We start from the raw sequence: 72,089 nt of genomic DNA, 5'->3' as shown, positions 1-72,089 counted from the left end.
CGACACGATCGTTCGTAGATATTGTACACACAATAGATACGATCGTTTGAGCGATAGAGGAACTATGTGCACGACAGGAAAGTGAACGAACGTTCGTTCATTACGCATGCTCAGATCATGGACAATCAACGAACGACCGTACACACGAACGATGTTCAACGATCGTCGTCCAATCCGATCCGTCGGTCCGGTCGTTCGTTTCCAACGACTTTCCTCGTTCGTCGGCGTCGTTGGTTACTTTTTTACGAACGATTTTTTGCCCAATCGATCGTTCGTCGTTCGTTTTGAACGATAAAAATTGGAAGTGTGTACGCACCTTTAGACTAGACTTCTGCAAAAACACAGCATGCAATTTACTGCACTGGCCTGAATATAAACCTGGAATAACCGTTTCAGGTGAAATCTGCTGTCTGAAACATTAGCAATGGTGTAGGGAATTTATATTCATTATTAATAACAAATCAGCTAAGCAGGTTTTTGTTTTACAGAGAATATAATGTGGTTAAATAATTTCACATTTTCTACTAAAGATCTAGTTACAGCATGATTCATCTGAGTTCTTCATTGCAGATGTATATTGGTATTCATTTTCTACAGGAGCCATGAACAGACAGAGCTCTATGTTCTCTCATTTCTATATCTGATTATCCAGAACGAGCTACAGCCCCCTTATATTTTTATCTCTGAAAGGGCTGGAGAGCTATAAAAAAAAAGTCAGGGTCATGTAAGGCGCAGAGACTTTCATTGCCCTCCAAGGTCTTTATAAAATGATTTTCATTAAACATGGCAGCTGGATCCGGCCAGTCTGCACCCTCGGGCACCAGAAATCACTGGTATGGGGGTAGGCAAGGGCTGCAATGATTAGAAATTAAAATAGGTCATTAAAATAAACAAGGGAGAGCATGCTTTATGTGCATATATTGGAGAGATTTATAACAGCTATGGGCTGCGGAGTGTACTTTGTATAATGTATTCATTATAGTTTAATTCTATTTTTTTTTAAAAATCTGTATTTATTAATTCTGATAAAATATTACCAGAAACTGTGTACTGTAATTGTTCAAACAGAAGCATTTAATATATGCTAATTAAGTGAAATGCATATTATTGTTTTTATTAATACAGTACATAACATTGTATAAGTTTATATATATATATTTATATATATTTATATACCATGTTATGTATGTGCACAGGTAAGCTTGTCATGACAGCTACCAATTTTTTTACTTCACCTAAAAATGCTTATTGCCCTCTTCTGCTGTGGCTTCAATATTTTCATAAATACCAGCCCAGTTAAAAAAACTATAGTTGCATTAGGGCTAATTTGTAAAAGCTCTCCAAGACTGGAGAATACGGACTGGGGGACTATCATGGTAGAACCTAAATGATCCAGCAAACCTGGAATGGATCGGGTCCAGAATTTCAAACACTTTGCTAACAAATAGCAAAATAATTTAAAAAACTTTCAAACTTTGCAGGGTTGCTGGATCACCCAGGTTTAACCCATGATAATCTATCTTCTTTAGGCTTGGAGAGCTTTATTAATTCAGGCCAAATGTAATGTAAACAATTGCCCATGTTCCTTCCTGCAGAAATGTGCTTGAGCACATAAAAACTGGCATTACACCATTGCATTGCAGTATGTGGCTTATAGGGCATCAATGAAAGGCATGATATTCTGTGTGCTGGGTTGCAATAAGTCTATCACAAGATCATCACAGGGTCACTCCCTTGACAAACAAGAAGTATAAACTTCATCAGCTGGGGCATGGGGATTCAAATTTACCTATTTTATCATTTCCTGATATACTGCTTTAAGATTAAAAGACTAAAAAACTAAAATACTTTTTTAAGACCTTCTTAGTTTTAAAGCAGAACTGTACTTATTGGTTAGCTTCTGTCATATTCAACATGTATGCACAGCGTACATGCCAATTATGAAGCAGACTTACCTGTTTGCAGTTGCCCAACAGTGATGACAGGTCCAGGATTCAGGCTCTACTGCGTCCCAGGACTTCTGGGTCCACATCGATTCTCTTGGGCCATTGGATGATCACTGGTGATGTAACTGTGCATAGGCAGGAGTTACATTGTCCCCCAGTGACTGATTTTCATTATTTTTTGGCTAAAGGAACTTTGCATGTCTCTTTTGTCATTTAGCTCCACTTCCTGTTGACCTTTTTGTTTTTTCAGTTTAGGTTTGCAGTAAAGAGAATCCATTACTATGACCCTGTATGAATGACTGAATAGTAATATGTTGTGTATCTAGGGATTCATCAACCATGCAGTTTTATCTATTAGTAGACTTTTCTATACAGGTGCTGTTTCCTTACTTAGCAGTGGAGCATGAATTTCAGGACAATGTACTCTGGCCTGTGTTTCCTCTGTTTTCATAAAGTTCCAAATCCATTATCAATTTCCCAAATGATTTAGTTTTCACTGCTTCCCTTCATCTGTTTCCTGAACTCAAACTCATAATGTGTTGTGTGCCCCCAACTGTAAAGACACAGCCACAAAAACATAATGAATTTCTTTTTGTTATGTCACAGGGTGTTGATATATTTGAAACAGAATGTATTTTTTTAAATTAGGGCCAATAAAGTAGGAAATACCTGACTGCAGTTATCAATTAAACATATACTTTTATAATTACAAGGGGGAGCATCCCTTAAAATTATCCTAATTTTAGCTGGGCAGTCCTAAAGAAGAGAGCATGGAGATGGTCTTATTAATGAGTTGCTGCTCCTTAACAATGCAATACCAGTCTTGATCAAGATGAATTGTTTTGGTTGAAGTAGAGAAAGTCTGATAAGAGTGTTTGTACTAGAGAATTGGCTTAAAGTGAATCTAAAGCTACGTACACACTTCCAATAATTATCGTTGGTAAACGAACGACGAACAATCCTGCACGATATCGGCGAACGATCGTATAGCACCGCTCCTGTACATGCAGATAACGACACGATCGTTCGCAGATATTGTACACACAATAGATGCGATCGTTTGAGCGATACAGGAAGTGACGTGCACGACAGGAAGTGAACGAACGTTCGTTCATCACGCATGCTCAGACCATGGACGATCAATGAACGACCGTACACACGATAGATGGTAAACGATCGTCGTCCAATCCGATCCGCCGGTCCGGTCGTTCATTTCCAGCGACTATTCTCGTTCGTCGGCGTCGTTCGTTACTTTTTTTACGAACGATTTTTGACCAATCGATCGTTCGTCGTTCGTTCGTCGTTCAATTCCAACGATAAAAATTGGAAGTGTGTACGCAGCTTAAACTGAATAAAAAAAATCACCCCAAAGCTGCATACACACGTGCAAATATAGTCGTTGGAAAGGAGAGGGGAGAACGATGGAGCGGCACCCTTGCTGCGCGCTCCCCCCCTTCCCTTGCATTAGGATTGTTCGTTGTCCATCGTCCGTGGATCCTCCAGGACAGTTGTTCGAATGATGGATGGCGGGCGCCGTAAACACGCCAGATTATCATCCGATATCGGCCCTGAGCCGATTATCGGGCGAGAACCATTGGATGTGTGTACGTAGCTTTGCCTGTACTTCCACAGATCCTTTGATCGCACTGGAAAAGTCCTCAATCGTGTCCAGCTGATCGATTCCTGAACTTCTCCTTTGACTCAGCGTGAAGGAATTGCTGGGCACGGCCATCTTCAGCCTTCTTCTTCTGGCTACTTCGCCAGATCGTTCACTGTGCAGATGCGATATCTGGTGACCTAGCCTACTGCAAATTGGCAAAATCTCATCTCAGTGCACATGCGTGAGATTGGCATCTCTTTTCTTCAGTGTAGGAAAATGCCCTGAGATCAGACATGCGAAGAAGGAGCAGCCAGGACCATCCTGGGTTAACTGCGTCAGGCATCCCAGGAGGCTCTTGGCTGCTCCTTCTGCACATGTCTGATCTCAGGGCATTTTCCTACACTAAAGGAAAGAGATCCCATTCTCACGCATGCGCTCCGATTCAGTCTTAGTTGCCGCTCCTGATTTTTTTTTTAAAAAAAGAGCGTTCCAAAAAATAATAATATTGCTGTATTTTTACTTTTTTTTAAAAAGGTTGTCTACCCTTTAATGTAAATCGAAAATTTGAGTTTAGGTCCGCTTTAAAAGAACTGTGTACTCATTGAAGGAAAAGATGGCTCAAATAATGTTTTTTTAACTGTGTAATAATGACCTTATTGTCAGAGTTAATGACATGTAGTTTAGTTTGTTTTTTATGCCAGAGCTACTTGTAACTCCCAGCATAGATCTGTATGCAATTAAGTACTTTTAAAATAAATTATTGCCAATTCTAGGCAATTCAAACTAACAATATGATGAGTAATTTCAAAAGCAGAGATTGTTTCAAAAACATCAATATGATCCAGGGATATAGGATGTTAAAATGTTCCATAAGTCCTGTTGACTCTTCTATATCTAACACATAGGTCTGTTTTTGGTTAACAAGATTGTCTTTGCCATTTAAAGACTAGTGTTGCTCAAACATGCCTCCCTTTAGTTCCAACAATTTTCAGTTTAACACAGGCTGATGATCAGCTGAAGCCAAACCAAAGTTTACTCTGCCAACCACATTTGGCAGCAACATTTGGACGCCCTTTAATGTAGGCAGTCATTGCCTGCTGAGGACATTTGTTAACTGCTACTATTACTATTTGTATACCATTGTCAATAAGAACAGTGGTAAGCATTTACACTGATTGGTGGTTGACAGTGGTTGGGATAGTTCTGGACACCAGCAGCCAATTAGAATGCTTATAAGGTAGTTACTGTTTTCATTGCTGTCAGGTGCGGTACATCCCTGTAAAGACCACCAAATAATGAAAATGCTTAATCTGCTTTTATTAATAATGAGCCTACATTTGTTACTAATTGACAATAGTAGTTGTGGTAAGTGACTATAGCCTGGGTAGCCATGCAGCAACTGGCAATCCAGCAATGTCCTGGACTGAGAGTTTTGCTCTGAGATAAATTCATAAAAATTGTGGTGCTTGTTCAGTTCTTCGTCCTGCTCTCTCTGCTTTATTCTTAGAAGAAATTTTCTAAAAAAAATAATAGTGTTGTAAATTGTAATATGGCAGAAAAGTAATAATGCTGATTTGTTACATTTTGACATTTTTATAGTGTCTAGGCATATTGAAAAATATATCTTATTAGTTATATCACTGCACTTTTCTGGTATGTGAAGTGGCCTAGGCACTCCTGTGCCTGTAACCCTGATAGTTGTATATATAAAGCTTCACAGCCTCCGGAGACAATGGATCTGATTTGCTGGATCACTGATGATCAGCTTCACTGATGAAAGTTTATTCTCTCCAGCCTTGGAGAGCTTTATTAAATCAGGCCCAATGTAACTCCTGCTCATGCATCATCAGTGGCCATTCAATTGCCAAACAGGATCCAGTCCACTGTGGTGCAAAGATGTGTTATCCTTGTCCTGGAACAGGTAAGTATGTACCATAATTGGTGAGTAAGCAGTGCACACTTGTTGATTATGGCAGAAGTTCAACACCTGCCAAAAAGTTTAGTTGATCTTTAAGTATCGCCAAAAGGTTCTTTTATAGCTAGGATAACATAGGGAAGGGTTAAAACTCCTGCTTGTGGATTTTTTACTGTCTGTGTACTATTAGGGAATTTCCCCTTTACTTCCTAGAGACACAAAAGGAACTATTTTAGAGCGTTATCTCTGAAACACTTGTCACCATTAGAAGATACAGGTAGTCCTCGAGTTAAGGACATCTGACATACGGACGCCTCCTAGATAGGAACGAGGCCTTGCTGCTCGCTCGTGTGCAGGACGGAGGCTTGATGGGGCGGTTCACTGCCTGCCCACCATGCCCCCGCCCCACAGCTACTGCTCCTGACTAGATGGAGGCTGGATGGGGCAAAGAGGGGCGCTTCACTGTCCGCCCACCACTCTCCATCCCCATTCATTCTCAATAGTAAGCCTGCTTGTACTGTACATACATAGCAGGAAGTTGTCTCTCGTCAGTACAGTACACCAGACGTGCTGATGAGTGGCGCCTTCCTGCTGTGATAGTGTGTACTGTACAGTGCTGTGCAGAGGAGCTCATCTTCACCCTCTTTATCAACTCTATTGTCTACCAACAACTTTAGGGCTGTACTGTATTTAAAAATCTTTAAGCATTTACTGTGCATGCACCGAAAGGTAAATGTAAATATTATGTTGAGACAAACGTCTGTCCTAATTGCATTTATTAAAATAATGTACTTGTTCTGACTTACATACAAATTCAACTTAGGAACAAACCTACAGTCTCTATCTCGTATATAACTTGGGGACTACCTGTATTCCTTTACTGATTGTCTGGGGATGATTCTAAAATTCTGAATTTCCCCTCACTTTCTATGTGACAACAATCACCATTACAAATAAGTAGTGAATTTCCCCAACCTTGAATGTCCAAACCTTACATACACATATACACACACAAATGGGTCTTTAACAGAGAAACATTTTAATACGCTTGTTTTTTCACAATTCAGTTTTAAGAGGATGCAACTTTAGTTTTTTCTTATCATATGTTTACTTTAAATTGCCCAGCTTTGTGTCAGTTTTACTTTAAATATTTAACATGCAGAAATGTGGTCATGTAGTCTACATTTATTTTCTCACACCATGTGGCTCAAATTCAGATTTCTCCATTTCAAGAAGGCAATGATGAAATATAAAGAATATTTACAGAAATATAAAGCCAGTTATAAGATCTAATTTCCGTGTTCTTAAAGATTTGCTGCCCTTAAGACATGTGGCCTACTTTCCTGTGTGTCTATTTCCTGCTGAGCTGATATTCAAGCATGCCAGAATATATAACACATCATTTCGAGTCTGTTCATGAATTCGGTCCTGACATGAGCAACTCTTTAACGCAGGTAGTCACTGCATATTAATGCTACTTGGCGGCGTGCTTTACCCTGACAGTCACTGAAATGGGGAAATGTACTATAAATGGACTCCGATTCCAAAATGAGTTACAATATTACTTAATAGGAACATGTTTCCCTATCCATTTGTACAAACATAATTTATTGATTACTTTTAAAGTGTTTACCTCTGGATTTATATATTTTTACCATCATTTGTGAAAGATAATGATAGGTAAATTGATCATTTGTATTGTAATATATTTTAAATGCTGTTAAATCCATGTTTAAAGAATGCTTGTGTTCCCTCCATTTTCTGTCCATATTAGTGCACCCATACCTAAATATCTTCTATCTGGATGGACTTTACATGAGCAATGAGGTTTTAAAGCAGGCAAAATTGTTGATCCTGGGAACATCCTATTGCCTCACTGGATGAAAAAAAGCTATTTTTTTCTCCTGTTGGAGCAAATTGAACCATGCTTTATAAGTGTTTTTTCCCTTCCTCTAGATCAGGGGTGTCAAACTCAAATACAACGAGGGCCAAAATTAAAAACTTAGACCAAGTCGGGGGCCAAACTTGAAATCTATTGAAAAAATTGAGGAAGTTTACTATTTCATCCATAACTAACAAAAACAAACCCCTCTACACAGACTTTAGGGTTGAAAAGACTAATTTCTTTCTATCCATGCAGGCTGTGTGTTGTTCATCATCTCACATCACACATTTGTCTGACACTAAATATGTGATCATTGCCTAGGCTTTGTATCACATAATGGGTGTACAGGAATAATGTCTATGTATTGCATGTATTGAGAATGATGATGTGAGGAGGTAACGCGGGCGGGCCAAATGTAGTTCATTTTCAGAATTTTTTGGGGGGCCAAAAAAAAGGACCTTGAGGGCCAGATTTGGCCCGCGGGCTAGAGTTTGACACCCTTTCTCTAGATCAACTATGTATATATGGTTTTATCTGTAATATATGGGTTACTAGTATGTTTATTTCCCTGGTGGTTGAACTTGATGGACTCTTTTTTCAACCTGATTATGTAAGACCATACAACTTAAAGCCCGATTGAACCTTCTATTTGATAGATTCGAAAATATCTAGTCATAAAGTCTTAAAGTTTTCTTTTTATTAGAAAGGAGCAACATTCTGAGTAGAAAAGCCTATGTTCTGCTAGTATGCTGCAGAGAAGGGACCCTTGTTTTCTCGTATCAGACTTTTAGCTTGCCAATCAGCAAAGCCCATTAGGAACTATCTGTGAATTTGCTGCAGGTATTGCTGGAGCTCTGCAGAGAGATTCCTGGTTTCACACATTGAGCAAGGAGACATGTTAACACATGAATGGTAATACACATCTGTGAATGGCCCCTAAAGAAGGTAACAATCACTGTATATAAATAAAACAATGCATACAACTACTCAAGATAATAAAAAAATGTCTCATGTAAAAAATAATTTGGAAGTCATTGAGGTTTTTGCTTTGTGCTTCTATTAGACGGGGTGGATACCTTAAAAAAAGGAATAAGATGGCTTCCTATAGGCATACAATATGAAGGTTTGCTCACATTTATACAAATACACATTTACATGTTTATTCACGGATTTGTTTGAACACCAAACAATGCTGCTGGTTATCGCCAGCATTGTTCCAGTATGGTAATTGTTTAATGACAGATCTAGAGTACATAGTTTTATTATGTGATTGTTTTAAGCAGGGAATCTGGTACACTGTGGAATAGGAATGAATAAAAAGGCTAAATATATTTTCACCCTCTTAAAGGAAAACTGTGATGATCATTTTTATTGTGTGTCACATTACTGCCTAATCTCTAAAGTCTCCTTGTGGTTTCCATCTTTTCTCTAGGTCATTCCTGTGTATTTTCTGTAATTGCTAGAGCCATACAAGCAAGAGGACAACAACATATGATAGAAAGCTATGGAACACAGATTTTAGAGGCACTGCTGTGCACAGCTTAAAGCTCTAACTGTAAAGAAAACTCCTATGAGGTCTGAGATTTGATACATGAAGTCTTTAACTATATATTGACTGATATATATTCAGTTTTGAACTTTTAAATTCTGATAATTTGCTTTAGGTAATAGGGTGTTCTCCCTGTGTTTGCATAGTTTACCTCTGGGCACTTTGGTTTCCTTCCACATCCAAAAATCATGCAATTAGATTAATTGGCTTCCCCTCAAAATTTGCCCTAAACCGTGTTAATGAAATATGACTGATCGAGACTCTTCTAGGTATACCAGTACAGTACTACTGTGTCTCTGTACACATTTCTGATTGCATCTATACGACTCAGATTCATGTTTCTGCTTGTGTCAGTATGGTTTCGACTTTATCTCTGTGTAGGTTGTTGTTTGTATCTCTATGTGGGTGGCATGGATTGATCAGTGGTTAGCCCTCTGGCCTTTGCAGCACTAGGATCCCGGGTCCAAATCTTGGCCAGGACACTATCAGCATGTAGATTGTAGGTTCACGCTTTTTTTTGTGGGGTTCCTTTTGGGTATGGTGTTTCCTTCCTAATCCCAAAATATGCAGTTAGGTTAAATGTTTTCCACTAAAAAACAATGGTCTTGTTAATAACATATGACTATGGGATATTAGATTGTGAGCCCCTTTGAGGGACAGTTAGTGACTTAACCATGCACTTTGTAAGGGGTTGTGAAATATGTTGGAACAATATAAACACAAGGTAATAATAATAATTGTAACTGGAAAGATAAATAGTAATTAGGTAAAAAAAACAATGCACATTTGCAAAGCACAGCAATGTACAATATAGATACGTGCTTCTCTGTGCCAGCTTTGGGATTCTAAAGCTGTCACATATCGTATTGGTAAATCTGCTCTATAATATAAATATGCTACTTTATGCAATAGAAATACCTGAAATAATTGGTGTTTTAGTATTGAGTTCACCTTTATTTCATGATATGGACTGTATTCAGGATGACTTTGTTCTCTTTCCTTAGTTTTTCATTTGTAGCCTACATAAAAAAACCTATTCGGCACACATCTTAAAATGAATAATAAAAATAACAATATATCAAAACCTAATCTGTGGGCAGACAAATGTCAGCAATTAGGTACACTTCAGTTCTTAGTCATGTTATATGTGTAATCAGAAAGGTATGAATGATGAGGCAAAACTATTTTTCCAAAATGTTTTCATGCCTACCTAAGAAAGTTACATAACAGTTAATGCAAACAATGGTTTCATAGTTACGGCCTGCTGTTTGGATTTTCAGGGTTATTAAAAAAGCTTACTGTTGTGTATTGTTGTTTCTACTATAATTATAAAGAACAGTAAACCTGAACTTAATACTCATAATATTTCAATAAAGAGGCAATAGGCATGGGTGTTTTTTTGTTTTTTTTAAATGGGGCCTTGGTGATGTAAAGTGGGATCCCTAAATGAACAGCGTTTCATCTCCATGAACCCCCTAATATTCTGTCAGTTAGGGTCCTTGATAAGGTGGGGTCCCTGTGCAATTGCCCAGTTTTCCATACTCTATACCCAGCTATACCATAAACATGCCATAATTCTCCCTATCCTAAAGAAACCCTCACTGGACCCCTCCCTACCCTCCAACTACCGCCCTATCTCCCTTCTCCCATATGTCTCCAAATTTCTTGAACGCCTTGTCTACAAAAGACTCACCCATTACCTGAGCACTAACTCTCTCCTTGACCCCCTCCAGTCTCGTTTTAGAGCTGCCCACTCCACTGAAACAGCTCTTACTAAAGTGGCCAATGACCTCATCAGAGCTAAGTCTCAAGGCAACTTTTCCTTGCTCCTTCTCCTTGATCTTTCCTCCGCTTTGACACTGTTGATCACCCTCTTCTAATACAAATCATGCACTCCATTGGTATCTGTGACACTGCTCTCTCTTGGTTTGCTTCCTATCTGTCTGACCGCTCCTTTCAAGTTTCATTGTAAGCTCTTCGGGGCAGGGTCCTCTCCTCCTGTATCACTGTCTGTATTAGTCTGTCATTTGCAATCCCTATTTATTGTACAGCACTGCGTAATATGTTGGCGCTATATAAATCCTGTTTATTAATATTAATAATAATAATAATGCCAACACACAGTGCATTCGGTTGATGTTGGCATGTTTGATAATGGGATAAGAAATATTTATCGTCAAACTATTGGCGGTAAAATCCTGAGAGATATTAAACAATAGTTGTTCAGTGGTGTGCCAGTCTTAAGGTTAGTTGTACCAGACATTCATTGGAAACATGGGTTATAAAATTGTATACATTTTTAAAAAATACTAACACCAAATATAACAACAAATATCAACAAGAAAAAATGCAAACAATACAGAACATGTCAAATGAAAGAAAAGAAAAATCAAATGGGGGCTGTATCGTATCGATGTAAGTATCATGTAAAAGTGATAACAATGTAGAAAACCATGGAGGCATAACTTAAAAAGTTCTTTATGGTCAAAGAATGATGTATTTGGTTTAGCATTCACTTTTAAATATATTACTTTTAATAATAAATGTACCCTTCCTACTTTCAATAAATGTAGCATACATAGGATATAAGCAGAAATTGTTTATGAGGGTTCTCATGTTATGGTCATCACTTGCTATGATTCCATAAAACTTATTTAACTCAAAAATAAGTGTTTTTTTATGAGATTTTTTTTATGATGGTTGCCATCATCATTAGACAAAGCACAAAATAATTTATGACAGAAGCGCCTAAGGCAGGAGTATCTTGTGTCAGTTGTGATTATGGTGAACACAATTGGTTTCCATACTGAAAGCAAAACAATATCAAAACATTTTTTGCGTCTTCGTTTTGTATGGGAACCGTTTTAGTTTTTGAGTGGAATGGTTAGACCCCTTTCTATACCTTATGCTACCCGTGATCCCCTTGGTAACAGAAAGCTATTTCCGTAAAACATCAGGATTAGGATAAATGAGACAAACTAGTATCATGGATGCAAGAAGAAATCAAAAAAATGCCACATTTTTAAAATTATAGTTATTTTTAAAATTATTATTATTATTTTTATTAATCTTCTTTAATTAATCTTCTTGCATCTATGATACTTGTTTGTCTCATTTATCTTAATAACCTTTTTTTAAAAAGTACCAGCATATTGTTCCGTGATGTATATAGGAGTTTCAAATTGAAAACTTGAATATTAGACAATAACACAGAGGAGGAGAGGGCCGTGACCAACAGAGCTAACAATCTAAGGGGTCCGAAGTGATGAACAACATGTAGAGCTGCAAAACATCTTCACCTTTACAAGAACAAGTCCAGTTGAATGTGATTATCTACTACTAGATATACAATGACCTGGATATATGAGAAATATTTCTAAGGGCTCTATTTATAAAACAGGGAATCTGAGAAATCCTTAAACATGTGTGAATCAATTACTGCCATTGAACATAATAAAAATGTTCCCTATAACATAGGAACTCTTTACCTTTCCCGAGTCAGGTCCACTTTAACAGCATTTCCTTTTTTGGAAAAGAATGCACTGTATGTTAAAAATTCAAAAGTTCCTTTTACCCTTTGTAAAAGCAAATACTGCTCCTGGGAACTGACAAAATAAATCAATGGTATTTGTTTATGCATAACAGGGATGTCCACATTTCTGCTTGCTCACAAGCATGAACGTCACCTTCGGAACCTCATGTAATACTCTCCTTTCATCTGTGATTCCACAATACAGAGTACCTTTTAAGTCACGCAATGTCACATTATTTATCCTTCCTTGTACTAGCTGACTGATCCTATCACACAACCATGCCCAAGTAAACTGCCCAGGCAAGGAACAAAGGCTTAGCTTTATCGCCCTATTTGTGCTGCGTGTGACAAACTCAGCATTTAAACCTTCTATAGTTTACAGGGTTTAATGCACTTGTAATATTATTTTATTACCCAACGTCTTAAGCTTGTCCTAGCTTATGAAAAATGCATTATAGCGAAGATCACTGAACATATGGAGTCAACCATGGCTGCATCTGTAAACGGAGGCCACCCAACCTGTAGGAGACCAGACTGCACTGAATATAAGTCCTGACCTACTCCTAGTTTGTTTCAGTTACAGTCCAGAAATTATTGTGATATCACAGTTTGGTTTTAGGGGTCTGCTATATTTCCCTTAATGTAGTACACACTGTCACATTCTTGTATGGTCAGGTTTAATGACAAAGGGTTCCTGAACAATAATACAATAGGAGGGGGATATGGAATGGTGGGTGATTAGTGAGGGTTTAAGAGATAGGAGAAGACGGGTAGGCATGTTTGAAAAGATGGGTTTTAAGTGCTCATTTAAATGAGCAAAAAGTAGGAGCAAGCTGAATAGGACGAGGAAGACCATTCCAGAGAGTTGGAGCAGCTCTAGAAAAGTCTTGTAACCGTGCGTGTGATGAGGTTATGGGTGAGGAAGTCATTAGTAGGTCATTGGAGAAGTGAAGAGAGCCGCTAGGGGGTTATTTTTCTATCAGTGCAGAAAGGTAAGTGGGACAAGAATTGTGAAGGGTTTTGAAGGCAAAGCACAGGAGCTTGAATTTGATTGTAAGTTAAATGGATGCCAATGAAGAGAACTACAAAGAGATGCAGCAGAAGAGGAGCAGAAGGAAGGATGGATGAGTTTGGCTGCAGTGTTCATAATAGATTGTAGAGGAGGGAGTCGGGTTAGTGGAATACCAGAGAGGAGGAGGTTACAGTAGTCCAGATGAGAGATAAGAGCATGTACAAGGAGTTTGGTGGTCTCAGGGGACAGGTAGGGGCAGATTTTGGAGATGTTACGCAGGTGAAAGTGACAGGACCTTGAAATGTTCTGATTATGGGGGGTAAATGAGAGGGCAGAATCAAAGGTGACACCAAGACAGCGTGCCTGAGGGGAGGGCCGAATAACAGTGTTGTTAAAGCGTACCTAAACTCACAATTTTCACTTTACATAAAAGGGTTGACAACCCTTTTATGTAAGGGAAAAATTCAGTGTTTTTGTTTTTTAAAAAAAAAGTGTGCAGCACCACCCCTTAATTCTCGATCGCCTAGTGCAAATGAATGGAAGCGCAAAGCCTTCCTGGGATACCTACATCGTGCATCCCGGGAGGCTCTTGTGCTCCCTCTGCGCATGCTTGAGCATCTCGGGTATGCGCAAATAGAGCCTTTTTGTGAAAAGGGAAAAAGTTTTTTTCCATCGACGTCACCTGATCTCTCACCTGGGTTGGGAGACGTAGGAAGAAGAACTCAGAAGAAAAGGCAAAGATGGCGGCACCCAGAGCGCCGTCACGAAGACGGATCCTGAGACAGCACAGAACCCAATGGAAGAAACCTCCGGACTGCACTGCGGGATTGAAGGTAAGTGTATTTTTTTGGTTTTTGGGGACTTTTGAGTTTAGTTCCTCTTTATCAGTTAGAACTATGTCAGGGGGAGATATGGAATTTGAGGGGGGGAAGATGATGAGTTCTGTTTTATCCAGGTTAAGTTTCAGAAATCTGTCAGACATCCATGATGAGATGGCTGACAGGCAGCATGAGACCTTATCCAGGTCTGAGTGTTCTCCCAATAAAGCGATTTACCTGCCTGATCGCTCCGGGTTCCTGGCATAAAGATGAGTTGCACATGTGCAGCGTCAGCTTTAGTTGCCTGGAAATCCCAGCGATCCTGGCTTCCCTTGCATATGCTGAAATATTATTATTAATAAATAGGAATAATATAGCGCCAACATATTACACAGCGCTGTACATTAAATGACGTATGGGTATATCATCCCAGCACGATTGCCGAGCATCATGCGGATAAATAGAAAGAAGATGGCGGCTGCCAATGCTGGAACGTGGACAGGTGAGTTGGCCAGGTTCATTTTGCTTTACCACAGCTCAGGTGAATAATATTTCATCCTAATTATTCACTATACATTATATAAGTATCTAATTACTGGGTATTTATATATTTTAAGGAATGTGGAATTTTTTCTCAGTCCTAAGCCACCTGTCTTTATTGTGTCTCATGGGCTGGTGCCATGAATGATAGTGCCAGGTTGGCAGGAAACCTTTAGCAGTTTATTACAGGTCCAGGTGATTCATTCTCCTCTCCTTATCATCTCGGCAGTTTAAAATACGTGCACAGCCCTGACATCCGCCTCGTGTGGGCGGCTATGTAAACACAGCTCACGCCCACTTCTCCACTTACGCACTTTACGTAGGCAGACTGTTCCCTCTACCTGCCTACGTAAAGCCTCTGAACGCTGCAGGCGTAGCGTAGCGCTTATTACAACAGGTAAACGGCAAAGACGCGTAGAGTTTGCTATTCTCAAACACAAAAAAAGCGTAGTACTCTTTAGTGTAATTTAGTCTTACGTCGTTTGCGTACCTGACCTGGTTCCCAGGTTACGCACAATTCGAAGCTCGCTATCCCCGCCCCCTGGGTTCCGCCCCCTGCCTGGGTTGTCCCACACCAATGTAAACCTGGCTCCAGGAAGATGGCGGCTGCGGCGGGGAGTCGGAGCTCATCGTCCGGCACTCCGGAGACGGGGCAGCTGGAAGCGGTGCCTGGGGAAGGCGGAGGGGAGTCGCGGGCTGACTGGAGGAGGAAGCAGCTGCGCAAAGTTCGTAGTGTGGAGGCGGAGAAGCTAACGGCGGGGAGAGGGGAGCCCGAGGCGCAGCACACAGCGGGAGGCAGCGGGGAGCTGCTGCTGGAGTCCGGAACATTCCTCCCTGAGGCCGGCAGCACCGACACCGAGGATCCGCCGGGGAACCACAGCCCTGGGTACGGTGAGGGTGATTGGGGCAAAACTGGGCTCTTTACCCAGTGCAGGAACCACAAGTGTCAGCATGCCCTGCCAGTCAGAGCAGCACCTGGCAGTCACGTGTCCCTGGATCTGTGTCCAGAGGAATGGCCATGATCTATCCCTGCTCTGCATCCTGCTGCCTTGTAATGCCAGGAAGATCATTGAAAGTGGAAGTAGTTTTTATATCTGCAGTGATCCTGCCATGAAAGCCTGTGCTCTGTACTTCCTGTTATGGCTGACAACTGTCTTGCAGTTGCACACACGTGTTGTCACCCTGTCATTGGCGATGCGCAGCCTTCAGTCACCGTGCTGTGATGAGGAGTGTGCATGTATTATTATTAAACAGGATTTATATAGCGCCAACATATTACCCAGCGCTGTACATTAAATACGGGTTGCAAATGACAGACGGTGACACAGGAAGAGGAAGGGACCTGGCCCAAAGAGCTTACAATGCAGGAGATAGACAGGAAGTGGATCAGCAATACACATGTCAGATCGGTCAATCATAGATCAGTCCTGATGGTATGACGGGTGAGAATCTGACATGTGGACTGTTATTGGTGAATCCATAAAGGATCAAGCTATACAAGTTAAGGGAGCAGAGCCTTTCTCCCTCTTCCAGTGTGTACAGTGCTCATTCACTCATTTGTTGCTAGAAACAATCACAAAAGTTTGCACACGTGCAAAAAGGAGCAAAAACAGCGATTTGTGAACGGCAATGGCGTGATCACTTTGTAAAAGCTATATTTTACGTATAGGTCGCGTCACATGGGCAACTACCGCTAGCGTAGGCGCTTGATGGGATTGTTCTCTTACAGTCTCAATCACAGGCGTTAGAAAAGCGACAACGCCAGCGAGCGATTCTGTACAGACAAATCACCGGGACTGCCCATGCGACATACTAAGACACTTTAATTTAATCACATGACCGTAACTTTCAAAGCTCATCAGACCCCGTCTAAGTATCCTTAAACCGGTGTGTTAGCTGGGTGAAAAGAGCTATAAATGTCACACAGCCCACGTCACATTCACTTTTATTCTAGCTGGGTGTAACACTCCCACAGATCACCTTTTGCAGCAATTTCTTGTAATGATGACAGCCCGCTCTAACTTTGGCTGAACTTGTTTAAGTTGTGCTTCATACAGTCCCATGTGTATGCCTGTGCCATGCGGGGCCCTGCTGGTGGTCTGTATTTATCCCCAACACCAGCCGGGGCCCTCACATGTGACCTCTGTCCATCTTTGCTCTTCATACATCAGCAACTGACAGCTCTGCCTGCCAAGATCTGCTGCAGCTACCACACCTGGCTGACATGTTGGATAAATAGGCCGTCATGGTGGTCAGAAATGTAAAAGGAAGGTTTTTTAATTAGGAGACTACTTAATATGTGGCTTTAGTAGTACTATGATTTTATAGACTACTTTATATCAGGTTGTAGGATTTTGTTTTTATATTTAAACTTCCCATTCACCAACTGAGTTTATAGATGAATCACAGACCTGTGTTTTATGCATGTTGATGGTTTTTGACATATTTAGTGTCAATAGAATACATTGGATATGGACTTTTTATGTTTACTTGTCATTGATGTCATTTGATGATGAACGTTGTATTATTGCGTTGTTTGTTTTTCTTTGTTATGTTGATAGGCGCATTGCAATGTTCTGTAGTTTTTATTGGAATTCTATGAATAATTTTTTTTAAATAAAAGATTTAGTTTATCAAGTTGCACACATGTGCAGTGTTCAGAGCTGTGATGAGGAGTGTGTGCATGTAGACAGGAAGTAGATCTACAATTGCTAAGTCTACACATCATAGATCTGTCCTGATGTCTCCATGAGAATCTGACATATGGACAGCAGTTGACTGCATTGGTGGCTCCATCAGGACAGATTGATGCGGAATGACTGCTATACAAAATAGGGGGAGAGCACAGTGGGGTGCCACTTTCTCCCCTGTGTGTACAGTTCTCATTCGCTTATCTTGTTTTCTTTATATTGTGTGGTTAGGTGCAATGTACCTGCATCCTGTGGTTTTCATTAGAATTATATTGATCATTTTTTAATAAAATATCTTTTTTGTTTGTAAGTTGTACCTGAATGTTTTCTAAAATGTCCCTGTAGGTGAATGTGCACAGTGGGGTGCTGCATTCTCCTATGAATTGTATGTTAAAGTAGAAGGAATGGGTTATATTTCCATTGTAAGTTTGTATATTGTTCTGATCTGCGGGCTGCTCTGCAGATAATGCACGTTCATTAATTATGCAGATGACGGTCTGTCCCATAGACGAGGACGACAGATGCTGCGGGCAGACTGGGCACAGATGTACTGCTGGCATTTAGGATTTCAGCATTGTAATAAGCTGCTGCTCCAACTCGCCTGTAACTGCAGAGTATAGAAACTCCCATCTCCGGATTGAAGCGTTCGGTTTCAAAGCCCATGGGTGTTCCTTTTGTCTCATTTGTTTCTTCTGTGGCTTTTGTGCCTATTTTGATGAGCTGGAGTTTGTGGCTTGCGAACAACTGGGCTAGGAGGAGTTAATCCCGATAAGGCTTCTTCTTTTTTTTTTTTTTTTCTGCTTATGTGCAACTGTACTGTGCAAACATTGGGGTCATAGAAGCCCTCTTCCTGTCAGCTGCCTGCCTTGCCTCTTCGCTTCTTCATTCGCACCACACAATGCGTGTTCTGTCTGTTGTGCTCTCACCCAACAAGTTTACCTGTGGCTCGCTCTGACAAGGGGGTTTTACTCGTTGGTTTTGATGGGACCCGTTTTGCTTTGGAAAGCCTCCCCTGTCTATGGAATTACCTATGTCCAGGTAAGTCGCCTTGCCTGCCAACGTTCACTCTTGCTGCTTTGTGGGTGTGTAACGTTTATTTGCCTTTTTAACAAACCGATTTACAGACTGCTAGATAACAATAGGCTTCATTTATCGGTGTTTGTAAAGTAAAACCTGTTTGTTGGACAAAACCAGCCCTTTTATTCCGAGGGCTGAGATTTGAGCGCTGGAATGCGGTCGCTGGCAGAGCACAGTAGACGTTCTTTACCTAACACAGCATGGTGAATACAACAATAAAGAATTCTCATTCTGTTCATGTTGTATATTACGATTGGATACAATGGTGTGATAATGGATACAATGTGGTGCAGTTGGGTGCTGTTTGGAGGTTTTAGATTTGCATGGCTTTTGTGTGTTTGATTGGAATACCTGAGCAGGTATAAACAAGCATCCAATAATTATCATTCAATCAATTCCAATGTCTAACCTTTTATTACAATAATAGGTTTGCTCCAGGTGTTTGCGGAGTGTCTGTAGCATTAGTTGGAGAATTTTTGTTTTTCCTCTCTGCTGATTAAGCACCAATAAGTAAAATGGATGTTTAGTGTCCCGAGGATTTGTTTTTGATTGTTCTGATTGTTTGATGCCGGTAAATTTACTATAATTTGTTCAAGTATTTCAGGAACAAGTACACATAATTAAAAGGATTGTTTTGGGGTTGATGATTGCTTTTTATTATATATTTATATATATATATTGTACGATCTGTGAAATCTGGATGTGTTTTTCTTTTGATTTGAACCTTGAAAATGGTCTGAAAATCAGTGCATGCTCATATTGATATATGTATAACGCAGATAAATATTATATAGGATTTTTTTTAGCGCCAACATATTACGCAGTGCTGTACACTAAATAGGGGTTGCAAATGACAGACAGATACAGTGGCACAGGAGGAGGAGAGGACCCTGGCCAGAAGAGCTTACAATCTAAGGGGTGGGGGAAGTAACACACACTAGGAGGGGAAATATACAATAACAGATGATAAACAAGATACTAAAACTGCCAATACATGAGAAATCAAGTGACTTGTGACGATTTGCTCTTTTCTGAATTTCATACCGTAGTTTAGGTACCTTTACTATAGATGTTGATAGATTTTGCCACAAACAAGCACTCCGTTTGCTGCCTTTGTTCACAAAATTCCAGTCATACCTGGTCAATCTAAAGCTTTTGCATGGCTGGGTTTTTATGTATTTTTTGTCCAACATCTGTGCCATTTACGAAGGCGACTTTTAAAGTTCAGCCCAAGGTATTTTGATCTGCCTCGGTGGTTTGTGTGCAGTAAAATGACCCAGTTGCCTCCCATAACTGTTGTATAGTTTATGGCATTCCTGCAGCCACTGACACCCCCTGCAAACCTTCCCCCCACGCTCGGATCAGGGATAATCCTATTCCAGGCTCTGTAGGTTGCCCGCCGTGCACTTGGGGTCTTGTGGGTTGTTTTTATGTCATAGCTTTATGGAGATGTGTTTACTGCGTTTCAGGTTTCCTTCTTTTATTACCGTAGGTAATTTTACTTTTATGGGGAGTATAAGACTTTCTTTTGTTCTGCATTGAAAATGACTCTCTTAATTACAGCTTGGGTTTAATTTCTGCAGAATTAATGCCTTGGTTTACTCTGCAGGTTGGAACTGGTTTTTAGGTTCATTATTGGCCCCTGACATGTTATTGCTATCAGTTTATGTAGCTCTGTGCATATATTATGTATATAAACAGCAGCAAAAAGAAATTCCGATGTATTAAGACTTTTAATATAGCAAGTCATGAAATATCATTTATATCTCCTGTCTCCCAATAACAATCTATTGTCTATGCCATACTCTGTGAGGGTGCTGGAGGAAACCATAGCACCTGGAATACATTCACACAGACAATTGGAAGAACAAGCTCCATGTAGATGCTATCTGCGATAGGATCTGAAAACAAAATTTTGATGGGCTATGCAAGAGTGCTAATCACTTACCACCGTGTTCATAATTGCATAGCAAAACATAAACAGCAGTTACAAGATAAGAGCGGGAGAATTGTTAACAGAAGCTTAAACTGCAGAGGATTATGAGCTGTTAAAGAGTTTTATTTGCTCTTGTGTTTTCCTGTGTTGGCAGAAAATAAAGCTGGCCTTGCAGAACCTACGTTTAACTTGCGTTCCCTCATACATTACATAAAACATCCTGAAGAAAGAAAGAGACGGCACCATTAAAAGCATGTTTACAAGGTGCGCAGTCACTACGCTGATCGGCTTTTCTGTGGATTACTTAATGGTGATGTTAGGAGTTCGGTATACAGTTGTAAGGTTAACGTGAATCCTGTTTTCCTTGGATCGCACCAATGCAAAAAAAAAAAGCTGCATAAAATACACAAAAATCGCACATTGGGCCTGATTTATTAAAGCTCTCCAAGGCTCACTTTCATCAGCGGACCTGGGTGATCCAGCAAACCTGCAATGGATTTTTTTTTTTTTACAGTTTAATTGCTTTTTTGTTAGCAAAAGTTTTCAATTCTGGTCCAGATCCATTCCATGTTTTCTGGATCACTCAGGTCTACTCAGGAAAGTGTATCTTCTCCAGCCTTGGAGAGCTTTAATAAATCAGGGCTATGTGATAAAGAGGAAAAAATGACTTTCCTCACACCCCAGCTAGTTCCCATGGGCCCCTTGGCAAGGGTGGGCCACCTGGGTCTGAACTGTTCAACGCCAGTACTTGAGGGCCAGGATCTGTTTCTAGCATGTTTCTAACAAATGCAGTAAATTTAGTAAGGTGTGGTTTAAAGAGTGACCGATTATTCTGGTTTTATGAACATTTTGTCTTATATATGGTCCTTGAGGACTGAAGTTGGACAGCTCTTTCCTTTAAAATGCTCAGGATTCCAAATCTCATGGGAGAATGCTTCTTCACCAATAGTCATAATTTAGTGTGGTATGGCCTCATTTTTTTCAATCCTCAGGTTGCAAGAAATGAAAATACACAGAAGCATTACCTGTAGATTTATGTACTGTACATTGTTCCTTGAAACAGTTTAATTCCTTTTTATGTTTTTTCTTTTTTCTGACAATGTGAATTGACATGCATTTAAAAAAAAAAAAATGTGTGCAGTGTTTGGTCCTCCATTCAGTCTTGCCATGCTATAAACAGGTTAGCGATGGACTTTTTTTTTTTTTTTTTGTATGTTCTACTAAAGCTCCATCTGTTGAAACGGATACAGGCTATGTAGCTGCTGACAGCTTTACGTGCCTGCAGTTCCCACAGACCTGGCTACATGCTGACTGTGCCTTCTAGCTGTCCTGGTACAGCCATGCCTGTGCTGAGATGGGGGGAGCTGGGGGCTTTGTAATTCATTAAACATATGTCTCTGCGCCAGGCTTTTTAACGACAAGTAGGCTGAAACTGATACAAACACAGGAAATCAAAGTGAAGCTCGACCTTTGTCCATTTTTTATTTTTTCAGCTTCCTTTTCGTTTAAAGTAGTCAAGGAAACTTGAGCATCAGAGCTCACCCTAATCCTCCGAAATAAACCCAGACAGAAATAACATTTGAGCCATTAATAGGATGAGTGGATGAGCCAGGAGCTGAACCGCAAATAGTGCGGGTCACGCTGTCTTAAAGGAAATCATTCAGTCTTGCATTACCCAGCTATGGGCATCCTGTTTTTGCGGTCATGTGTGGATACATTTGCTTTTGGCTCTATTAGAATTACTACACTGCTACTTCAAAGGATGTTCTAGATTGGTCATTTTCCTATTATTGCAGAGAATCTATATTACAATATAGACATGACCTGACAAAACTCAGCAGCACTAAAGAGAAAGGAAATCAGAATTTCTGTAACATTGTCTATTTCTTAGCATTGGTCCAGTCTAGGACCAGGCCAGTCTCTAGAAATACATGGAGCAATGAATGATGAAGAACTTCTACAACAATTTACCTTCTTTTCAAGATGGAACATTAACCCGTCATATGCTAAGGCTACGTACACACGTGCAATAATTATTAGAAAACGAATGATTAACAACAGATCAGCGATTATTTTGAATGGTTCGTATAATGCACTGTTCTGTACATGCTGTAATGATTCGATCAAATATAATCCACCAATATGGTGTACACACTAGATGCGATCGTTTGAACGATACAAGAAGGGATGTGTAACAGAGAAAGTGTACCGCAGAACCATCCATGATCACTGAACAACCGTACACACAATAGAAAGAAATTGACGAGGAAGAATATGACGCCTCTTTACAAGACTTGTATGTTCTATAGGATAATTCTTTTCTGGAAGTCAAACCATTTGAGGTAGATCCCAGATCATGTGCTGTTTAGAAATCCCTATACTGAAGTCTCTTTGGCCTCTTTGGGAAGCAAGAATCAAATTAGGTTTCATTTAGGGGTCATTAGGCAGCATGTCCTCTGATAGCCATTGAAGAGGACAGGCAGGTGGTCTTTAGATGTTTGCAAACTTGGGTCTTGGTTGCTAGTGTATGGCCCATTGTAGGTAAACCTCAGCATTGACAAAGCTAACAATTTTTTTTTGTTTTTTTTTTTTTTAATATTATGAAAAAAAATGTGGGCTTCCATTTTATCTTCTGCAAAATGATCAATCACTAACTTAAGACAAGTATGTCATCACTGGAATAGGAGCTACAAAATTTGTAATTTGAAGGAGTAACTGATTGTACTGAAGCCGAAGGTGACTGAGGACACAAGGGAACTAAGCAAAGTGGTGTCCTTCATGTTTCTCTTACACCTGGTGTCCTTTTTAAGATTTGACCACCTTATTCAGTTTATATAGCTTTATAATGTAGGGGGAAGCTTGTTTATTGAAGAATTAATAAAACAGAAACGTTTTTACTGGAAGTGATGGCTGCTGTGCTGTGAAAAATAATCCTTAGTAAAAAAAAGTCACACAATTTTGTTTTCTCGGTTTTGAGAAGTTTCATTTGTAACCGTAATAAGTGCGTGTAAGCAGCTTTGGTATTTTCCAGGATTGCTATGTTTGTTCTAGTACGTGGCAGATATACGCATGTAGTATATTGTAGACAAATAACGCATGAAGTATATTGTAAAAGAATCTGTATACAGTTTTATAATGAAGGTTGATAAATCATAATCATCTATATTTATTGACTTCATATAAACTACCTTTTTTGGGTTTAGGCAAATGGAACATGCTTATGTGAACTCTTACCTGCCAAAAAATTTGTAATTGTGTTCAAGCAGTCTTGTGATCCAGCAACATTGATAAGTCTGACTTAAATATTTCTCCACTCCAGTAAAGTAATGCATCCTGGTGCCCTCAGTTTGCTGCATTACTACTCTAATGAAATTATCACTCTTCTCAGATTGCAATGTAATTTCAAGCCTAAACGTTTTCTAACTGATCGTTAAGTTGGCCTAATACGTCTCGGGTTCATTATAACAAAAGGTGTTCAAAGTTCTTTACACAGCTAGCACGGCCTTAGAAGGAAAGCTTGGAAAGGAAGGAACATTGCTCCCAAATTGGAAGCATTGGTTTATTTGCAGATGTCCTACCCCTTACTGAGTCAAAGTGAGTTCTGTCCTTGCCCTTTTTTTGAAAGCTTTCTTGTATGTGAGTTCATGAAACTTATCACTCTATTTCAATTTATTATAAGACTGTATGGTGGGAAAACATGCTTATTTTACCCAGACATATTTCAGCCATCACTATTCTAGTGCCAATCAAAAGAAAAAACTGATGCCCCAGCAATTTTATTTTTTCTTTCCTCTGTCATTCTTTTTTAAAGCTGAACCATCTTCTTTAATGATGTCCCACTGAAATACTGGCTGTCAATTGGTAAGGTAATGTTAATGTTATGTTAAGCTCAGAAACATGACATCCCCTAAAGCAGCGTTTCTCAACCTGGGGTTCTTCAGAAGTTGCTAGGGGTTCCCTGAACAATACGTGCATTTCGGGTCCATTATCACTGAAACCAGTTATCTGGTTGATCAACAATGTATGAGACCTTCATCCAGGCTAATGAATCATGAATTAGGTAGATCATAAATATTGGCCAGGGTTCCCTAGGACCTGAAACCTATTTCAAGTGTTCCCCCATGTTAAAAAGTTTGAGAAAGGCCGTTCTAAACCAACACCTAGCCTCTCTCTATCCAGTGTTTAGTTTCACAAGATCTGAAAAGCCAAAAGTTGTCTAATAGCTTACTGTATTTAGTGTGCTTTAATATCAACTAATCTGTTACGCTCCTCCAGGCTATGTTGCACGTACTTGTGTAAATACGTTCTCAAATGACTTCCCATGGGAACGGCGCTCATTAGGTTGTACAGTTTTTTTTGCTGATCGGAAAGCATATTGCTCTGCAGATTCAACTGGCTGTATGAGTCATATCTTGTGAAAATAGTTATGATTAATGACCTCTATTGGGCTGATAGCCATCTTCAAAATGTTGTTGTCAACATCATTTTGTGCTTTGTGAACATTCCTAAATGTTTTTATTTTTTTTTTTAAATGCTTGTTTATTTCTTGTGACCTGGCTATTGAAAGAACTTGGATCCATATCGTACTGGTGATGACTAGCAAACAAAATACTCACCTGCTTCTATGTGCCACTCCCTTGCTGGCTTTTCTCTGTAAAACACACTGGGACATGCAAGTTGTCATTAAGGGAAGGAAGTGAATTGTTCATCTATCTGTTGAGGTTGCAACATATGAAGGTAGAGAACAATGCATCATTCCTAGGAACAGCATTGCTGGTGAGAATGGTAATCCATTATAAACTCAAATTATCAATGATAGGCACCATTCAGTACTTGTACTGTCCATGTCTTTCTTCAAAGCAAACTTTTGACTTTTAAAACAACAGGTTCACGTAGCTGCCACTATTTATGCCTGCACATACATAGATTAACCAATGTTAGGTTAGGTTCTCTTTGAGGTCACATGACTAAATTCCACTGCTTGCTCATGGTGCATGGTATGAGAGATCCCAGTTCCTTCATCTAACATAGACAAAGCAAAACAATGGTTGCGTTCTCCACCAGTGGAAGAACCATCGATAGTACTGCCTGCTGGAAATGCCATTTTTGTTTTTGAATGTTGCTAGTGACAAGATGAACAATTTAATTTGAAAATCTACTTGGCGGCTTTGAAAGCTACAGAATTTTAAGATGCGGACCTAAGCGGCATGGAATGGTGGAGCCACAGCTGGACAGCCACAGATAGACGAATATCACAGCACGGAATTGGCTAATGACAGCTGGGTATTCTTTGCCTTGTTTTGATGTCCATTTTTCTTTGGTCTGCACTGGCTGCTGTTGAATGACCAGCGTTTCCTCAGCAGTAGAATAGTTAAAGGTTTTTGGAGCATGGGCTGATGTGCCACTCCCACCGCAATATAAATAATGTTTCTCATTGTCAGGAGCCACAGCAGCAGAACCATTCTCCAGGCAAAGTCAGAATTCATACTCTGAGCTGTACAACAAACAGTGACAAGGAATTCAACCGAAACCTCACTAATTGCCTTCATATCTGAGCAGGCTATACCCGTGCATATTACTTCAGCAGTTCTCATTTTATATATGCATTCTTCATTTCTTGGTAGATAAAAAGAAATACAACTTGCATGCAATTCAAGCCCATCACCAGGCAAAATGCCAAACCCGCCTGTCCCTTCATCCCAACCCCCTCTAACTCATTCCACTGGATCAAACGTTTCCTTACTGTGTAAATGAAGATATTGTCATCTAAATACATTCCCCAGCCTGACAGTGCTGCTTCTTGTCCAGGGGTTTGCTGATCCATTGCTGCAGATGTGCCCACGCTTGCCAATCCCTGCCTGTCCTCTTGCGGTTATCCCCTTCTGGTCCTTTCACAAATTTTACTGCAACCAAAAGGAAAATTTCACATTGGGCAGATAGTGATAAGGACATCTAAGCAGACCCCACTAGTAAAACTAGGCTTGAATATCACACGATTGCAACTTGTGACCAGTGACTTTCATCAAACCATGCCAGCAGTTAGCTGTCCTTTAGTTCCAGTCTAGCAACTCGGCCTAGGCTGAGATAATAGACCATCCATCATAAGGAAACATTTCCTCGGTCTCCTCTCCCTCTGTAATCGGACTGTAATGTGGTAGCTGTGTGCCAAGAACTAACTGGCTATGGAGTTGCCAGGTCTTGGTGTGCTGTGATCATGGAGGCAATTCTGTAGATAGGTCCAGGCATTGCAAAAAGTCCTAATGTTGCTGTGAAAACTCCTTTTGGGTTTTTTTAAAAAGATCTCCTTATGATTTAAATGGACAAATAAAAAAAAGCTTGTTTATAATGAATTTAGTTTATCTAGAGCAGGGGTCCAAACTTTTTGCAAAGAGGGCCAGATTTAGCGAGGTGAAGTTTAGTTCGAAGTTTTGGGTTAGTGTGGGCATGGTCTGCACGGGTCCCGCACAGCACACACCTAGCCGGGTGACATGAGGGATTCCTTGTGCACGGAGTCTGGTGTCAGTGCGGGCTCTGTGCAGAGCACATTCTTGGAATCAGAGTGGGTGCGGTCCGTGCAGGTCTCACACAGCACACATGATGTAGGGCATTCCTTGTGCACACATGAGGATTCCTGTCCTGCCCATTATGCCCGCTGAGTATTGGGCCGATAATGGCAAGGTGGTTAATCCAACTCTAGCTAAATATAAAATAGCTCTTTGTTATTATTTTTTTGTGGTCTCATAATGTGGTCAGCAGTTCTGGTGGGCCTCAAATTATTGATTTCATGACAGAGGCTACGGGCCAGTGGAAATCTGAACACGGGCCGCGAATTGGCCCTCAGGCAGGACTTTGAACATGCCTGATCTAGAGGAAGGAAAAAAAAACCCTGGATCAAGTTTATCCAACGGAAAAGAAAATTCTTGAGGCAATCGGATGTGCCCTTGGTCAGTCTCTGTTATTTTACGTTAAAGCTTTAATACCCATTTATATTCTGACGGTTACAAATGTGTTCTTCTCTTTGGGCTATTGATAATGCCACATTAAAAATGAATTACTGTAGATTAAAAATGATTGAGAGAGGGCTTAACCTGTATTCCAAATTAAATTTTCAAAGTAAATTTCTTGCCTAAGGGCAGAGCCCACGTGTTTTTTTTTACTATTGCCTTTATTATCCAGAAAAGTCCGTATAAAGGAATGATTATTGGCCGACCAACTTCTTTGGATTCAGAGGAGTATGGCAGAACTTTTAGATCTTTGAAACCCTGCAAAGGTTTTCAAGCCTAGTGTGTGCACAATGACTAGGAATATTACTTAGAAGTAAGGTCTCAGAATGCTTCCTGTTCTGTGATGCTTGTGTTCCTAAATTAAATTTCCGTTACATTTTTTTTTTCATATGTTTTATTGAAAGACAAGGGAAATGCAAATAGGATGCTTGTAACAGATCCCCTGAAACATTGCTCTAAGAACAATAACTGCAGCTGCATAAACTACAGACAATTCCCCTTCTAGTCCTTCCTGTACATTTCATCGTTACCCTGCATTTCTTGTATCGGCCAGGGAAGAAGTGAATTCTGTGTTCTAACAATTCTTTACTGATGTTGTTGTTGGCTTTAATGTGAACCTGTCATTATGTTAAATGTTAGGTTTTAGTTCCACGAACTACAATTTCACATATAAGTACCCCTAGTAGGGGAACCTTTATTGGATGACAAAAACTTGGATTCTTTTGTAATCCGTCACGACTGGTTATTATGTAGAGAAAGATTCTCTTTTAGGTAAAACGTCCATTAATAGTTGCATCCGTCCTATGTGTACAGTAGTCTCCCAACATTGTTCATCACTCTGGTCGTTGGTTGGCACAGCAATCAAGAGACTGCCCTTTACTCCTAATTGAGGATAGCACAGCAGGGTGTCGCTCATCCATATTCCCTCTCTCCTTTGTTGAAGGGAAAGATGCTGTGTGTACATCACTCACCTGCGTCACTGTATATAATCGCGAAAGATGGTTTCCAGTGAAAATTTTCTGACGCTCATTGGACGTCTGTACAATGCTTAACACTAACTAGAATGTTGCATGATCTAAAGCCATCTCGTACCCACTGTAGAAGGGATGCTGTCAAACTTCTGATTGTCTCCGAAAATGGTATTATTAGTAAACAAGATTTATAAAGCGTCAACATATTTTGCAGCACTGTACATTAAATAGACAAATTAAATACATAGACAGCAGGGTTCTCCCCAGGCACTTTTAGCTGGGCGCACCACCCGGCACTTTTCAACACCCACTTGGCTGTTTTTGGGTGGTTACCAAAGAGTTTGGTCACAATACAGGGGCTGCCACCCACCTAAAATTTCTTCACACCCGGCTTAAAAAAATTTCTGGGTTGAGCACTGGACAGTGTTGTAAATGACAGACTAATACAGACAGTGACACAGGAGGAGTGGAGGACCCTGCCGTGAAGAGCTTACTATCTCCTGGCTTTATAGCTTTCTATTAGGTGGCAGTCATTACCGGCCAGTTCAGAGGATTTTTGAACGTGCAGGCAGGATCTACACTCATACCAAACTGCAAAATGGATTTTTAACATATGCTTCACATTCACTTTGTCTAGTCTTGTTATTTGGAATAAATTGCTATTACTTGTTTTGTGCAGCTCATGCTGATAGGCTGACTCCCAGTTTCTGATATTCCGAGGATTATTGGGAATAGGTTTCAGGTAGTTATGCTGGAAATAATTATATTACAAATAAATGTGTAGCTGTCTTTTGATGCTTTTTTTATAGTTTAGTTTCTGAAACATTAAACCATTTCAGATAATGATGATTGAAATGTTTCACAACACATTGTAATTTTGTTTTAATATTGCTTTAACGTTTTCCTGTTTTGAAACATGAATGTGTACTAGTTGCTGTGTGGAATAGTTAATAGATCAGCCTGTCTGTGGCAGGGAGTAGTGGGTGCATGCTTGGAATATTTGGTCTGTGTCCCAGTTTCAGCATTGGGACCCGAAACTGACCTCAAGGTTATGTAAAGTTGATTAGTCCGTGGAAGCTGTTAACCTAAATGGGTGTTTTGGGCTTCCCATGGAGAATTCTAACGTTTGTGATTTAGGGGAGGTGTGTGTGTGTGTGTGTGTGTGGTTTTTTTTCATAAATACAAACAAGATGAATAAACTGTCGTTATTATCCAACTAGAGACTCTCTTTTGATTGGACAGATAATTCCCTCTTGTAAAAGTTCTTTCTGGTTGTAGTTCGGAAGTAAACTTTTTTTTTTTTTTTTTCCCTTGAAAGCACTCATGTCATGTATTTGATCAAGTGATAAAGACACACAATTGCAGCTACTCTTATGCATCAAAGTTCCTAGAGATCAGAGAGGCTGATGCCCCTGTTCATGCCCTGGGTTTATGAGCTCTCAGGGCACTCTGCCTTTTAAAGGCCAAAGTCCCACTTTGAGGAATCCACGATCAGGCAGGTCGGCATTATTGCAGATGAGCAACGACCCTCCTGCAGTAATCCAGTGTTCTCCCTCTGGCTGTTTTTAGGTGGTTACTGATTTAGTTGGGTCACAATACAAAGGCCGCTACCTCCCTTCAATTTCTTCCACCCATCTTAAAAAATGTCTGGGTTTAACACTGGCAATGCCTCCTTACCTTCCTGATCATCCAAAATAGCTGCAATGTGCATGCTGGCACGGAATGAAGTTCATCACCCTAGCCCAAGCCATCAAGATAGACTTGGCACTCACAAGGAATTTTGTCATTAATCTACTGATCGATTTAATTTTGGGTTAAAAGTCCCAAAAGGTGGCACGGAAGTGTAGAATATTCTGCTCTGTCTATCATTTTTCACAGAAATAAATTGGAATTCCAGTGAGATTTTAACAATCATTTACATGTGATATGACTTCTCATCAATGTTTCCCAAGAGGTCTAAGCAGGTTGGTTACAATAAATCGGCTGCTGAGTTTTCTTTTCATTTGCTTTATCAGGTGGAAAGTGAAAATTGGTATGTGTGCACTGTACTTTGGATTACTTTTTGACTGATGTTGCTCAATACAACTCAATCCCTTGTTAATCAGCTGCTGAGGTGTTTGAATTTTGTTCGGAATTTATGGAGCCACCCAGATTTGGCCTTTACCCAGTGGTACAAGTTTTCTGATTCCTTTACGTGGCATACATGGTAACCATAATTTTAAATAAATGTTTTGTTGGCAGCCCATTGGAGGGTGTTATACGTTGGCCTTTGTTCTTTAGAAGAAAATTGTATGTTGACATGTATATTTGTGTGTTGGCTGGGTTAACTTGCCTGATCTGTTAAGTAGAACCTTTGTGTTATATGGTGGGCCAAATGATTGCAATATTTTTCCTTTAGAGATTTACATTTGTATAATGTGTGCTGTGACAAGTTTTAGAGATAATTGCCAACCAGTTTGAGCAAAATCACATAGGTAAGGGGATTCTGCAGGGGTCTATGGTTAGGATCATGCACAACCCCAGGACAAATACTTCTTCCCCTCTGGTATTCAGTTTATAAAGAAATGTATCTGTGAAACACTGGCACAGAGCAAGGCTAGAAAATACTTTATTGGGTTTCTTGGATGACTTTTCCTGTTTCAGATTGCTGTCTTTTTGTTCCTTGTATTTTTTAGCGTGATGTAATCTTTTTCTTTCAGTAAGTAGATTGGTTTACATGGATTTTATGGAAAGCGGACTCCTACGTTTAAAGCCAAACTGGCAGCGAGGTTTGCTCTGGTTAATTTTTTTATCATGTTGATTTACACAACAGTCTGAAAAATAAAAACCTGCTGGCTATGTGTATATCATCATACGGTATAAAAATCCATGCTTAGATGCCAAAGTTTCCTATTTACAGAAATTTGCCACTGGCTTCTTGGTCAGATTCATCTTCTTCCTGTCTGATAAAGAGATTGTTGTGGCAGGACAGGAAGGTAAGAACGCTTTAAAAATGACAACACAAAAAAAATGTTGGAATGTTTGGACTTTTTATTGTCTATTTCCACGTTGCAGATTTTCCCTTACTTCCTGTGTTGTAAAATCTTTTGCCAGCACAGGAAGTATTGGGAAAGTTTACTCAATTTCTTGTTAGCCAGAGGAGGAAGTGAGTAGTCATGCGAAGCTAGGAATGTGCTCGAGGTCGCTGGTAAGGGGGTAGTGGCAGTTCTTTAACTTGAATAAAATTTGAACAATGAACAAGCTTTGACCTTTAACTTAATTTAGCAATTATTTCTCCTTGAACTTGATTTGTAAATGTATGTCTGGCACTGGGCTCTTTACAAGACTGACCCAACTGATTTGGAACATCAGAATGTGAGTACGATTTCCCTTGCAATATAGACAAGTTAGAATGCAATGAGCTGTTTCTGGATTTATTTTGTGTTTATAGGGAAATGAGATGCATGCCAAGGTTCATTCACACTGCTTCTATATACATGCAGTTGGCAGGCACCATGCACAGTCAGCAAAATGATTTTCGATTGGCTTCATCATTACTAGCATGCCAAGTTGCGTTGCCTTGAGATCATATTAACAATATATGACTATACTTCCTTTTACAGTGCAGATTGTCCAGGGATGTGTCCTCATTTACAGCCTACATACGAGCCTGTCATTCTCCACACTGACTTGTGATACATAGGCAGGAGATACCAAGAATAACCAATCTGAAATATCTTTCTGTTTTTCCGATGCCGTTGGCTTATCTGTATATTTATCGTAGGCATTTTTGGTGTATAAATACTCTTCTTTCCCCTAGAATCTCTTCCATGTGTCAGTCACCTGAGCTATATTCTGCTCGCTGTTTTCAGTTCTCTTTGCAGCGTTCAGATGTTTATACTGATGTTTTTTTTTCTTTATTTCACATGGCTGAATGTTAAAAGGCGATATCTATTACAAGTCCCGGGAGATGTTCTATGCTAGAGTTTTGTGTGAACAAGCGGAAAGCTGTTTAACCACTTTTCAGGTAGTAAGATGACTCCTGCGGGGCTTATCCTGCCAGAGCTTTCTCCTTTTACAATTGTATAGATGTATGTGCAGGCCTGAGATGAAAATGCAAAATGCCATCTTCTATCGGTTTTTTTCACTCTGTTACTGTTATAACATTTAACCTGCAGCTAATCTGTCAAACTTCAATTAACATTTAACTTGCTATAGAGATGGTTATGGTTTTAATATTCAATTATTAGGACATTTAAAGCAGACAATATGGGGCCACATAGAAATGATCAGATTCTATGGGTCTGATTTATTAAAGGTCTCCAAATCTAAAGAGGATACACCTTCATCAGTAAAGCTGGGTGATTCAAAACATTTGCTAGAAATCCATTCCAGGTTTTCTGGATCACCCAGCTTCACTTATGAGATGTATCCTCTCTAAATTTGGAGAGCTTTAATAAAGTAGGCTGTATGACTGCCATGGGTGAATGTTATATTGGTAACAAGTTGGTATAACCCAAATGCCTCGTTGCTTAAAATACATCATGCACCATCGGCATATTAGAGCTGTAAGTGGTGGTGGGTGCATAATGAACATTATATGGCTTATAGGGCACTTATAGGGCTTATACTGGGAGGGCTCAGACAAAAATATATTCTAGGTATCTGGTTTAGGGGATTGTTCAGCTTGCCCCCCAGTATTTTAATGGATAAAGAACATGTTGACTACTTAGTTAACATCATCAGTCCCTAAATATAGTGATTTCTTTCTGCAAAATGTGTGTTTTGTTACTAAACTCAGAAACTCCTACCATCATTCACTCTTGCTCAGACCCTATTTCTGTGCTAGAATCAATTTTAGAAATTTCTCTACATACTGTAAGCTTCGCAGGGTGTGAATTATAGGATGCAAAAAGTCACAGTCTGACTTGTTTCCTCGCTAATAGAGTGGATATCATTTATTCCTTTTCCTTCCCAGGCTTGCTGTCCCTGGCTTGCCTCTTTCATTCCCTGGATTTTAGTTTTGGGGGCTGTTACCCAAAGAAACTGCTTACAAGCACCCTGCTGGTTTCTTCTACCAGCCTTGATTTGCTTGCATTACAGAACGTTGTGTTGATGTCGCTGGACATGAAATAATAAGTAATGAAACAAGTTTATTGTAGTAATTTTGTTTAGAATGTAGATGGAAAGGAAAGCAGGAACCAGGTAATGCTATAAATATTAGCACATTAGCCTTTATCTCTAATTACTGCTCATGACTGTCACAGGTAGGGCAGAGCAAAATATGAGCTGTAATTAACATCTTGGCTTCACCATATTTATATTTATATATTTTCTGTAGGTGAGACAAGATGGTAGCAGCCAAAGAAGTGATAACTGGGTCTCTTGGAACAGACCGGAGCAGTGTTTTTGTTCACTGATTATAAACCAGTGAAAAGTTCAAATATGTCATCGTTGTCTGCCGGGAAAAGGTTGTGTTAAAATGTCAGGTGAATGTTATCCTGGATTAGCAGATTCCTTAATTCAGCATTCTTTTCTTTTGTGGTTTATGGAGTGTGTGTGTGTGTTTTTTTTTTTTTTTTTTTCTCTTTTTTTCCACTGGTTCCCACCATGAATAGATGCAGGCTTTTCATTGCCAAAACATTTATTCGCACTACCACCTGCTTAAAGTATAACGTATAAGATGGCATATAGGAAAAGGGGAGTCTGGCGTGGATGATGCAGATGGATGTGGTGATCAGGCCAATAACTGGACATTAGTTTGGTCACTTTGTGGTCTGATCTATGGGTTGTTACAAGTAAATATTAAACTTTAATTTTTTTTTATTCAGTTGTAAATTTTGTTGTTTTTATAAAGACTACCATAGCACTGGATGGATAGGTTTCTCTCGTGTCCACTGGCAAGTTGAATCACATACCATTGGCTGCTTCATGGACCCCAGTAGAGAGGTATTCCTATTAGCTTGCTCGCTCTACTCAACTGCCGGTGAGTTTGGGAAACCTGGCCAGGGTGTCTTTCCCCCAGATTTGTTATGTTCCATATTAAATTTACAATTCTGGAATTCAGCATTTTTAGAATGACTCCAGTGTTCTACCCAGCCCTTTTTAGCCGGGCATCACCCGGCACTTTTTAGTAACCACCCAGCTGCCTTGTTAGAAAATCTGGGACCCAGTCCAGTTTTTGGGGCTCCCTAGACAGTTGACTAAGGGTAATTTCAATTTTTTTTTTTTTTTCTTTCAATTATGGCCATCTTCTCATTTTATCTGAGTTGAAAATTATTTCCATATGGTAGAATTGAATAATCTGTTTCCCCTTTACCTTTAGTAGATGGCTGGTGAGTAAACCACTTAGTTGAGAGCTTGGTTTCCTTTGTGTTTATCTTGGGCAAAGATAGAAATGTGTTCTGCATTTTGCAGCACCTCATTTATCTTTCCCAAAGTTGGCTGACAGTTTGGAGTCCCGATCCTGTTTCATGGGTGTTACCGTAATACAGGAGCAATTTAAAGTAAGGTCAAACTAGCTGAACAGTTTAATTATTGGGACTTAATTACGTCTTTATATAGTACTCGGTGTGCAGGAGAGGTTTTATAGTCCAACTCTGTTTTATACATATAGCTTATTTTAATAATACTTTAAACAGAATTAATAGACATCTGAATGGGTCTAAAGGTGGCCACTGGCAAGATGCATATTGATAATTGTTCAATCGATATTTAATGTGACTAAAATGATGGATAAAGTATTAAAAATAAAAAACCAAAGACCCTCCATCCAATCTCTATTGATTTCATCATTTTTTGATCCTTGCTGATATCTTGAACAAAAAAAGCATTATTTTTGGATTACATTTATAACTGATCATATTTTTCATTAACTATTGAAAACTGTATCAAAATACTGAACAATTTTGTAAATATTGCATAATTCAATGTTTTAAGCAGTAGATTGCTTGTTTGAGGTCTCTTGTATTTCAATTGATCACAAATGCTTTGTGTATGGCAACCTTTTAGACTGAAAGTGACCTGAGATCTGTGACCGGAAGCAGCAATGAGAAGGCCATATTGTTAAGGATACAAAACTTTACACTCCTCTATCAAGCCCAATACACACTGTCTGGCTTTCCTTTCTCAACCAATATATGATTAGTGAGTCTAAAGGGTATCCAACCAACCGTAAGTGCTTGATCCTTGTGTTTTTGATAACGTGGATAGATTGGACTTGTTGGTAAATATTCATTGAAAGTATACAAGTATTTTCAAGCCTACAAATGACCAAACAAGACTATTTAAAATTTTGGATGGAATGTCTATTATGTCCTATCTGAGAAGGGCAGAATGTCGCATGTGAGTGTATTGGGATTTGTGACTGATCAGAAATTCGATCAATGGCTAGGGAGCAAGATTGGCAGAACATCATGTGTGTTAGGCCAAATTGTTCTTTGTTGTCCAGTTGCATTGTTTTTACTTACTTGCATGTAAAATGTTTTCTTACATGTGTGCAATCTGATGTTTGAATTAAGACCTTTACTAGTTTGCATAATAGTTTACTAATGTACGAAAAGTAGCTACATCTATCAACAAAGATTTCTAATTGTTTAACTAGTAACCACTCCTGGACACTCCTGAATTTGCGTGTTATCTGCAACCTTGTACAGCAGCGTGGTAACCCTGCTAAGGGCAAATATAAATGTGAAAGCCGTAATCCTAATGGCCAAGTAAAGAGTGCTGAGAATGTGCTGCCTGCTTCTGTATCTAATTCACTGGGATTAGGCTCTGGATGAGCTAATAGATTTGACCCCTCATCCAGATCATTCCCTGACCATTTCAAGGAAAGCTAGTGGTTGGGACTTGCTTTACAGATCTTGCTGGTTCCATGGTGAGATCTTATAATTGCAACCTGCTTGCTTTTGTCTCTTTTTCTTCCCTAATAAATATCTTTAAGCAGCTTTTCATTTATTTTAAAATCCAATACCAAGACCCCCTAATTAATATTATTATTATTAGACAGTATTTATAAAGCACTAACATAATACACAGCGCTGTACATTAAATAGGGGTTGCAAATGACAAACGGATACAGACAGACGATGGTGGGAAGTAGTGAGGGTTTTAAGAGTCAGAAGAAGACGCGTAGGCAAGTTTGAAAGGTTGGGTTTTGAGGGCTCTTTTAAAGGAGCAGAAAGTAGGAGCAAGCCAAGTAGGATGAGGAAGACCATTCCGGGGAGTTGGGGCAGCTCTGTAAAAGTCTTGTGCCCGTGTGTGTGGTGAGGTTATGACTGAGGAAGTCATTATTAGGTCATTGGAGGAGCAAAGAGAGCAGCTAGGGGGGTATTTTACAGATCAGGACAGAAAGGTAAATGGCACAAGAACTGTGGAGGAATTTAAAGGTAAAGCACAGGAGCTTGAATTTGATTCTAAAGTGGAGCAAAGAGAACTACAAAGAGAGGTAGTTTCATATCGTCAGAGTCTTGGTGGGTGTTTCAATCTATCAGCATTAGACATAGTTTGGGGTGAACATACCCATGGCTGCATTTCTGTAAAGTGTCAACTAAAATTTAAATATATGCACATACATACACATCCTATATGTTTGGCTGCGAACACATGTTCAATAATTGTCATTGGAAATTATCTTTTACGGTCTTTTTCAACAACACAAGGCTGAATGAGTGCTGTACATACAGCGCCGTTATGCTCTATGGAGCGGGCAGAAGGATGGAGCGGCACCCCCCTGCGCTTTCTCCTCTTTACTTTACATATTACAATCGCTGGTCTTTCATGGATCCACCAGGACGGATCCATGAACGACGTCGGACGAGTGCTGTACACAACATCAAACCTAGCCCTGGGGCGATTATCGGACGAGAATCGTATGATGTGTGTACCTAGCCTTTTAGATGAGATAAAATAATGACATCAATAACTCAGGATGTTATGTTCTGTGAGGGGTTTTTCCCAGTCTGCTTAGAAATGGTTTAGGTTTTTGCCTATTATGCTAAAGTTGGCCGGCTCACCAGAAAAGCATGTGATGGTAAGCAGTTGAAAATTGTCATTTACTTAAAGCATGTGACTTCCCGTGACGCTTTCAACTTCTTGTCAGAACAACAGGCGTGTGGGGAGGGGAGATTCTCGTACTGTTTGGAAGGATGCGTGACCTTTAGAATCCATCTCTGTAGTAGTTGTACATAGAGGTGAATTTTGATTGTGTCTTTACTGTCCATTGTTGATGCTATAACGTTGATGTTTGTTGTAATATCTGTCCCCATCTTTCTCTCTCCCTTCTGTGAAGGAATACCCTCCATTGTAAAGCATGCTCCTCTGTGACCAGGCTATTACTAAAGTGGACTATAAACATTGCTGGCTACCTTGGCATGGTAGCCTTTTTCACACTAGCCAAAGACGTGGATTTGACAATACAAGCAGACAGCTACATTTTTAAGGTCTTTACATTTTATATCTCAAAACTTTGGATGATGTGGAAATTGTTATATATTATGTGTGTATTGATATATATGCATGCATATATTTTTCATCTTGTATGTCTGCAACCAGAGCATGAACAAAAAGCAGTACGCTTCCAGACCTTAATTTGTTATACCAAAAAAGTGGTATGGGTCAAAAATATTATTGATTTTAGGCAGAGTTTGGATCAAAAAGTTGGGCAAAACAAGTAAATTTTAAACCGGTGGAAATATTTTTTTTAAGGGAAACTAGGTGTCTTACTTAAAGGAGGGTCCCCTTTGACATGTCAGTCATAATGACTCCCATTTGTATACCTTTTCAGATTCACATGCCTTCAATACATAGGTGAACGGTAAATGCTCCTCAATAATCTTTTTATGCACTTGAAAGAAAGAAGCTGTAAGTTTTTGGCTTGTCCACCAGAATTTTTTCCCGCGCTGTCTAAACTGGTTTCATCTCCATATGCTTTAGATATATTTAACCCAAGTATAGGTTGCCAACTAAAAATAGCTTTCTAAGCAGGTTTAAGAGGGTGTTGTAATTGCCATGTATAGCGAGATTTGCTACACACGTACGTTTCCCAGTCCTTGCAAGGTAGTTTAATGTCTTTCTTGCAGTCAGACATTTCTTTATGACTTGCGATATGTAGCATGGTTCCTCTACTCCAGCAATCTGACACATTTCAATACAGAAACTGTTTGCAGGCATTGGTGAAATTCCACAATGTTTATCTCTAAAATATTTCCTTGTGAGATGCATATTAGGAGAAGTTGTCTCAACGAGCGGTGTGCAGGATTTCCCAATATACAGTCACTGGTTCCCATTTATTCCAGGCATCGACATGCGTCTTGCCTTGTGTACTCAGACTAATTGTTTGCACATGAAAGAAGGAATGTATTTTAGGTAGAATACATTGTGAACAAATCCTTCACTCTGCAATATTGGTTCATTGATCTGCAGTTTGCCATTTGAGTTAAGTAAATTAGGATCTTTTGAAAACATTGCAGTTCTTTTGAAACCTGTACCACCCAAGCACGTTCAGTCAGATCTTGTAAAACCCTTATTAACATACCCAGTAATTTGTCAAGTCCATACCACTTCTGAAACCCATATTAACAAGCCCATTCTGTCGATACCAATTCAGCACCTGTCTAAAGTAGCTTTTGGCTCTCATATGTATAACCAGTTTGTTAAATCCAAACAATTTCTGTTTCCTGTCTTTCTTACTATCTGGTAAATGTGTTTCAAAAATACTTTTCAATAATCTGCATCAAACCTGTAAGTTTTTATTGCCCAGTTTCCAAATTCCAGTGTACTGTTTCTGATGATCCCTTACAATTTTATTCACAATTGCTTAAAGGTGGTTAAAGGGTGGTTGGGATTTCCATGTTTATGGCATGTTGTAGGGTGGTTGGAAATGTCCATGGTTATGGCATGTTGTAGGGTGGTTGGAAATGTCCATGTTTATGGCATGTTGTAGGTTGGTTGGATTTGGACATACATGTACAACACCTTTCTGAAGATTGTTGGTTACAATAGGGTTTCTATTGTCTTTTATACACGGTCTCTGGTTATATGCAGCTCAGCCTGTGCTCCTATTGTATAAATGTAAGACTTCCTAGCAAACTTTAGACCATAACCTGCACAAGGGCACCAGGAAAATAGCCATGAATAACCTCGCTGCAGTGTAATAATGCTATCATTGTCATATTGGGATTTAAACTTTTGAAATATTTGGTCAGGAGATCAAAGCTCCCAAAGTGACCCAAGCAAAATCCAGTCTTTCTGGAGCCAGCTCAGGGCACTATCGCTCTCCGGCTCACAGGACTAATGTTCTTAAACATTTCTTTACTATTCCGGAGATATACACTGCTACTATTGTGCTTCTTATCAAATCCATTGCACACTATACAGTAATGCTGTTCATTCCTTCTCGTTTCACCGTACTTAAACAGTGGCCTGTTCTTCTCTAATATGCCACTTGAAAACCTTTTGGAGACAGCACATGTTTGAGAATATAAACAACTTGTTATAAATTGCTTGGTATATCTGTACCCATGGTTTTTTCAGGTTTGTAGCATTCTGAATATTGCAATATTATTTTATTAACACAAAAGGAGCCTTAAAAAAGATAGAAGCTTGACGGCTTTTTTTTAGCTTTACTTAGTTTTGTCCATGCAGTGTTAAACCCATAAACTTTTTTAGGCCGTGTGGTAAGAAATTGTAGATGGGTGGCAGCCCTTGTATTGTGACCCAACTCTTTAGTAACCACCCAAAAACAGCCGGGTGGTTACTGAAAAGTGCTGGGTGGTGTGCCCAGCTAAAAGGGGCTGCGGAGATCACTGTCCATAGTCTACATTTTTGGGGAGAAAAATGGAATTGCCTATGTAAGTTCTCATGCACATAATTCTATATTGCTAATGGAAAATAATTCTCCAGTTAGATAGATCATCCATGGAGGCACCAAAACCAGTAAAAGCTGTGAGTTTCTGCACATTGATGGTAAAGCCTTGCAGCTTATTTCTAGTTTGGTTCCACTTATTTTTTTGTTTTTACTTTCCCTTAAAGGGCACAGCCTTTCTTGTAAGCAAATATTGAGTAAGTCCATGAAGTACTCTCGGTATATCAGTATAGGGGATTTTAGATTGGCTCTTTAGTTGGCCACATGTGGCAACAAACAAATTTGGCAAGGGGGTTCGTCAAACCAATTATTGCAGATTTGTGTCTTCTGCTTTGGGAACCAACATGTTCTTGTAGGCTGATAAACAACTTGTGGAAGGATATCTGCCCTTCCTTGCAAATTCATTCCAGCATCTAACAGAACGCAGGGCATATTCTTCTGTATGTGGGTGTAAAAGTGGAGATTGCCTTTATTGACATTCACCCATCATGTGATCATAATTAATTCCCCAATTCTAGTTTCCTCAGTTTACGGCATAAAATAAAGGAAGTTTACCTCTACTGTAGATCTGTAGGGAGAAGTTATATTTAGCAATGTGAGTAAAAGTAGAGAGGAAATCCTTCAACATGATAGAAAGCCAGCTGTGGACTATTGTTCTCTAGCACCCATGTTTTCTCTCTAAATGTGGTAAACCCACAGGCCAAATATGTTAAATATCTTTTGTATGCCAAGACGAATAGGCTCTGCCATTGCTGAACTCTCATTGTTGCATGACAGTGATGCTGAACATCTGGCTTTAATATTTTTAGTGACTGACTTAAAGCAGATATGCTGATTTAGGAATTCTGTCTTTTGTCTAGGTTTCCTTTTCTGACTCTGGAGATAAGGAGTGGGTCAGCAAAATGAACATCAACTAACATTTTCAAAAGAGTTTGCAATAACCCCCCCCCATCCCCTACCCTATGGCAGGTACACTTTAATATTTACTTTGAATTGCAAGAAACTTCTGTTGCTGAAAAATTGCATCGACTGGCTCCTGTGTGCTACTATTTTGGAAAGCATATATACTGAATCCTAATTTGCCTAAAGGTCCCATAGCAGGGTTTGGTAAATGTATAGTTCTCTCTGTAGATGGGTAAGGGGGCTTTAGTTGGACCATTCAGGTGCCTTTGCTGAAATCCTTAAAGATTTACTGTAATCACAAGATCTGTAATCTGTTCTGTAGGAGGAATAGCCCCTTCCCTTGCATTGTGGGTGTGTGGTGGAGGGGGGTGTTCTAAAGTTTCTTGGAAATTGTGAAGAAAGAAAAGTGTCCATTGTTCGCTGTTTAAAAAGCTTAAAATATCTTTTGTAGCAACAGTAATCATATACATTTTTAATAGAACTGGACATTTCTTTAAAGTGCAAACATCTGTTAAAATGTTACTTCTTTTTTTTAGGAGTTTTCTTCTAATCCTTCCTCACGTAAGTGACTAAATATTGACCAATAAGCCACATTTAAATTTAAAACCAATTTATAACACGGGACAAATATAGAATTCAGGAAGAGGCCAGTCCAGTTTAGGAAATGGCATATGCATAGATCCAGGGAACACATGCTTCCATCTGTAACAATACAAAGGCAGTAAAAAGTGAGCAGGCAGCTGAAATGTTCTCTCCTGCCTAGCTGGCACCTTGGATTTGTTCAGCCACAGCATGCCATAACATTTCACAGCTTCCTAAATCCCTGCCTGTGACTGGAGGAAATTACTTGCACCTATGTTTCCTTGATAAATCACTTGTATTTCTATAACTTCATCAAATGTTTAAACTTAGGGCTGTATACGTGGAGTACATGCAGGCCAGTTTAAGAAGACACGATAAAAGAAACATTTTATGTTTCACAAACTCAATAGTAATGTTTAGAATTGTCCCTCAAAGTGCTTCCCAATCCAATGTCCCTGCCATAATCACTTGTCACTTCTCGTAGTCTAGGGCAGTGTTTTTAACCAGAGTTCCTCCGGAGATTGCTAGGGGTTCCTTGAGCAATGAGTAGTTTGTGACTCTCCGGTCAATATAAGTGATGCCAACAATCTTTTTGGCTATCTGTAAGGGTGATATTTTTCCCACTTACCAGCTATTTACCAGGAATTCTTCCTACTGACCACCACATTAATATACTGTGGCTTGCGGATATATAAATTATATGAAATTTATTTCAATAGTTCACCCATGTTGAGAAACACTGGTCCAAGGCTAAATGTCTTACCTGCGTATTTTTGGGATGTGAGAGGACACTGATGAAGCACCTGGAGATAATTCCCACTCACTCCATGCATATAATGCCAAGATTTAATCCTGCTGCAAAGGCGCAAGAGTGTTCTCCATGGAGTCACCATACCCTTACCATTTAATAATCTTTCAGCTGACATCTCTGCAATAGAACAAGGTTTCCGGTTTTTATAAACAGCAGCAAATGTTGCCTCACGTTTCATACATCAGTTTCCGATTGTGCTCATTTGTCACCCAAGTAGTGAATTGAGTTTTATTGTTTTGTATATTTTAATACAGTTCTCTATTCACACTTTTGCCATTTTTGGGGGGACTATGTCGTTTTTATTAGGCGCCCTTAAAAGAACAGCAATGTTTTCTGAGCCATTGGCTTTCGTCTCTGTTTGCCTCTTCATCTCCAAGTTTATTAGTGTGTCCCTTCCATGAACTCTATTTTTTTCTTCTTCCTCCCTCTCTTCTTTACCTGGGGGCTCTATGAGGCCGAGCAGGCCTAAATTGGACTGTCTGCATTTTCCCAGCCCCTTGTTTAATTTGTTTTTATTATTTATTTTTAAGAATGAGCTTTTTGTGTCTCAGTACATAAGGGGAAGCCCTTTTGTAACTGTCTTCTGCAGCAAAGGTCACAAATGAAAATCTCTGAAAAGGCCACGGAATAGGAGGAAACTGGAGATTAGTAGTGTGTTTTAAAGTTGAAAGACGAAAGGCAGGTCAGGGGGTGGGAAAAGAAGGGAACAGGGGCTGCAGGACTTGAAGGATCTCGATGATTAAAAGAGCGGTGCATGAGTTAAGAACCACAAGAAAGGATCAAACATTAAAGGCCTGACCACCTGCAATTAGAATTCTTTTGTTAAGATTTGAACCAACTTCAAACAATTTTTTTTTTTTTAAATGATCCTTAAACTCTGCTAACGTTGCACAAGTTATCTCTCCTTCATCAACAAGTCATTTAAAATTATTGATATAATGGGAGGGTTTTTGACGAGTGCAAATTTAGAAGTCCTAATGTTTCTGCAGAGTTTAGTTCTTTATTCCTTTTTTTGAAAGGGGTCATGAAAAGCTGCACACATGAATTTCAGGGTGATTTTTATCTAGATATGAAGCCATTCTTTAGTATTAGATATGTATGACCCTAACAGAAGCCCAAAAGGGTCAGCTGGCTTTTTTGTCCCTTTTATTATTGAGCTAGCAAATAGAAAAAAAGATCCGAATATTTGTAATTTAATCTTGTTCTTTTATAAGTGATTTCTTCCACTATTGCCTCCCCCTGACTAATTCATAGCCAGTTTTAGTAGTTTATGTAGTACTGTTCTTATAAAGGGGACTTATTCCATCCCTTGGCTAATTCATAGGCAGCCAGTTTTGGCGATGGTCACCTCATGTTCAAAGTTGCAGAAAAAAATCAAATAGGGTGGACCCGACTAAAGCAAGGTCAAGGATTTTTGCTTGGAGTGATCAGCGGTCTTATCAGGGTGGACTGATTTTTTGTGTACTGTCCCACTAGTTTGTATTGTATGGACATTGTGTAGCTATGTGTTTCTCTGAGGTTCTGATAAACCATCCCCTCACCACATTCCCCCCTCCCGGGTACACAACCTATCTTTCACGAAAGCCGTTTCATTTTCTGAGATTACTGAAAAGCCTGCACCGTTCCCACCTGCATTAGGCAAACAAAAGGCCTTTGTACTAAAAGAAAGTAAATTGGGCTCGCTGTCACATGAGAGAGGAAGATAGTTCCTGATTTATTTCTTTTGTGCAGAACAAATGTGGATTGTCAAACTTTTTTGCATGGAGCCTCAACTGTCTGCCTTTTTATTCTTTTCTTGCCTATATCCTTCATCTTGTCTGTAAAATTACATTGTCCGGCTCCTTCAACAATGTCAGACCTTATTATGTGGCCGGGATTGATTAGTAGTTGGTACTGCAGACAAGGAAGTACATCATCTAGGTGGTCATTAAATTTGGGACAGTGGTGTACAGGCGGCAAAGGACTACAGGGTTCTCCGTCTTCTCCCCAGCCCCTTTTAGCCGGGCGCACCACACAGCACTTTTCCGTATCCACCAGGCTGTTTTTGTGTGGTTATTGATCAGTTAGGTCACAATTGCCACGGCCTACAATTTCTTCCCACTCAGCTTCATGCACCTGTAATGTATTTAGCAGATTTAGAATGGAAGTTCAGTTCGGAGGTAATGGACCACTTAACATACAACACACATCGGCTTACTCATTTTTACCAACCTTGTCTTGCCAACTTTCTGTTGCTTGTGTTGTACTTTTTAAAGTTGTGATTCAGTTCAACTTACCAGCCTTGTGTATGAAAACTAATTTTGTCCCACAAAATATTCTTTTCGGGACTATTTTACAGCTCATCTGTTAAAGAAATTGCTACTTGGACTTGTGTCATCTGCATGCTTGTCCTTTATTAGTGTCAGTGGGGTACAATAACAGCCAGGTTACTATCATTTTTTTAAAAAAGTTTTCACACACACAAAAAAAAGTCCCTTTTTCGTTTCTCCTGTTGGGTTTTATTTAATGTTCTGAAGTCCCGATGAAAGGTAGCCAAGTCCCTACCAGCTAAGCTCCACACCCTTTCCTGTGTGTTGTGACTGGTGCAGGAAGCTGGCCACCACTTGAGACTTGTGAAAGTGGTGTTCCTGTTCATAGAGGGAGGGGGGAACAAGAGTTTAGAAAATGATTCCACCAAGTTAAACCTTTGAATTTAAAAAAGAAACCAGAAATTTTGGATAAATGTGCAACGTGTCAATATCTTTGCAATGCAATATTCAAAATGGTAACATCTGTCGGGGGCGGTGATTTGCAACATAGAATTGGATTCCTCAAATCTCATTATTTGCTCAAATGTCTCATTTCTCTTTTTATCCTCAACTGGCATTTTACAAGTTACATTATTGTAGGACAAATCATGACCCATCTGCATATTGTTGTGTTGTCCTAGTGTTTGTGGGACTATGTATGTGAGTACCGACTGTGACAAGTTCTAATACAGCAAATGTCAGTTGTGGGGATGCTGCAAACATTTCTGATGATCGTGCTGTTTTATAGGCTATAAAAGTTTTGGATTTTCTTTTTATGCCCGCTTAGTAAAGGTTTCCTGTAAAATCACCAGATTTTCATACTCGTTACATATGGATATCCCTTGTCCCTGCAAACATTGTTACATATTTTCAGTCACTATTGCCTATTTGTTTTGCAAAGGGTATACCACTTCCTTAAATTCTTTTTTAATTTCGAACTCTGCTTGCCAATGACACATCAAAACAAAAACGCAGTTGTCTAATCCAGCCCAGGGGCTTAGCTTAGAGATTGATGAGTAAATTCCAACCCTGGCACTGGACTTGCTTTATGTGAATACCTGGTAATAGAGCTAGCAGGTCGTCTTGTTGTATGGAGAGGGTGCATTGACCATGCCAGGCCCATTTGCACTGGTCGTATTCTTGTATACCAACCCTTAAACTGCAAACACTTTCTAAATGCTCAGATACCCTCGCAAAACACCTGTCTGCCAGAGACGCCCGATCTTATTTTCTCTGGTGCAACTTAAATACTTCAGGTACTATCCCTCCAACGGCTTGTGACTGGACAGCAAAAGGAGAAGCAGCTGACTGATGAACTTGTCTCTGTTCTTTCATTCTATCAGCACATTTCTTGGCACAAAACACAGAAATATCACTGACTGACTCCTAGTGCTGCTTTTTCTTTTCCCAGTCTGAACTTTTCACAAGGAAACGGGCTGATACAAATACTTGTTTGTATTGTAACATTCAATAAAGTACTGATGAATACAGAGCTGCATACATTGTGGTATAGTTTTAATGATGTGAATTGTTGCTGAATTAGTAGGTTTTTAGGTTTATATTAAGATTATTAGTCATTTAATGTCTTCTGATAATCACGTTTGTCTTTGTTTCTGTGGTCCTTAAGCGATCATTTTTCTTTAGCCTCTGCTGTTGTGTAGTGTGTTCAGATCAGAGCACTTCCTTTTGTGTTCTTATGCCAGGCTTACAGGAACTGCGCAGCTGTTGTTGCTGCGTGTGTGTTTTCTTGGGGCAGGAAGTCTGAACAAGAAAGAAAACAAAGTCTCCTTAAAAAAGAAAAAGGAAGTAGCGCGCACCATCTATTTCACTTTTTTGTGATTTTTAACCCCTCTCATGATATTCTGTATACACCATGTGTTCTGAGTTGTTTCCAGATATGTCTTTTATTTTTATTGGCAACCCATGTGTTAGTGTGAGATCTGATTAATGCAATGCCATCTCTGGGCTGCCATATCTTTAGTCAGATGGGAAGAAACATCTGACATCTGTCCTTTCTCATTACCATGTTGTGTCTGGTTACCCTTGCTTGACAGATCACCACCTGAGCACTCTATTAAGATACAAATCTTTCTGTGCATCTGGGGACAGTTTCATATTTAAAATAAAGACCTTTTGTCCCGAATAAACTCAGGCAATCACTTCTTTGTTGCCTAATCTCTTGAATTATGGTATTTATTGACATTTATATATTTGACATTTATTCTCAGGCTTGGTGCATGGGTAGTGGGGCTGGATCTGGTGGTACTGGTGTCAGTAATATGCAATACCACAATGCACAGCAGTTTTCTCCCCAGCCCTTTTTAGCTGGGTGCACCACTTGGCCCTTTTCAGTAACCACCCAGCTGTTTTTGGTTGGTTAATGAAAAGTTGGGTCACAATACAGGGGCTGCCACCCGGCTTAAAACAAATTCTGGGTTGAACACTGCACAGGGTTATGCATTATTTAAAATGGCACTCTGACTTCAGAAGCCGGCCATGCACCACTATGCACATGCTGTGCCCTCTTACACTAAATAACAAATATAGGGCAGATGAACCTTTTGTGTGTCTGTGTATTGTGGTGCATATAGAAGCTCAGAATACAAAGGGAAATTACTGTTTTTTTTTTTTGTTTTTTTTTAAAGAACAATGTTGTCTTTGTCTTTATAGGTATAATGGAACTGAAGGCATGTTCTTCTGATTTTTTGTTAGGTTAAAGAATAAGTTCATTTTTACATTGTTTACTTGCACTGACCTAACCTAACCCCTCATACTGTTCCACTGTTGCCGACTCACCAAGATCACTATCTTGCATTTGTTGACATTCCCCCATTGCAAGTAGTCTGTGCCGGTGCATTACAGCCCCATAAAGATCCATAGGCTCTATTCAGGTTGGCATGCGAGCCAAGTCCGCGGGTCTGTACTGAGCTGGCATGGACAGTAGATTTTAGACGGGGGAATGTAAAGAAATACAAGATTGCACCCCTTTGCAACTTGGTAAGTAGACAACTGTAAAGAGGAGGCGAGATAAGTTCACATATTTTTTAAACTTGGGCTCAGCTCTTCAAACTTTTCCCAGGATTTTTTTTGCAGTCGGTCCACACTGTACAGATTTTCCGTCACATCCTGTCTGATGGGTGTTGCAGAACAGAAAGTGTGGTTGTACATCTCCTCAACCGCACACAGACATTGGTTCTAATTGTGGAGTTTATTAGTTAAATGATGGTACAGGTTAGAGGTCTGTATACATTGCATAGTGTCCACAAGAATGCTTTATACTTCTTCCTACATGTTTGATGGTGTGCAACCTGCAATATACATTGATCTGTATTGGCGGTGCTTTCCCTTTAAGCCGTCATGGCCTGGCCAGTATTTGCTCCCCCAGTGAGCAGACCTGTGTCTCCAGTTAGTCAGTAGAGATCAAGTACAAACACAGAGCGACTTCACAAAGCTTTGCTCTTATCCAGTTTCCCGTCCCAGTTCATTGAAAGGGATTTTCTCAGAGGGGTTTCTCTTTCTCCAGGAAGGATAGTGTTGTGGGGCTGCTTGCCATATGTTGGATGTTATCTGGTCTTTCCTCAGCCTTCTATTCTTTAGACATTCACACTCCACAATAAATGTATTTAAACTTTACGGGCCAGGCCAAATTACCTACTAAAGAGTACCTGTTGTACAGGGCTTATTGCAGAAAATGCAGAGTGGATCGCTATATCTTGTGTTTGGCAGGAGTGGAACTGTTTCTAGCTTTTAGTTTTTTCCTCTGTTTGCTAATGTTTACTATAACATAGAATGGTAATGTGCAAAATGATATCCAGGACCCATCCCCACTTTTATATAAATGCTTAATGAGTAGTGTCGGTACAGGTAACTGGGCTGATGGAGAAATGTAGATGAGTAGACAGTTCATTTTAATATGTTACATGTGAATTCAGCGTTTTGGTAACACAGGTGAATACATGTTTTGTATGTTTTGCCTTGGATTCTAGATGGTTTTGTTGTACTTGGTGATTAATTGCATCAATTCCCCATGTTGTTTATATCACTTCATTGCTTTTATGTCTTTCTGTCTTAGCGCTTTGGATCTACTATCCTTGTGTGCGTGATCTATAAGAATTTCATCTGTAGCACCACCTTCTGGTTGGATTTGGATTTGTAGCACCATCATTTTCAGCTATGCAAACAAGGGGCCTACATAACACAATTGAAATCATCTTAGTTGTCCCAGAACTTAATTTATTATTATTAAACAGGATTTATATAGCGCCAACATATTACACAGTGCTGTACAGTACATAGTAGTTGCAATTGACAGACAAATACACAGTTACACAGGCGGATTGGAGGACCCTGCCCCGAAGAGCTTACAATCTTGGAGGTGGGGGATGTAACACACAATAGGAGGGTAATTGTTAAGATTTCCCCTTGATTTGGGTTTGGTGGCAACTCAAATTTTGGATTTACCCCTCACCTAAATTTGGCAGGTGTACTTTAAACATATATTACCTGTTACCTTGTAATGTACTTAAGCTTCACTCCTTAACAACTGATGGTGGTTGAAATTTGGTTGCTATAGGTTAGTGCAGGTCTTGCACGCTATCCGTGCTTTTTGCAGACTTTTTAACTTAAGTGTCTGTCTGTTTCATCACTCATAATGGGAGCTTTGTGCTGTGAGTTGCTATGCCCAAGGCCGTGTAATAGACTTTCTGGCAGGTTTTGCCAGGCTTGCCCTTCCCTCCAAAGCAAGACGCATTAGTAGACATGTCTGTTTATTTTTTTGAAAGGTTATTGATTGTGTTGAAGCTTCATATCTCCAGTTTCTCGACATCCACCATGCCCCACAGCACTTCTGCTCTAAAAAGCAAACAAGCAAATATTTCGGAGTGCTGCATACGTGCCGTGCTCCAGCCAGTTGGAATTAATCTCTCAGTAATTGTAATATGAGAAGCAGTGCGGATGAGCTGAAGTTTGTGTGCCACGGCATATCCTGGATGGCTGTGCTTTATGAAGTTTAACTTTTTTTTTTTCCTTTTTTTTTGTCTTCCTGCAGCCGTGACATGGAAAATAAAGAAACACTCAGGGGGCTGCAGAAAATGGACGACCGCCCAGAGGAGCGTATGATCAGGGAAAAACTTAAGGCTACATGTATGCCAGCCTGGAAGCACGAATGGCTGGAGAGGAGGAGCAGGCGAGGCCCCGTGGTAAGTAAGCCTGACCACGCTGCCTTGTTTGTGTTTATGGGGACACACTGCCCTCTTGGGTCAGTGGTGACTATAGAGCACAGCAAACCTTTTCCGTATAGATTTGCGGAGTGGAGTTGTGATTTAAAAAACATTCTAATGTGGAAGAAAAGGGAAAGAAATATTCCTGTCAATTGTTTATAAGATGCCCTAATGAAAATGTTGGTGCCGTTTTGAAACCCAAATGGTCCCCAGGAATTTATCTTTCTGGTGAGCAGCAAACATGACTTGCTTCCTTACAAAATTACAGGCATCCAAAGCTTAGCTTGTGGTTTGCACATCTATTTCAATGGTCAATTTAGTGATTTGTGTACACCCCTACTGCTTTAGTTCTGCTGGCGTGTGCCGTAATCCCAAATTTTGCACCAAAAGGAAAGAATACCCAGGCATATAGTTTTTGCTGCAAGAGCAATTGTACTTGGACATTGGAGGTGTTCTGAACAAGTTCAGGTACTAAGTCCACATATACACGCCAGGTGATTCTTGTCCGATAATCACGTTATGGCTGATATCGGACGAGAATCTGGCTTGTGTACAGCACTTGTCGTCTGTCGTTACAACAATTGTCCTGGCAGATTAACAGATGACGAACGATCGTAATGAAAGTGAAGGGGAGAGCATGCAACGAGGTGCTGCTCTGTCTTCTCCCCCCTCCCCTCTACACGGATGTGCAGCCCTCGTTCATGTATCTTTCAGTCTTTTGTCATTGGAAAGAATCGTGAAAGATCTATTCCAATGTCAATTATTTCACGTGTGTACCCAGTCTTATCTGGGTTTTCCTCGTGTCATTTTAGGATTAAGGTAAACTTGTTGCTTTGTCAAATGAAAAAGTGATGGACAAATGACAAAGTGATGGACAAATCACCTACTTTGTAAAGGTTGTCCCAAGAGTGATTTAACTAACTTTGGCTCTACAGTTTCAATTACCTCAGTTACAAATCCCTGTCACACCTGTGAATTTAGTGGAAAATGTAAAATTACACAGGTAAATGAAGGAATAAAAATGCTATACTTGTTACTTGAGAAGTAATATGTTGAAGGTTAACTTATGGCTCATGCTTTGTGTTTGGGTATCGGTTACTTATAGCTTTATAATGCCTTTACAACACATTTGACAATTATTTTAGACAGTAAAAAAACCCCTGTGTTACCTGCAACTGCTAAAATGTGAGTACTTATCATTACCTGGTGTTTTGCTCTTTGTGTAATGCAGGTCGTAAAACCAATTCCTGTGAAAGCTGATGGGATAGAGACTCCTAAATCAGACTCTTCTGTGGATGGGTCATTGAACGGATCATCCCATGTTCTGAAGGGGAGACGCAGTCCTTCCCCCAGCAGCTCATCCAGTTCTTCCAAATCAAAGCCAGAGTCTCCAGGAATGAAGAGAAGAGGCTTGTCTCCTGTACCTGTAAGTTCTGCCATAAATACCAGGGGACTACATAACCATTGCTTTATTCATTAGTATACTCATACAAAAGCTGTTCAGTTTAGGGATTTTGTCCTTCATTTTGTAACCAAAGTGTTAATTGCTAATCATTCCATGATAGAAAGTGTTCTCATTATCTTCGTCATTATTTAATTGGTAATACATAGTGTTGCTTTAAACATGAAAATGTGCTATAACAGGTCCAGAGATTTGTCAAAAAAAATAAAAAAACACATTCAGAAGTCTCTCGTTATCTATGTTTGCTTCTTAAATGAAAAATAAAATTGTTTGTTAATAGGGTTCTGCACTATAGGAAAAGGATCTCGCCATTGGCAGATTAGGCTTTCTAATGAAAGAACTTGAACAAGTACAGATACAACATATCCGTGCTTGGACGTTACATGGTTATTGGATGATGTGTTCATGGATATTTATGTTTTTCTGCAGTTTCAAAGCGGACGTACCACTCCACCACGAAGAGCACCATCTCCTGATGGCTTTTCCCCATATAGTCCTGAGGAAACCAGTCGCCGGGTGAACAAAGTAATGCGAGCAAGACTCTATCTGCTGCAGCAAATAGGACCCAATTCATTTCTGATTGGTGGGGACAGTCCAGATAACAAATACAGAGTTTTTATTGGTCCACAGGTAAGTCTGTTACATAAAACCCTGTTCAAAAAGTTGCAGTATTTTTAAAACTAGGATATTATTTTCCCAAGTCTTCTATGGACCTTTCTGGTTGACAGCAGAGATCATACAATATCAGAACACACAAATCCCAATCATTTTTTTTTTTTTTTTTGGTTTAGTCCTGCATATAGCTTGCTGGAAATGAGAAAAGTCATTGATTCACATTTCTGAAGCTGCTTTGAGATAATTTCATATACAAAATTGAAGTTATCCTTCCTTTTTCCAAATATATTCTTCTGTGTGTCTCATGATCTTTGTTTTTAAATTAATGAGAATCTGCGTCTCTGCCCTGCAAGTCCACAGACTTGGCTTGTCATTTACACACGCAGGCCTTCTCTAGCTGTGCTGTGACTAAGCTGATGTGACAGACGATTTAAGAAGATTTTATGTGCACGGTATGAAATCTCTTGGAACTCTGTTCTGACATGGGCGGTCTCCATCACAGGGGCTTCTGGGTAATGTAATTAATAAGGATCCCGGTGCTTCTCCAGGCTAGCATTAGGAGTTCATTCATTTTCCTATTACATAGTATCACATCTTCATTCTGTGTATTTTATAGATGATATATATACGTATGTAGAACGGGCAATTATTGAGCAGGCTGCAAAGAACAGAAACAAGGAAGCATTACTTTTTATAGGGAGCTGTAACAGTAGTGGTCTCTTACAGTTTCTTGAAGCATGCCCATAGCTTGTTTATAGCAATATTCACAATCTTGGATCATTTCCTATAGTATGTCTGCAATCTGACAACTTTTCGTAGCATTGCTTCGTTAAATATTATGTGCAGTCCTTTGGTGATTCTAGGGGCCACATTTGAGGTCCCCTTATCTAGTAAGTTGACCAGCACTGCCTCTTCTAAATGTAGATTTGATACAGTGCTTGTCTTTCTGTGTTAATAAACTTGGCCCACTTTATGATATATTACGGTATGGGCAATTACATGCCTAATGAGATCATGGGAACATACACAAGAACAAGAAGCTGCACAAACACTAAACTTCATTTCATTGCCCTGAAGGCCTTTGTGTTTACGTTGATGATTTGTTAATACGATTTTATTTCACTCACCTCAAAGACCTCGTGTACCTGCTGCCAAAAGCATCTGGGGCACCTGACGTCCTTTTTCAAGTTGTTTACAAACTACATTTTCTCATTAAACATCTGTTTCCAAATGTTTCCATTTTTTAGATAGTTGCTGATAGTCAATTACTCTTTTACCTCCATTGATGGGATTTCTACAGTGGGGGGTCCTGTCTGTATATACCCTTCTTTTGCTGTTCCTGCTTTTTTTTTTTTTTTTTTTTTTATAAATGGAAAAAGAATTTCGAGCTCAGGTGCTCAGCATGTGTTCATTGTGACACATAGTGGCAACCTCTACAAAAAACTGTGTTAATGCTTTTCAAGTAATCAATACTAAATTTTAAACTTTACCCTTTGCAAATGTGCTGGTTCTGTTTTAGAAAAGCTTTGGATGTCTTTTTTTTTTTCTTTTGGTTCTTGCCAATAGATCCCACAGATTAAGCTACTAAAAGATATAGGAAACTCACAAGGTGTTTAGTTCTCTGGCAACACTGAAATATCAGTGTTTGAGTGGGCAGAACCTTTAGGTCTGCCAACTGTTACTTTCCCCCTCTACCAACATTTAGCTCCGAAAAAGCTTTCACAGTAAAAATCATTGGGGGGAATAGTTTTAGGACTTGTCTTGTTCTCTCCATGATAGTGTGGTATTATCTTGTCTCTGACAACAAGTAATTGGTGCTTTGTTCTGTTCCAGACCTGCAGCTGCGGCAGAGGGGCGTTCTGCATCCATCTTCTCTTCGTCATGTTACGGGTGTTTCAGCTGGAGCCATCGGACACAATGCTGTGGAGGAAAACCTTGAAGAATTTTGAAGTATGCTAATTCTGTGCACATTGTCTCAAAGAAAATGATTGTATTGTGCCAGCAATTTGCAGTCCTCCCATTTGAGCATCTCCCTCCCCCATCTGAACAGGAAAGTGGTTTACAGAGCAGATCCTAATTGCTTACAGACTATAGAATCACTGTGCAAAATGAGCTTTTTGTTGGACAAAAATACTATATGGGGGTTATGAGGGAAAATATAAACAAAGAGCTCATAGAATTGTCTGTAGTACAGATGTAAAATGCTAATTGTGATCTGCAAGGGGTTTTCCAGCAGAAACAAAAACATTCTAAGATACTTTAGGATTCCTCTGTGATCCTTCCAATATACAGTTTTTTTCCTGACACTTTGGGGTCGGACAAGGTACTGCTACTGATTGCTGAACATGACAAAAAAAATCAGAATAATCAGCAAATTTTGACTGAACAGTCCTTTATATTCTCGTTTTATTTTTTTATTTTAACCAAAGTGATCCTTTGGATGGTTAATATTGCAGTCCAGACCCTGACCACAGATTTAGTAAAAACATTCTGCCTACCTCAACCTATCGGTGAATCAGAGGTTGCGTACAGACCTCTCCATGTTGAATTGAATCCATGTGGAAAATTAACTGGTCAAAGTTGCACTAAGTTTAGCTGCTCATAAGTTGGGTCGTTTGAGACCTTTTTGATGGGTTTTTTGGGTGTGCTACTCATTACCACTAGTAACTATTGATCAGTCTGATCTCTTCATTTCATGGAACCACATTTCAGTCATTTAAATTTCAAGTTTAAAAAATTTTTTTCTGAAACGAATATTGGCACAGGAGGATAATAAGAATTATTTCCAGGATTAAACATCTCTTATGTATTAGGATTTACATAATGGACTTACGATTTTAGATTTTTATTTTGTTGCATGAAGCTTTGATCATATTTTAGTTTTACATGTCCTCTGTCAGTCCTTGTACCATGTTTAGTATCTCTTAGCTCTCTTTAGATAGTATTATGTACTGTCCAAGGCTTCACTTTTTTGTTCTTTTTTCTGTTAGGTTGAAAGTTTGTTCCAGAAATATCACAATAGACGTAGTTCAAGGATCAAAGCTCCATCTCGTAACACCATCCAGAAGTTTGTATCACGCATGTCCAATTCTCATACATTGTCCTCATCCACCACTTCCACATCTAGCTCAGATACCAGGTTTGTACATGGCAAGGGCCACCGCAGTATTTTTCTCATCCCCTCGTTTGAGCAGTTGAATGCAGCCTGTGTGCCTGATCTCTCCTCTTTAGACATCTATATATTTATTTGCCTTTGTTCCTTTAAAAGTTTAAAAAATAGGTTTTTATATCTTGTAAATAATATATATATATATATATTAGATTTATTTTATATATTATGAAACTTTTATGCCTTAGGGATAAGGAGCTGCTGCTATCCTGAACTGAATACTCCTACATCAGGGGGTGTCAAACTCTGGCCCCCAACGCCTTTTTTTTTGGCCCCCAAAGGAATCCTGAATATGAACTGCAGCTGTCCCGCCGCTGCATTGAAATAGCGGTGCTACCACAATTCCTGGCATCACTCACGTCTATAGACCAGCGGACGCTCTGCCTATTGGTGATCCCGCAATGGTCTGTTTTATAGACGCAAATCAGGGAATTTTAGTAGCGGTGCTATTTTCAGTGGTGGACCACTCATAAGATTTAGCTCCGTATTGGCCGCGTCTGGCATTTCAAGCACTCCCCCGCAGCTGTACTTTTCCTTGCTACTCCAAGGCATGGACTTGAATGGTTGGATTTTCATAAAAGAATATTGTAATTATTATTGTTAGCCTGTGCAAAAAGGTTACCATTGAAATTTAACTCAAAAGGCTACAAATGGAGAAAGAGGCATTCTTAAAATAAAAAAAAAATGTTTTATGCCTCTTTTCTTTAGGTACATGCCACTTTATTAACCTTCATACAGCCTAAAGGTTCGAGTTTCCATTAATGTTTTGCAGTTTATAAAGATTTAAACTATCCAGGCAGCACAGAATAGGCAGAACTGGTTGGTATAAAATTGAGCCATTCTGGTGTCCTCTGTGGATGTAGATTATGTTGGAAATGATTCATATCTGTAACTGCTGGATATTCTAGGTAAATAGTACAAAAACAGGAAATGGAAATAACATTGCTCTTGGTTTTATTACAGATGTGGTTCTTTGAATGTTCAATGGAAATTGTTTTGTTGGTACAGAATCAGAGCACATTTTAAATTAATAAAAAAATTAAAAAAGAGTTTACGAAGATCTAATTCACATGGAGTTTGCCATTTTAGGTATTTTTATCTCCTGATATAAAATGACATAACTATTATTCTAGCTTAGTTAATGGATTCTAACGTTTCTAGATCAATCATATTTACATGGGAAAATGTCCAATTCAGATCAGAGAACAGTGGCCAGACTGTATCTAGCTGATAAAAAGGCAACAATAACTCAAACAATCAGTTGATGCAACCGAGGTATGCAGAAGAGCACCACTGAAAACTCTTTTCAAACATTGATGCAGCAGGTGATGACACTCATTGCCACTTCGGTTGTGGCACCTAAGGATACAAATTGCAGGGTCCACCAAAATTGGAACAAAAAATTTTTTAAAATGTTTCCTGGTATGATTTCTACTTCAAGTTTGGATAGTAGGGACAGAATTTGGCATCAGCCATATGAAAGCATGGATCCATCCTTCCTTGTATCAACAGTTCCGTCTGGTAGTGTTGATGTAATAGCGTGGCAGATATCTCTTTGGCATACTTTGAACCCCTTAGTACCAACTGAGTATTGTTTAAATGGCACAGCATACGTTTATTGTTGCTGACCATGGGATAGGATTGAGGATAATGCACTGTATGTTACATCTCAAACTGATTTTTTGAACATGACCGTTTTTTAAGCAGCCCCACAATTACCAGATTTAAGTTCATTAGAGAACCTGTGGGATGTGGTTGAACAGGAAATTTGTATTTGTATTATGGATGTGCAGCCTACACGTTTGCATCAACTCCTTTATGCTTTATCATTACAAACTCAAATTCCTTGTGGAATCTTTCCAGTACATTGTTGAATCTATCCAGAGGAATTGCAGCAGTTCTGAAGGCAAAAAGGGGTCCAAGCAGGTCCTTGTAAGGTGTACCTAATAAAGTGGCTGTGAATGTTTGTTAGGTCAAATTTAAATACAAAGTCCATGTTGGTTTACAAAATAGATGTTTAAAAAAAAAAAAAAAAACTGTGAAAGTTACTTGGTCCCTTGCAGTCCACTGTACTGTGGAGCTCAGACTAGAAGAGACCAGGCAGGTCAAGTAGCCAGTAAGCGGTTCTGCAGTGCTTGTGTGCGAACAAAGAGCACATTCATAAGCGAGATCAGGTAGTTGAACTTCTTTCACTGTCACGATTTTTAGAGGTGTGTTTAAATTGTAGAACAATATGGAAATTTGATGCTTAAAATCGTTCTTGTATGTAGCTCCCCTGTGTGTTTAGTGGTTGCAATGAGGCTTTAATGTCAACAACCAGTACCTTGTTGAACCACAGATATGCTTTTAAAGCCATTTGGTTCTCTTTTTCAGACTAATGTGACAATTGTTTTTTGTTTAATCCACAGCATAAAAGATGAAGATGAACAAATGTGTCCTATCTGCCTGCTGGGCATGCTGGATGAAGAGAGCCTGACTGTATGTGAAGAAGGCTGCAGAAACAAGCTACACCACCACTGCATGTCAATCTGTACGTCACCCACTTTTCTGCATGTCACTGTGTCACCGTCCTAAACTTTCAACCGTGCTACTTACTTACTAGACTTGTTGAATACATGGTGGAAATGGGCACTGCTTGCATCACATTGCAGATAGGTTTATCATTCACCAATGCATTACATGACGAGACATTTGCTGATTTTAAAATCGTAACAATGACCTATCATTGTTTAGTCTTTATTTAGAGTCAGGTGTAAGAATTGGCAGACGTACTCAACCCCCCTGGCGGTATTCCCGAGTGTGGCTCGGGGTAAAAAAATAAAAAGTTTTAAAAGGGGCTAATTTTGAGCTAAACTTGGGGTAGCTAAAAACATTAAAAAAAAAAACACCTGATCCCTCCAGCGTCCCCAGGGACGTCGGTGTGTGCGGGAGGCATGTCAGGGAAATTCAAATAATTTTGTATTGGATTCAATACAAAATAGCTGTATTGAGTCCAATACAAAGAAATCTTTATATATACAATTATACATGCTACTGTACAGTTATATTAGTGTTCAGTATATTATGCACCAAGATTTTTGTTTTGTTTGTTTTTTTCTTAGTTTATTATTAACTGTAATAAATATTGGACATAATTTACTGAGTTATGCCTAAGAAGTATAGGCCTACAATGTAAATTTCCATGCAAAATGTACCGAATTGGAACGCCAGGGGGATTAGGTTGGAGGTGCATGTGTTTGCTAGATGCAAACGTACTGGAGGATTCAGATTAGTTTGAAAGAAAACTTAGTTGTGTTTTCTTAAAAATAAGTGAAATGGAACACCAACTTAACTTGTTGTATTTGCTGGTATTCACAAAGTAATAGCAAAAAGTAAATTGTTAGTAGGATAGATGCATATGCACAGGTAGGAATGCCTGGTCCAGGTATGTGGACTGTACACATACATTACAACAATAAACCTCCAAAATTCTGATGTTTCTGTCCTCTCTAAAGGACTACTATTAAAGTGTTTCTAAATTGCATTGATCAGGCGATCTCTGATTCTGACAGAGGATTGCAGCTTGGTTATTGCTTCTGTTTGTTTTTTATTTGTGAACATCAGTCCTCTAAATTTCATCAGAAGAAGACAAAATTAGTGAAGTGAATTTACTTCTAAAATAAAATACAATCAGAATAGTTTACTGTAGTCAAATTACCAATGATTGTGTCACTGCTGCCATCTAGTGTTTCAACATTTTAGTAGCCTCGCCTATACATGATTACCACCAGTTTACTTATTATTATTATTATTAATCATTTTTTTAAACCGGATTTATATAGCGCCAATATTTTAAGCAACGATGTACATTAAATAGGCATATATAACGGTTGTGCACATTCTGGAGTTAATTAGCAGTTATTAAACTGAATCTCATTTCTTTTTTTTTTTAAACTAAATATTTGTTTTTTCAATTTATTAGGGGCAGAGGAGTGTCGGAGAAATAGGGAGCCTCTAATTTGTCCTCTTTGTCGGTCAAAATGGAGATCGCAGGACTTCCACAGGTCAGTAATCAGAATATTGGCTGCTGCATTTGTATTCTGATAGTACATAGAAATCTGATTTTCTGCAAAATTTCATCTTTTAAACATACTTGTTAGTTCACATCAAATCAGTATATAGTAGATCTAAACTTCGTGTTCATATGAAAATTAGGTGAATGTGAAAAACATTAACCTAAATGTTAAACGCCTTGAATATTTGGGATGTTTTTTGTGTGTTTTATCCGAGGATACCACATATTTTTATGAAATACTGTTATGCTTAGATGGGAGAATTAAAAGCTGTGGACAGGTATTCCATGCCTAATAAATTAGGACTATCCATGGCTTCCTATACCCCTGATTCCTAGATTGGTTTGACTGGCTGCAAATATGCTTTTTCCACTCCATGTATGGCTAAATACTTTGTTAAAAGTGCCTGCTCAGATACTCGGCTCAAAATATATTTACCTTCTTTACACCCCAAGCACAGGGTATACTTCTGCTTGTTTAGTAAATAACATGCGGCAGCTGTTCTCAATTCGTCATTTAAAATCAATGGGTAAAGAGCATATTTATTTATACACTTATAAGGGTGATACATGTAAATATGTCAGGAGGTACTTGAGAAAAGCTGCAATAACAATGTTAAGATACTGTCCTATGTAAGGAAGCTGAGTCTTTTTTTCTTTTCTTTGTTTAGCCATGAAATGCCCACTCCTGTAGATTCTCCTCCTGTACTTCGGGCTGCACAGCAGCATTCTCTACAACAGCAGCAGCCTACAGCTGTAACCCAAAGAAGGTCACAGGATTCCAATTTAAACCTAACCAATTATGGTGTTCAGCAGATTCCCTCTGCCTACAAGAACATGGCTGAGCCATGGATTCAGGTAAGAGAGTAACTTTTTTTTTTCATGCCTTTGTTCTGGCAGACAAAACTTTGTCACTTCTGGGTGGTGTGGTGGGAACTTGGCACTACCTCCTTTTTCTAGCCCAAAAAAACAATCATGCACACATATTTCTATTGGCCCAACACTAATGGACTACCTCCAAAAGCTAAAAGAAATGTTCATGAGGCAGAAAGTAGCCAAACCATCATTTTTTAATTTTTAAAGGATGTACTGAAGCTTTACATGTTAGAATGGAAGGGTGTAAGTGCTTTGTTTGGGAAAAAACACATTTGTTTTTGTACAGCCAGTGAAAGACCTTGGATTTAAAACAAGGCCTTGTAATTGGAGCACAATTGCTAAGAATACAAGTGGTTATGCGGTTATTGTGACCTTTTGTGCTTTTTTTTTTTTTTTTTTTCTTGTGCAGGTCTTTGGAATGGAATTGGTAGGCTGCTTGTTCTCTCGTAACTGGAATATCAGAGAAATGGCCCTTCGCCGTCTCTCACATGATGTCAGTGGGGCCCTGCTTTTGGCTAATGGTGAAAGCACTGGAAATTCTGGCACTGGTGGCAACTCTAGTGGCTCCACCTCCCACTCTGCCAGTGGTTCATCTCAGTCCAGTATCTCAGGGGACGTTGTTGTGGAGGCCTGCTGTAGTGTGCTGTCTATGGTGTGCGCTGACCCTGTCTACAAGGTCTATGTTGCTGCTTTAGTAAGTGAATTTATATATACCAGACCTTAAAAAAATGTTATCCAATGTCTATATATAGTGCACATAAAGCACCTTACAATAAAAAAATGTTTTCATCTGTGCAAACACTTTATTTTCAAGTTTTTGTGTCTACCTGATTAAATTTGCCTTTCTTTTATTCTGCTCCTAGAAAACGTTAAGAGCCATGCTGGTGTACACTCCATGCCACACAACCACTGAAAGAAAGAAACTGCAGCGGCTTCTCAACCCAGTGGTTGAGACTATCCTGGTCAAATGTGCTGATGCCAACAGGTAATCCAGAGGGAGAATCTCATATATGTTTATTTCCTGCAATTTTTGACAGATGGATCTCTTATCAAAATCTGTTGTCTCTTACAGCCGCACAAGTCAGCTTTCTGTTTCAACATTGCTGGAACTATGCAAAGGACAAGCAGGAGAATTGGCTGTGGGTAGAGAAATCCTCAAATCTGGTTAGTACGGTTATGGCTACATGTTCGGATTGCGGTACTAGAGATTATTGCTATTTGCCACCACCCACCTTGGTTTATATTACTCGTATTTGCACACTCTGAGGAAGCAGTAAAAGTACTTTAAAACAAGCCCTTGTGCATCTGTACCTATAGGTATTGTGTAAAAAAAAAAAAAAAAGTGGCAAACCGTAGTGCAGTGTTTTTTTACAAGAACAGGTTAACAGTAGTTTCCCTGCTTGTTAGGAATATTTAAGGTAATTAGAAAGTGAATTTTTTTGTATCTCTCTGCATCTCACTGTAACAGGTGGCTATCCTTATTTCTCTAGGTTCCATTGGTATCGGTGGAGTTGAATATGTCTTGAACTGTATCCTTGCCACCCAGACAGAGTCTAACAACTGGCAAGCATTACTTGGCCGTTTATGTCTCATTGACCGGCTCTTGTTGGAGTTTCCTGCTGAGTTTTACCCCCACATCATTAGTGGAGATGTTGTGCAAGCTGATGCAGCAGTAGAAAGGTATCAAGAAGCTTGTTATTAATGCAGTGCAATAGTATACAATTAAGTAAAACCTGTTTTTGCCTGTAGATATATATATATTCCTAATATAGGTGATTTTATGTTTATATAAATGTATTCTCAGCACTGTTCTTTGTGTTGAGAATGTTTGTTTTTAGGTGGGGGGGGGGGGGGGGGGGGGGGGGGTTTAGCTACCCAAATGGGTGGTTAAGAAGAATTTCATCTACTCAAATAAAACCACAAGTGATACGAAATGCATTTGCTGATTTTTATACTAGTTTGAGACTCTTTTCTTTCTCACAGGTATAGGAACTTGCTATCCTTGCTAAATTTTGCACTGCAATCCATTGACAACTCTCATTCGATGGTAGGAAAATTGTCCCGTAGAGTGTTCTTAAGCGCAGCCAGGATGGTCGCCAGAGTCCCCCACGTGTACGTCAAGCTGTTGGACATGTTGAGCACAACTAGCTCAACGCATTACAGCCGTATGCGGAGACGTTTAATGGCAATTGCTGAAGAAATGGACATTGTGGAGGTGATTCAGCAAGGCCTGGAGGAATCTTTTGAACACCGCAGAGAAGCTTTTGTGCAACCCTCTGCCCCAGCCAACTCTCCTGTTACTTCACAAAGTAATTCCCCAGAACACACTATGCAGCTATCAGGGAAAGTCGGGATCGATCCTAGTGTCTCAAAAGCTGCTTCTAGCCCTGAGGACTTAAACGAGGCACTTGAGGCAATCTCCCTAGGGCACCCGCTATCCACTGTAACGACTGAGCAACCAAAGCCTGCCATCCAGACTAAACGCAGACCATTAAGTCAATGCTTGAACTCCCCTTCTTCATCACAACCTTCTCATTCCTTTTTCCAGACCTTACCTTCTCCTTCCTCAGCCCCATCTGTGCCAGCTGGCCCTGTCGCAGATATCCCAAAATCTAAACCTCAAGGATTTACTCCCTGCAAGTTGTCATCTGCTTCCCCTCAAACTCAGAGGAAGTTTTCTCTTCAGATACAGAAGCACTATTCAGGAAGTAGAGAGCCTGAAAAACTGTCCCCTGTTTTCACTCAAGCTAGGCCACTTCCATCTCCACAAATACACAGGCCAAAGCCATCTCGGCCTACTCCAGGTGACTTTGGGAAAGTGGCAGAGTCTCCAAAAGGAAATATGACTCTTGAGCTAAATGTTTCACATAATGACAGTGGTGGTTGTTGCACTAATGCTGTCATACCCAGTGATGACACTGTTTTTACCCCTGTAGAGGAAAAGGGTAGACTGGATGCCAATGCAGAGCTTAATTCCAGCATGGAGGACCTTTTGGAGGCATCCATGCCTGCTTGTGATGGTACGGTCACCTTTAAGTCTGAGGTGGCCGTGTTGTCTCCAGAGCGAGCAGAAGTTGATAACACCTACAAAGAGGATGTCAGCCACAATCAGAAGTGCAAAGAGAAAATGGAAGCAGAGGAGGAAGAAGCACTGGCTATTGCTCTCGCAATGTCTGCCTCACAGGATTCCCTGCCAGTCATACCCCAGCTACAAGTGGAGAATGGGGAGGACATTATCATTATTCAGCAGGATGTAAGTTTTGTCTTTAATGCAGTTTTAAGATATGGTTTGGGGGAAATGTGTGTACATGTTAAGAAAAATGACTTTATATTGCTACTTTTTAAAATGTTCTTTCAAAGACCTAGGGCTTGACATTGCCTCCTGTAGATATATTCAGCCTCTTTCTTTTGGGGTTCAAAAGCCTTAGGTTCTCCATTAACAATATATGCATATTATGTACCTGTTAGTGGTAAATCATGGAGGTAGGATTTAGGCATTACTACTAAAGGATTTGCTGACTATATAGTAGGAACTGGTGAAATACTGTGCATGGGACATTTTGATCCTTTATTTCTGGCTGTGTCACCTCAGGTCATTGTGTTTAGCGCAGGCTTTTATGTAAAGGATTGTGTCATTAACTTGCTGATTTTTTTTGTTAGACCCCAGAGACCCTCCCTGGACATACCAAAGCAAAAAATCACTATCGGGAAGAGATTGAATGGCTCAAAGGCCAGCAAATTGGATTAGGAGCTTTCTCTTCCTGCTATCAAGCACAGGATGTTGGAACTGGCACCTTAATGGCTGTCAAACAGGTGAGAAAATCTAGTTTGTAAATAAATTTTAATCCATATTCTAATATTCACACGTGATTTACTCCATACAATATAATAAGGAGTGATTGACTGAGGTGCAAGGCTTTTAGGTAGTTCTTATGGCATAATATTCAGTGGGCAACTCGTCACTTATCAACGCCATTGGATTGCAGCCTCTTTGCTGTTTAGTGATGTAAAGACCTTTAATATTTTCCAAACTCTGTTTGTGACTCAATAGATTCTGTGCTCATTTTTATATTGTTAGCCAGCCATAGGAGACTGTGTGACCTGTGAACACAGACCTATCCGAAAAGCCCTAAGGCTTTTTTTAAACTTTTTTTTTTAAAAACTTTTTAACCTAAGGCTATGGCTTTAAACTTGAGAGGTCACCTGGAAGTCAGATTTTGGATAAACACCACCCATTCGAATGCTATTTTTTATTTTGTTTTATTTGTTTTATTGCAATTAAAAAAATATGGTAGATATGCAAAAGTTTGACCAAAAATAGTAGTTTCCTTTAGCATTCCCCATTGTTTGTTACTTGCAATAGCCTGTGTCAAATTTCATGACTTTGCAGTTTGTGTTCAGGGTAGGATCTAAGCCCTCGCCCCATTCCACAGTACAAGATAGTGGCTTTAACTTTATGAAGACTCAAGAAGTACTTAATTTTATTTTGTTATTGAGAAGTAATGTTGTGTTGGTATGTACTCATAGAGAGCCTTTCTGTGATTATTAAATATTATTTTCTTTTTGTGCCAGGTGACCTATGTGAGGAACACCTCTACCGAGCAGGGAGAAGTAGTGGAGGCTCTACGGGAGGAGATTAGGATGATGGGTCACCTCAGCCACCCAAATATCATAAGGATGTTGGGAGCGACCTGTGAGAAGAGCAACTACAATCTGTTTGTGGAGTGGATGGCAGGTAAGGGCAAAAATCTCACTTTGTGTGTAAAACTTCTGTTGTGCTCTTTCCTTTCTAATCCTATTTTGTGTTTTCAGGTGGTTCTGTAGCACACCTACTTAGTAAATATGGAGCATTTAAAGAATCTGTCGTCATCAACTATACGGAGCAGTTACTGCGGGGACTCTCCTACCTTCATGAGAACCAGATTATTCATAGAGACATAAAAGGTAGGGGGTAGAGGACTTTGAAATGGGTGATTTATTTGTGGGCTCCAGGATTATATATACTTTCTATTGTAATAAACATTTTTTTAAATATAGTTCTTAAATTATATTGCAGCCAGAAATCTTTGATATTGCAAATGAGCATTGCCTTATGTTTAACTGTAGGCTGAAGGTTTTTATTTTTCACAGTGAAGCCTTCAGCATGAATTTGATCACTGTGTAAGATCTGATAGTGATTATATAACTGGTAATATTGCTGGTTGGTTATTTATGTAGGGACCAGACCAGCCATTGATAACTGGGATTATCAGCCTGCAGCTGCACTAAATGTTGGCTGATAGCTCCTAAATAGGAGAGAGTCTACAAGTGTAAATTTTTTTATATACAAGATGTCATGGTGGATCATGCTCAGCAACTGTAATTGATGGTGGGCAGTATAGGGTTAAGTGTCAAATGTCACGTTTATGGATTGGCTGTTTTATTAAGATTTTTTTTTTCTTTACCTCCTTTCAGGTGCTAATCTACTGATTGACAGCACTGGACAGCGACTGCGAATTGCTGATTTTGGAGCAGCAGCTAGACTGGCATCAAAGGGCACAGGTGCCGGTGAATTTCAGGGGCAGCTGCTGGGAACAATAGCTTTTATGGCTCCAGAGGTAAACTTATTCCTGCACATCTAGCATTCATTTTAAAGAACATTTTGTTGAGGGATTATAGCATTTTTTTCTTTTGTCTGTAGTAAGAAAAAAAGAATAACCTTTTCAAAACCTTTTTTTCTCTTGTAACTATAGGTGCTAAGGGGGCAGCAGTATGGGCGGAGCTGTGATGTATGGAGTGTTGGCTGCAGCATTATAGAGATGGCATGTGCTAAACCTCCATGGAATGCAGAGAAGCACTCGAATCACCTTGCTCTAATTTTTAAGGTATACCTGCATTCTGCACTGAAACAACAAATGTGTTTAATTTGTAAGCCTGTGGCATAGTCATTACTTATGGGATCATGGTTCTAAAGCCCAGCTGTGACACAGGCTCCATAATGTTGTGTTTTTATTTTCTACTTCTTAAAGTGGAGCTATAGTTCTGCTTGAAAAATTTGTGAACAGGCAATGTCCCTTGTGCTATTAAGCGTACTTGCCTGCCTGTTCGGTAACTAATAACCTGCTGAGCTGTGCATGCATGTGAGATGCTTCATATGGAATGACTCCTGTGCATGTGTCATGCTAGCTCTGCCAATTATGACTTCTTGGCTTTATTTGTACTGCTGACTATTGTCACCTAGATAGAAATTGTGGAGAATTGCAAACTTTAAGCGTTTCTCTCACCTCTTGTTCTGGGGACATCTTCCTGTGGTTTGACACCTGTTCTGGCAACAGCCAATGCTATATGAAATATCAAAAATTGATTACCACAGTGCCACACTGAAATTATCCTTTTAATTCTTTCACATTTAGATTGCAAGTGCAACAACGGCTCCATCAATTCCGCCGCATCTTTCTCCAGGCTTGCGGGATGTCACCCTTCGATGTCTGGAACTTCAGCCTCAAGACCGGCCCCCATCAAGAGAGTTACTTAAGCACCCGGTCTTTAGAACAAAGTGGTAGAAGCATTCTCTACAAAAGACCATTTTAAGATTGCTACTGAAATAGAGACAGGGAGCCTGTTCATCTACAGCTGCATGTCCCGTCTCTGCCATACTGTACCTGTGTGTAATGTCTGCCCTCCCTGCCCTGTGCATGACCACTTCATACCTGGAAAAGCTTCAGAACAAGGAGGACTTTAACAAAAAATAATTGAGACAAAATGTGTGCCTTGTGGGAGATACCTTTCCAAAAATTTTAATGAGAAAGAGATACCTATGCTCCTTTGACTTTCAATTGTATAATTTTATTATTTTTTTATTTATTACATATATATAAAACACATTTTTGTGTGCTTTGTAATTTTAGTGAAATTTGCATGAACGTTACTTTGTGGGCCATGGCTTCTGGCATCAGTCTAAAATATCTCCAGCTTTCTGAAGCTTCCACTGAGGCGTCATGACGGCAATGCGGGGCAGAGCCTGTAATTAGTGTATCTGTCAGGTCGCAGTATACATGGCCATAGAGATTACTGCAATGTGTAAATATTGACTACACTGTATTTTACCACAGTTGTACAACACAGAACCAATCTTTGTTGCCGCTTTTCTTCATTTAGAGAACTGTTATATCATTTTTAGGGTTTTTTTTGTTTTTGTTTTGTTTTTTTTGCAAAGGGGGTAAAGTTACATTTTTCGGTAAGCTTTTCCCTGTATGACAATGAGTAATCTGGAACTGATAGTTAAAGTCGATTAGTCATTGAACTTCAAATTAAATGACGAATATGGTTACATAAGGATATGTACACAGGTAGAATTAGGCTTGGCTTTTTGAGGGCATCTGTATCCAGCAATAAAGAAGCAGTCTGGCAATGCTGTAGTTAAGCTTTACCCGCCTCCTGGAAATTGATGCCACATAATTTGTGAGCAGCCTTTAAAGGACCCTAGGAGTATGTAGCAACATCTGTCATGTGTATACCCACAAACAAGTGCACCATTACTGGTATCTTACAGGAAGTAGAAATTTTTCTTCCTCAATTATTTGAAGTGACCTTTTGGGAATAGTAAAAAGGTTATTCCAATAACTATAAAACCAAATGTATACTATTTAGGATGTTTATGTGCCATTTTTTGGGGTTCATAGAAAACAGTAATTGTGCAAATAATTGAAGCCACTTCAATAAATTTGAAGTTTAACTTGGGACCACAAGAATTTATTCAGGACCTTATAGTAAACTTCTGCAACTGTATGTGTGCTTGGGTTGGATCACCTTCAAATTAAACTGATTCCATTGCCTACTGGATGTCTTCAGGTTTAAGTGTATTTGGTCATACATACCTTAACTATGGTTTTCTAGTTATGTGCATGGCTCTGAATCCTCAAACAGGGACCCTTCAGTTCTCTATAATTTTAAATAACTGAGCATCTGCCAATGATGACTTGTTAGTGCTAGTTTACTGTTAGAATGTGCAGTATGACAAATATCACCAAATTTCAGAGGGCTCTGAAGATAAAGTTTATATCTTTTAATAACATGCAATTCTATGCACTGATCATAAATTATTGAAGGTAAATAGGACTTGGATTTTAGCTATTCAGTTCCAGATCACTCAAGCATTGTACCTGACCATTTACTGTCTGTGCATTTTGATTTAGTTAAGGTATTGTGCATTGATTGCTCAGCCTGCTCTCTCAATCAGTAATGTCTGAGAAGTGTTCTTTGTCTGGAATATTCAGGTTTAATATTTTTCTACTAAAAGTATTTTGAAGTATAGTTCTATTTCAAACCAAATCAAGACAACTGTAACTTGACCACTTTCACTGTCTGTCTGCTCTCTGCTGGTTTCCTTCTGTTGTACATCATGCATTGGGAACTTGCTTGTATGCAATATTAGTCTTGGCAGAAGCACAAAAGGCTACTTGAAAATCTGCAACTCCCCGATAGTTATAGGATGATGATTGCGGCTCTTAGAGCTTAACCCTTCCGTTCACAGAGCTATAGCTAACCAATATTCAGATACTGAGCTCCACCTTCCTGTCACCTTTCCTAACAAATTGGCAGCAAATGTGTTGTTATACGATATATTACCTATAGTGTTCCATTAGGGGCAATGCATACTCAACAGTTGCAGTAACAGCTCAGAAGTGCCATTCATTTTGCAGACTGCACCAAATTTTTGTTGATTTCAGCAACCTATTTATTTTGAATAGGGTGGCCAACCCATGGCAGTATGTAGAATGAACCAACCCTTGGCCGTATGGAAAGGGTAAATGGAGTTGCATTAAAATAATCCTCCCCTTTCATGTCTATGAAAATGCTAGATGCCTGGTTAGGATGATGCCCCTCTGCTTTAAATCAATACTTGAAGTCTCTGTCTTAGAGTACGCAGATAAGCATTTAATTCTAATCTGCATGCTTGTCCCTGATTAGCAATTGGCATTCCTGAAGTAAGAGGGGCAACATTATTGTCAGGTAACTCCGATTTACAGAGATCAACATTAGCCGCCTCCATATATCTTCCTGGAAACATTTCTTTACTATAGAATGCTGGGTGTATGTAAAGAACTGCTCAGTTTCTGATAATTTAGTATTCCATAGGTTAGATTATATAAAGAGTTCTAATTTACAGGTTTGCAAATCTCATTAGCCTCCTCTTACAATATGAGATTTGTCAGGGTTATAATTTCAGATTTGAGTCCAGCCTGCTGTATTGTTATTGAGACAGCGTGGACAGAACAAAACGTTACCATACATCATCCCTGAGCCGTAGGAGCCAAGCCTCACCCTGCATCTATCGGAAATTCTAACCCTTTTATTGTACTGTGCTCTTTTCATTCTTCTCTTTGTCACTTACAATATAATAATAGAAGGAAGATGGCAGCTCTTTTGCTTTTCTTTTTATAATAAAAGTTTCAATCATTTTTTTTTTTAACTCCTTGGAAGCCGGTTGGGGATGTTGCACAATGAAAACTAATAAAAAAGGTTATTCTGACTCTCAGGATCATCTTAATAAGCTATTGTACATTTCAGCAAATGTACCTTGTATGGATCTGGGCAGTTTTGTTTTAGATAGTACAGAAACACATGCTGAACTGTATTTAAATGTGAATTTTACAAATTTGGACATTCCTTTTTTTTGTGTGTGTGTGTGCGACAGACAAGCATATTCCAAAGAGTTAAATCTTGTTCCGTAATGTGAAAATAAGTAGCTCTAACTGTATTTTACTTGACAGCTATGCTTTGGCGTAATTATTTTCCTTGAAGTCTTAAATATTCATCAGCCCCATGTTTTACTTGCTACTGATGCACTCTGTCTGATTTTATATACTGGAAATTTGTTGGCTGTTTTAATGATTTTTTTTCTCTCTCCTCTTTGCATAATTGAACCTCATCTAATCAGTATTATTCTAGATTCTTTCCTTTCCACTAGGAGTTTCTTCTCCTCTGTTCTTGCTAGCTGGCAATTGTGGTGTCCTATTTTTATGCAGATTGTGATATAATCTTATTTTCTTTGGATCAAAGCTGGACTGAAAATTGTATTGTATAATTATTTTTGTGACTTTCTTAATGTTATTTGGTACTTGTTAAGTTGTAAATAACGGCTACTGCTTGTTTTTATTTCAGTCTCTACTACCTCAGGTGTCCTATAGTTTTTTGTTTTGTTCATTTTTTTTTTTTTCTTCTTCTACCAAAGTTGACTTTTCACAATGAAACTATACTTGCTGTAAGATTCCTAAGACTTCCAGGGCTCAAGGGCTAATTTCTCTTTAGCACCTTAACTGTGCAAGCAATTGTTGCGGAAATCTCTGGGTTAAGAAAAATGAAATTTGGCTTAAATGTATCCTTTGTTATTTTAAATATATCATGATATTTTAATTATTAAAGGTTTTTAACCCGTGAACCGATTTTATAGTATAATTTGTACCTATTTTGGTGTTTTTTGTCTTTATAGTAAATAAAAAGATTTTGAACAAATCATTGTATTGTTTTTTCATGATGCTCTGGAACTACATTGGTGACTTGGAATGCTATAAATGACAATATTAATAAATAAATGTGGTCAAATATACCAAATGTGGTATATTTGTACTAAAATATATGCTGGAACTATATTATCAATTCTTGCCTTTCTATGTGTGATACAGCACATAGGTGTAAATGGGCAATTTTTCATGTTTTTGTTTCCATATCAATGTTCACCCCAGAAATTTTTTGAGCCGGGTGGGAAGAAATTTTAGGTGGGTGCTAGCCCGTGTTGTGAAAAAAATTCCTAAAGCGTACCTAAACTCAACATTTTCACTTATCATAAAAAGGTAGACAAAGAGAAAATGTTAATAATTTTGTTATTTTTAAGTCCCCTTTCAGGATCAAGACTTAATGGGAGCACAAAGCCTTCCTGGGATACCTACGTCACGCATAGGCTCTGGGTGCTCCTGCGCATGGCCAAAATCAGATCGTGTAAATTTTTGGTTTTCAGTTTAATTCCGCTTTCAGTAACCACCCAAAAACAGCCCGGTGGTTTTTATTTATATGTAGAGAGAAAAGCAATGTTTACCAGCATGGCAGCTTTGTATTTTTGTTTACAGGTTTATTGTTGCTGCATGTTACTTGTATAAACTGTTATACCATGAGACTAATCTACCTAAAATGATCCTGTCGCCATTGGGTTAAATGTAAAAGAAAAGCATCTATACTTGCCTTTTTGGTAGCTCGTAATATCTAATATATATATATATATATATATATATATATATATATATATATAGCAAATATAAGTGAGTCAAACAAGTGAAGCTTCTTCTGAAAAAGGTTATGATGCTGGAACGGTTTCTGAAGTTAGATAATAAAATGACAAAGTCCATATTGTGATTTTATTAAAGCTCTCCAAGGCTAGAGAGGATATGCATTCATCAGTGTACCTGAATGATCCAGCAAACCTGGAATGGTTCTGTTTCAGGATTGAAAACATTTGCTAACAAATAGCAATGACTTAGAAATCCATTCCAGGTTTGCTGGATCACCCAGCTTCATTGATAAGTGTATTTTCTCCAGTTGTGGAGAGCTTTAATAAATCGGACCCTTCGTGTTTTATATATTACCTTCAGGAGTGTCCAATGGTACAAAATAGCAGGTGTAATAAATTAGCAAAGAGCCTAGGTCCATCCAAAGATTATAATGGGAGTCGAGAGTATCAGAAAGGCAAAAAACACAGAGGTACGTAAAAATCCTTAGCAACAAACTGGCAGAACCAAGTCTATTAAAGGAGAGTGTTGTAAG

The 72,089-nt window shown here is 39.2% G+C and overlaps 1 protein-coding gene across 9 annotated transcripts; it reads left to right on the top strand.

Annotated features, from left to right (window-relative positions):
* The first annotated feature begins 15,375 nt into the window (after positions 1 to 15,375).
* Positions 15,376 to 70,787, top strand: MAP3K1 (mitogen-activated protein kinase kinase kinase 1). 9 transcript variants are annotated; one of them, XM_072416413.1, is made up of 23 exons: positions 31,890 to 32,481; positions 33,796 to 33,943; positions 35,466 to 35,627; positions 37,744 to 37,894; positions 49,949 to 50,099; positions 51,352 to 51,546; positions 52,012 to 52,212; positions 54,031 to 54,147; positions 55,188 to 55,336; positions 57,775 to 57,896; positions 59,328 to 59,409; positions 60,089 to 60,275; positions 60,703 to 60,987; positions 61,157 to 61,278; positions 61,366 to 61,457; positions 61,784 to 61,973; positions 62,277 to 63,546; positions 63,954 to 64,106; positions 64,866 to 65,028; positions 65,106 to 65,237; positions 65,748 to 65,890; positions 66,026 to 66,157; positions 66,686 to 70,787. In XM_072416413.1, exons 5-23 carry the CDS (start codon positions 49,956 to 49,958, stop codon positions 66,833 to 66,835), a joined length of 4,029 nt encoding a protein of 1,342 aa, XP_072272514.1. In that variant the 5' UTR covers positions 31,890 to 32,481; positions 33,796 to 33,943; positions 35,466 to 35,627; positions 37,744 to 37,894; positions 49,949 to 49,955; the 3' UTR covers positions 66,836 to 70,787. The 9 variants fall into 9 exon arrangements, with proteins under 9 accessions (XP_072272511.1, XP_072272519.1, XP_072272513.1 ...); XM_072416416.1 differs by lacking the exons at positions 31,890 to 32,481; positions 33,796 to 33,943 and adding an exon at positions 34,332 to 34,440; XM_072416418.1 differs by lacking the exons at positions 31,890 to 32,481; positions 33,796 to 33,943; positions 35,466 to 35,627 and adding an exon at positions 18,090 to 18,525.
* Positions 70,788 to 72,089: the final 1,302 nt, after the last annotated feature.

Source organism: Pyxicephalus adspersus, chromosome 6, assembly GCF_032062135.1.
Source record: "Pyxicephalus adspersus chromosome 6, UCB_Pads_2.0, whole genome shotgun sequence".
In the NCBI taxonomy this organism is placed as follows: Eukaryota; Metazoa; Chordata; class Amphibia; order Anura; family Pyxicephalidae; genus Pyxicephalus; species Pyxicephalus adspersus.
Note: the sequence above shows the minus strand (reverse complement) of the source record. Positions and strands in the feature narration are given on the sequence as shown.

Coding starts and splice junctions, on each gene's coding strand:
- MAP3K1 (XM_072416410.1), top strand. CDS start 15,397: ATGGCGGCTGCGGCGGGGAGTCGGAGCTCATCGTCCGGCACTCCGGAG. Junction 15,684..49,948: donor CCGGGGAACCACAGCCCTGG/GTACGGTGAGGG, acceptor GTCTTCCTGCAG/CCGTGACATGGAAAATAAAG. Junction 50,100..51,351: donor GGAGCAGGCGAGGCCCCGTG/GTAAGTAAGCCT, acceptor TGTGTAATGCAG/GTCGTAAAACCAATTCCTGT.